This window comes from Lissotriton vulgaris, chromosome 1_1 (genome assembly GCF_964263255.1).
Source record: "Lissotriton vulgaris chromosome 1_1, aLisVul1.2, whole genome shotgun sequence".
Lineage (NCBI taxonomy): Eukaryota > Metazoa > Chordata > Amphibia > Caudata > Salamandridae > Lissotriton > Lissotriton vulgaris.
In genome coordinates this window covers 1143693713-1143765801 of record NC_141685.1, presented here as the reverse complement: position 1 = coordinate 1143765801, position 72089 = coordinate 1143693713, and the positions used below count along the sequence as shown (strand labels likewise).

The 72089-nt window shown below is 47.4% G+C and overlaps 1 protein-coding gene across 1 annotated transcript; it reads left to right on the top strand.

Annotated features, from left to right (window-relative positions):
• Positions 1-14899: 14899 nt before the first annotated feature.
• Positions 14900-52896, top strand: LOC147748805 (zinc finger CCCH domain-containing protein 10-like). The gene is made up of 2 exons (XM_086963897.1): positions 14900-15034; positions 50851-52896. Exon 2 carries the CDS (start codon positions 50905-50907, stop codon positions 51877-51879), a length of 975 nt encoding a protein of 324 aa, XP_086820023.1. The 5' UTR covers positions 14900-15034; positions 50851-50904; the 3' UTR covers positions 51880-52896.
• The last annotated feature ends 19193 nt before the right edge of the window (positions 52897-72089 follow it).

Sequence of the window (72089 nt, the reverse complement as noted above, 5' to 3'; positions counted from 1 at the left end):
AGTGCCCCCCGCCGCGCTATTTCTCCCTCCAACCTTACTCCCGTTACTTCCCCCCTGGGCATCTGCACCCTCCAACGTTAGCCTCCCGCAGTCGGGATTCAATCCGCCTCCCTAAGCGTCACCCCTATCCGCATTCCTCCTGCACCTCCTTCTGTGCTGTGTGACCTTCCGCACATCACTCACTCATGCAAGTTAGCCATACTCAAACCCGCTGACTAGCATTTGCCCAAGCCCTGACCTGCATCCCAAGTGCGCCAGCTCCCCACTTTACACTGCCTGCCCTACCCCGCCTGAAGGCTCCCACCACCTGCGCCAGCAAACCCTGGACCTCCCCGCCTTTCTTACCGCAATTAACCCCTCCCCAGACCGCGCCCCCCCAATGTGTCCGTAGCCCCCTTAGGAATCGCCACTAACCGACCAGCCTAAGGATGAAGAGACCCAGACTGCGTGACTTATGCCCATGTCCCCACCTGCCAGTCCTCCTCCGAAGACATCAAACAATTTGCCCAGGACCACCGGATCCTAATCCACACTGAAAACCGCACCTTGTTCCCAGTGGCTCAATGTCGACAGTATTGCCCCCCAGGCCCGTCACCTCCCCCTGGGATCCCAATCTTACCCCACTATTGCCTTCTTTAATAACGCATGTGCTCCCGATCCCCCTTTCGCAATCAGCACCCTCCCACAGTGAGCCTCCAGCCATACGAAAAACAGTCTCCTTTCACAATTCTTACCCCTGCACCCAACCTTACTGCCCCCCTTTCCCGTGCCGTGCGACTTACCACATTACCCCTGTATTTTTTAATAACACCCCTCCCCAGCCAGCGCCAGAACCCCCGAGGCTGGGTGGCACGACTCCCCTCCTGGACACTGCACGGGAGCGATGCCCAAAGGACGCCCAAGAGGCCACAAATCCCTGCATCCCTTCTTTTGAACCTTCCCCGGCCAAAACTGCTGAGATGCGGCCCTCCCATCGGCCCCCACGTCTTCCGTGCCCGAACTCCTGCCCGCAGGACAGCGTCCCTCACTGCGGCTTCAACGTTCATCGCAACAACCTTGCCTAAAATATAAATTGTCACACATAGCTATCCGAGCAGCTATGTCCATATCTTGAACTGTATTCCACACGTGTTTATTTTACATATGTTTGTAACCTTCAGTACTCCGAGTATTGTAGGCTGCTAATGAAAGCATGCGCTCTCCCCCCATAGACCCTGTCCGCCCCTCGAACCCGGCATGCCACCAACCCGCAACTCTTCTCCCAACCCTGTGCCAAACCCAAAATCAACACCTCAAAAGCATCATATTTGCCCCCCAGCGTCCTGTGCAGGCGAAGTCACTATGAGCCTTCCGTCTCACACTGTACCCAGACCACCAACCAAGGACTCCAGCAGTTCCCTGAGTCCTCTCCCTATGCGGGCCGGATCCTACTCCCCCATATTCCTGACCCCAGGATACAACTCCTCCTTATAGATGCCACACCCACCAGTGCCAGGCACCGCAACCCAAAGCCTCCCCTGAAAGCTGTAAATCGACTCTGGCCCGTTGCCAAAATTCGCCCCTTGAACCCCACAGGCCAGCGCCCCCCCTCATATGCAGCCCCCTTCGCGCGCGCTTCCACTTCCCCTTTTAGCAGCCGCTATTATTTAAAGCCATAAACCCTGCGTTTGCTTCAAACCCTTTTCTCTGCTGACATAGCAATATAGGCAGGCATTTTCCTGTACGTCCTTAAGCTACTAAATCAATAGCTATTAATTCAATAGCTTAAGCAAACGATGGCATAGCATTCACCCATTGTCCCAAAATCCTGCCACTCCTGCCGGCTCAGTAAGCGCTGCTGCTCGGCCCGTCTATGTCGTTCCTGGGCTAAATCTCAAGCGCCGCCCAGAGTCTGTGGGATTTATCTCGGGTTTTCGTCTGTGTCCCTTTTTAGGTCTTGCTGAGTCAGCCTGCATGCGCTGTCGGAGAGACATTTAGTAGCGGCTTATAGAAGTGATTTAGAGCAGCGACAAGCTTACTCTCAAGAGCACAAGCATACGCACATCCGACTTTCTCTTTCACAGCCACGCTGCGTTACTATTACTGCCACGCGGCCAATGCTTGTTAACAAAGGCTGCCGTCTATTTCACAATCTTCCCCCACCTTAAGATGTACCCCAGAGTATGTAACTTATATTTACAGAATGCGGTGATTCGATCCTTTCATCAATTTGAGGCGCTTCCACGGTGCTCATTGATTGCAGCTGCCTGCCTTCTCATGTGAGAAGGCCTGCAGTGTTTCAGCACATCCGCCGCCGAGAAATGCCGTGTGTGGACACACGATTGTCATTGATTAGTTATACCTGGGTGTGCCAAGGAAAACTGCATCTGTCCTACAGTCCTCTGTGCTTCAGGCTCAGAACTGACTCGACCAACCGCGCTTTTTTGGTTTATTTTCCTTCCCGCTTTGGTACGGCATGCAATCCAGCATTGCGGCAGTACCTTCAACTTTACTTCACCTTATTCAAAAATAAAGGCTTATTTCTTGGTCGTTCGATTTTGTTGTTCTACTTGACTGTTAAGAGCTTTTGTGCTTGTCACATCTGCACTGGAAGTCTGTCACTTTCTCAAAAGGTTAGCCGGTGCTTATCACGCAGGGTCGGACTGTCACTTCCATTTCAGTCAGCGGTGACCTGTTCTCACCGCCATTTGCGCAGCCAAGTTGTCCTTGCATTCCGAGATAATGCGGGTGTTTTAGTGCGTTGCTGTTACTTTTGTCTGTTACATTCTCTGTGGTGCTTGCTTTCCGTCAACAGATTGGGGTATTAACGGAAACAAACCAAGGTGTTACCGTCAAGTCCTGGTGGACTTCTAGAGGCCCTTATGCAGCCTATTGCTATATCCGAATTCGCGTCTCATATCCCATCAGCAGAACAGATCGATCTCACCCGGCAGGACCATGAGAATCCACCTGGTATCCTTGTTATCGGAGAGCTGTGCTCCGTTTGACTGTAGCTCCTAACAGAAACGGAGAGCACCTTTAGATGTAACCCAAAGGTAGATCTTGGCATGTGGAGAACCTTACTAAATTAAGTCCCTTGTTTTTATGGTTGAGGGTTTGGAAGAATCTTGAAGCAGAGTTTACAAGATTAATAATTCTCAACTATTTGGCTTTGGAAAATGTGTCCTCAATTTCAGGGCTAGCCTTCATTAAACAAGCATTCACTATACAAGGGGACCCTGAATTGTTTGACAAAGCAGAGTGCATCGGAAATAACTCCAAGGATCTCCAGAAGTCTGTTTGACTCTCTTCTGCTCCTACGCTGAATCTAACTGTCATTGCCAACATTCAACACAGAATCCTACCTACCGGATTACATTTTAACACCATTCATTTTCTGTTGGAATTCCTGACAAAGGAATCTTGGTTTTCATCACTTCACAGGTGTCACTGGGATATTGTGTCGAAACAAAGCACTGCTCATTTCATGCTGTTCTGTTCTTTGTCTACTTCTCATAGGAAAGTTTTAAGTCCCATTAATCCTCAAAGCAAACATCAGACAATATAAAGAAGCTCTTGCTCAACGACAGCCGTTAGACTGCCCAGGGGTATGCAATGGGGTGCTCCGTTATACAAAATGCTCAATGGGCATGCAAAAGGGATAGGGAGTATCTGAATGCAAACGTTTTTCGATGCTGCAAGCAGGTTCTTTTACTGTTTTTATCTAAATGAAAGAGAGAGCTTTATGTCCCACTTTTAACAAGCATTGGCATGGCCAATAGGTCTCGCTTTTGGGACCTTATAAGTGCTTAGCCATGCAACAGTTGGTGCTGTTGCACTAAAGATAGTGTGCTGCATACCTAAATACTTATTAGGTCCCGAAAGCGAGACCTATTGGCTTTGCCAATGCTTGTTTCATTTCCTTTTCCATTTCCAGTAAGATGGATCTATTTTCTATGCTGTGTGTTCTGGTCAGGGAAGACAGATGTCCCTCTATTTCTCGGGTTGAATATATATAATCTCAGTCTTTGAAATGTACGAGCCCGACCACCAATCACTTACAGGGCGGAGGACTGACAACATTCCCCCCTCATCTCTCCCGGCCTGTCCACATCAAAGGGCATTGCTTAAATGTATGGCTGGGCTGAACCAAGTGACCTAATCCGCAGCTCAGTAACTTCCCTGCCTACCCTCCCCTTACCCCCCACCCTTTCCAGTCCGGGTTCTGCTCCTGAGGATTGGCCTCCACTAAGGCCCCCGGTTCAGTCACATACACCTCCCTATGGAAAGGTGGCGAACCAAGGGGCACACTAGCTCCAAACTGACCTGTCAAACCCTAGCAGTTTATAGAAGATCTCACTGACTTCATTAGCGACCAATACCCACAAAGTGAAAATCAGACCTTCGTGTGTGACTTCAATCTCCACTGGGGCGTACCGCAAGACTCCTCTGCGAACTCACTGGCCACCTTCCTCTCTGCAAACGATCTTATCAAACACTGCACTGAATCAACCCACTCTAAGGGCGCAATCCTGGACCTTGTTATTTCTAAATCAGGCATGCTTTCTACCACTACCCCAATTCAGGTAGATTGGTCTGACCACCACCTCATCCCATTCTCTCTTCAACTTTCACACTCCATAACTCTTGGCCAACCCAAGAGGGCCTTCTCCTAGTTCCGTGATGCCAAAAATATTGATGTCGGTCCCCTCTGTGAATCAGCTTTGCTATCACTTCCAAGGCTAGACCCGAACATTGCTGTTGACGATCTCACCTCCCAATGCCTCACAGTTCTTGCAGCTGAAATTAATAACGTTGCTCCACTCAAAAGCAAAAGGATAAGGCCCACTCCCTCAGCACCTTGGTTCAACAAATCCCTTTATGAGGAAAGGAAGCAGCTAAGATTCCTGGAGAAGCAATGGAGGCAAGTGCCCTCCACTGACAATTTAGCCATGCTAGCACAGCAAGATCCAAGTATCACAAGCACATCTTCCTTGAGAAAGCGGCACACTTCAAAACCCTCCTTGACTCCGCCAAAAATAGACCCAAAAACTATTCGATCTCATCAAGATTCCGAGCTGCTCTCCCTCAACCTCCAAGGTGGAGGATTCTACAAAGAGAGCAGCGGATTTCGCTATCTTCTTCGATGAAAAAGTGAAATCACTTGTGGATCAGGTCGCTCATCCTACACCTCCAGAGGAGCGCAAATCCTTAGCCATTTGGCAGAGCTTTGACCCCATATCTGAAGATGCCCTTCTCAAGTGCATACGCGAAACAAAGCCCTCCAACCATTCTCTCGACCCTATCCCCAGTGCCATTGCCTTTGACTTCTATACCCATTCGCTTTCCTATTGGACCACTCTGATCAACCTCTCCCTCTGGCAAGGCTCCCTTCCTGTCTCCTTCAAAACTGGGCAGGTCACCCCTCTGCTTAAAAATCCCACTGCTGATGCGAATGACCTCAACAACTTCCGCCCCATTACTAACCTTACCTTTCTCACGAAGATCACAGAAAGATGTGTAGCAAAACAACTCTCTCGTCATATCAAGGACAATGATCTTCTTGACAATTGTCAGTCCGGCTTCATCCAAAACTGCAGCACTGAAACAGCCCTACTGCAAGTGGTTGATGATGCACTGAAGATACTCGACTCAGGGGGATCCTGTCTGCTTATTCTCCTTGACCTTTATGCAGCCTTTGACACTGTCAATCACAACACCCTCCTCAATATTCTTCAACAGAGAATGGGCATGGAGGGCACTGTGCTTAAATGGTTTGCATCCTTCCTCTCTCACAGATCTCAAATGATCAAAATAGCGAACAGTCTTTCTTCTCCTGTGGCGGTGGGTCAAGGTGTTCCCCAAGGCTCTATACTTGCACCCACATTGTTCAATCTCTACTTAGAATCACCTGGAAACCTCCTAAGCAAATCCGGGATTCACTATCATCTCTATGCAGACGACACTCAACTCTACCTCAAGGTTGCCTCCACTCATGATCTCTCCATCCTAAGCTCTACTCTTGACTCCATTCAAAACTGGATGTCAACACATCAATTGATTCTGAATACCCCCAAAACTAAATTCCTCCTCTTCTCCTCCTCACTCTCTCCTCCCCCGGTTCAATCATGGATGGATCAGATGAATCTATTAACCAATAAACCCATCATTGTCGACAGCGCAAAATCCCTTGGTGTCATTCTTGACAAAAAACTCATTCTAACTCCCCACATCAATTCTATTGCAAAATCTGCTCGTTACCAACTGCGCCTTCTTTGGGGAATCCGTCGCTTCTTCCCGGAGCAGGACCTTATAACCCTGGTGCAATCGCTGGTCCTCTCCAGACTAGACTACGGCAACTCTCTTCTTACTGGCCTCCCCAAATCTCACCTGTCCCCACTTAAGTCTATTTTCCATTCAGCAGCTCGCTTCATTTATAGGCCAAAAGAAGCAATCACATCACACTGATGTTATCCACCCTCCTCTGGCTTCCCTTCGAGGCTAGAGCTATCTACAAGACCGCTTGTATCACCCACAAAGCCTTGCACTCCTCCTCTCCTCGCTACCTGGCGAATAAACTGAAACTCTCTAGAGGCTCTAGACCTTCACGCAATGCAGAGAATCTACTGCTTGAACCTCCCACTTTCAAGAAGGAAAGAACAATGGCCCAATCCTTTTCAGGCAACGCAGTGAGAATCTGGAACTCCCTTCCACCTCAGCTCCGGACCACCGCCTCCTCCCAGGCCTTCAAAAGGGACCTCAAAGTTCTCCTCCTCCAGAGACACTGTAGCGTTCTAGTTTATGCACGTCACGTCGACGTGACGTGCGGCGGCCATGTTGGCGCCGGGTGCGCGCGCATTCACTAGCGCGCCGAACATTGCAGAGAGCAGAGCGCCGGCCGGCGCTCCTCGGAATAATTAATCTTGTAATAAAATAAACAAGAGTTCAACTACACCCACCTGCTGCATGTCGTTATTTTTTTTTATTTTTTTTTTAAAACCTTTATTAAGCTCTTCGTACAGTACAAATACGGGCCCACAACCATCCGGCCGGCCACGACACTTCTGAAGCTTGATAGCAAAGTATACGTCCACTCGGTGGCACGGCAGCACAGAAAAGCATACGACCCACGTTACAACAAATCTACGTGCACCGAGTGGCAGGAGACATTAAGGTTAATTTTAAATAATTTTGTATGTAAGGAGATACAGAAGCAGTACGGATCAGTGTACAGTACAGACGATCATATGATAAATGGGTAACAGCCAACAGGAGAGTCCATTAACAATAAACACATCTAAAATGGCGGCACGATACTGTAACATCAGGATATAAATACGCAGCGAGATGTGCCTCCCAACCACTACCCTTCTAACACCAGTCCCCACCACTGACCCTGGAAAAGACATAAGAAAAAGGACGGAGAAAGAAAAAGAAGGCCCATAGAAATAAAAACTTACTGAAGAAGACCCCCCACCCTACACGCATGCCGAGGCTATGGCCTACCCCCCCCCCTAGCTACGTGTCTGTCGCCCCAGAAGAACCCGAAATGTAGAAGTAAGAAAAGAGAAGGAAAAAGGACCATAAGATCACGATTGAACCCAGGGAGAAAGAAAGAGTGCACTACCCTACTACTCCCAGGAAAAAGAAAAGCGGGGAGGAGCCTACCCAACAATCGAACTCCCGGACTCCCACGCCGCCCATATATCCTGCGCCAAGCACAATACAGTATAAAGGGACCCCCGTGAACCCGGTGGACCCGAATCAATACCACCCAACACCTCAGCACTTCACAAATCCTCGACCCAACAGAAATAGGAAACAGGAGAGGAGATCACAGCAACATGTAGCAAAAACACAGGATATCAAAACACTACTCAACCATTATTGCAAAACGTGAGTCAGTCCAAGTCTCCGCCAGCCAGTCCAATCAAAGCGACACCGGTCATGTCGTCACCCCTGTCCGGACCGGCAGATGTGATGCAGGTCCGTCCATTGCTGCGAGTCTCCTCCAGCCAGGACAAAGAGGCAAGATGGCCGCTCTCGAGGAAGGGGGACAATGAAAACGTTTCGCTCCGCGGGGCCCCAAACACAGCAGTAACATGCCACAGAAGTTCCACCAGTAGGTGCAGCCAGGGTAACATCGGGCAAGTGACGTGGAAAGTCAGGTCTCGACAGGTAGTTCAGAGGCAAGGGCACAGCATTCAAAACGAAGGGTGTCTCCGCAACAGTATCCGTGTCGACAGGGTGACGCGATACAATGTAGCCAAGAGGACTCCGCACCACCATCTCTCCGCTCTGCAACAGTGTTTCACCTCCAAAAGAATGCATGGGCGGCGGGGGATCCTCCAGCCGGGGACGTCCCGTTGCAGACAGTGCCTCATCGAGTCTCCGGGTCAGCGCCCGGCCAGTACTCTGCATCTCCGCTTTTAAAGCCACGAGGGCGGCCAACACATCCCCACAGGTCGGGTCTCTCAGTGCCGAGCTACGATCCGCATGTTCCCTCTGCTCCCTCGATGCGGCAATCAGCTCCGGGGCACAAGGGCGCGCAGGCACTGCGGAACCAGGGGCAGTCCGCGTCTCAGCCTGATGAGCAGGCGCCATTGTCATCTCCGATGCGGGCGAATAATGGCGAGTGAAAAAGCCATGTATTCCGGAGACACTAGAATGCAGTCCCCAAAAAACTCCGTGCGCCACTCGGAAAATGCACAGGGCGAGAGCGCCCCACGGTTACATGAAAGCCAGCAGTTCACCGCAAAGGACACCTCAAAATGGAGTCCGCTCGCTTCTCGACAGGGTGGCGGAGGAGAGTTATTATCAGAGGGCTCCAGCGTCGTCCATGCCACCGTCAGCACGAGGGGGGTCCGACCCGGGTGGAAGGGTACGATAACAGTCGCACAGCCAGCGTGTTCACCCCCGCGATCACCCACAGTACTTCAGCCCAGCGTACCGTCCACAGCCTTCGGCATCCGGTGGCGACCATCTACGTGGGGACCAAGGAAAGCGTCGGAGGTCGAGGTAAACACCGAGTCTGCTACCAATCCAGCCGACCAAGGTGTCAGGAGAACGCCGGTCGCTTCAGTGCCGGAAATCCACGGCGATAGGGCGGCGCAGGACAGGAGAATTGTTCAGGATTGTCAAAGAAAGCCGGACGGTCCACGGAGCCGGGAGCTCAAACGTCCGTCCCGGCCGCCATCTTGGCTCCTCCCCCTGCATGTCGTTATTGAGCAACTTTACAGTGGCGACAAGGTTGGGAGGCACAACCAGACGACCACGAAGAGTATAAAAGGAAGGTCGGACTCCACGTGGCAGCCACAAGGAACAGAAGGACCCAGACACGGCCACCTGGCCCAACCAGACACAGGAAAGGGCTACCTGGCGCAGCCCAGCCGATCAGACGACGCATCAAGACACGGCAGGACATACCCGAGGTACAGTGAACCCGAGGAGCGTGGCAGTGCCACAGTCAATCACAGTAGCGGCGAATAGGCCAGAGAGGCAGCGTAAGCACCCCACAGTCAAGGACACACGCACTACGTTCCTGTAGATCCACGCCAAGGGGGTGTAGCGCTGGCTACCAAAGAGGAGGAGGTGGGGACCAGCACCAAGAGTCCCCATGGAGACACGCACACAGGGATCAAGGACAGCACCCCAGGCAGCCCCACAGGCAAAGGCACCGACATAACAGTCACCAGGGAAGTGAAGATGAGTACACCGGCGGGGTATGCGATAGCTTCTGTGCAATTCCTGCCGAAACCTGGAGAACCACTGATGAAGTGGGAGGACTGGAAAGAATACATAGACAATTTCATAGGGGTCCTGGAGGATGAAAATGAAGAAAAGTTCACCCCTCAAAGAAAGAAACGTATCCTGTTGCTGAATCTAGGTCCAGAAGGACTCAGAATCTACAAGAGTCTGGTACCGAAAAAAAGAGAAGACACCGACGACGATGTGTATGCACACGCAGTGGAAGACCTAGATGAACGTTATCGCCCCACCATCTGCGTTTCAGTGGACAGATATAACTTCCAGCAAAGGAAACAAAAGGCGGGAGAAACCATTGAAGAATACGTAGCGGCCCTGAGAAAACTGGCGGCCACGTGCAAATACGCACAGTGGGAGGACGAGTTCATCAAAGATCAGATTGTCATGCACACCACGAGCGCAAACGTACAAGACAAGCTGTGGGCGAGCGGCGACACTACACTCAAAGATGTGTTGGTCATTGTAAAGAGGGCGGAACTCGCACGGAGGTGCGCAAATGCAACCAAGAAGGAAGTGGCCACCCCAACCATGGTGAACAGAATACAAGAAGAGGAACACCGCAAAGACCAGAGAAACAAGCCACCAGGGACCAAAGGAACCAACAGATGGCAAGGGAAGCAGGCGAACAATGAGAGCAAGAAAACGTGCTACAGGTGCGGAAGTTGGTCCCATGAAGCACACGATAGAAGATGTCCGGCATTCCGGGCCAAATGCCTGCACTGCGGCATCGTAGGCCACTACGAGAAGGTGTGTCGGAAGAAACAGCAAAAGGGAATGGTGAAATATGTCGACCAAAGTGAAGAAGACCTCGAGGAAGTCACAGAAGAAGAAGTGGTCACGGTCTTATGCATATACGACCAAGTACTGAGCGTGGATGGGAAGAGATCAACCAAACCCGTCCTGGACATGTCCATGGGCGGCATCACCATCACAGTAGTGGCAGACACCGGATCTCCATTTACCATCGTACAACGGGCAGTATGGGAAGTAGAGTTCCAACCCAAGTTGGGCCCAGAATTGGAGAAATTAGACATTCGGCCGGTCACCTACAACGGTGATCGCATTCCCATGTTAGGATTCCGACACCTGTTGTTTGAGTTTAGAGGCCGATCAGCGTGGTGCAAACTATACGTGGCGGAAAAAGGACCCTCCGTCCTAGGATGGCTAGACCAGGGCGACCTGGGAATAAAACTAGACCCAGGGGGGAAAGAACAAATTCTACTCACAGAACAGGAGGAATGGCCGGACATGAACAAATGGAAGGAGAACTACCCGAAGGTGTTCGGAGGCACAGTGGGGAGAATGGAGAAATTCCAACACAAGATCGTGCTCAAGGAAGGAGCCACCCCAGTAGCCCACAAAGTGAGAAATGTACCGATTGCAGTGAGAGAAGCAGTCCAGACGGAACTCCAAGAACTGGAGAAGAAGGGCATAATAGAACCAATCACGTGCGCCGAATGGCTGGCGCCCTTAGTAGTCGTAATGAAGCCCAACGGGAAGGTCAGGCTCTGTGTGGACCTGAGACAACTGAATAAAAACATTGTGGTGGAGAAATTTCCCCTTCCCAGAATCGAGGAGATGTTGGCCAAGACCAGAGGAGTGAGGTGGTACTCCACCATTGACTTGACATCGGCCTACCACCAAATAGCACTGCATCCGGACAGCAAAAGCCTAACATCCTTCATCACCCCGTTTGGGTGCTACCGGTTCTGTCGCATGCCGTTCGGGCTAGCCTCGGCGGCTGCAGTCTTTCAGAAAATGATGCACCAACTATTCAGAGACTGCGAGGGTGTCCAATACTTCCAGGATGACATCCTGGTGATGGGGCGTGATAGGATAGATCATGATCGGAAGTTGGGAAAGGTGCTGAAAACTCTGGAAGTCAAAGGCCTCACAGCAGAATGGTCAAAGTGCCAGTTGGGCCTGCAATCAGTGACGTACCTAGGCCATGAAATCGGACAACAAGGGGTCACACCAAAGGCGGAAAACGTAAAGGCCATCGCCGAAGCACCACCCCCCAAGAACAAGGAAGAAGTCAGGTCGTTCTTGGGAATGGCGGAGTACTATAGTAAATTCGTGGTACACTTTGCCTCGAAGACCTACAACATGAGGTTGCTGACCAGGGAGAGCACGACATTTCAGTGGACACCGGAAGCTCAAGCAGAGTTCGAAACCATCAAAAAGGATGTCACGGGAGCCATACCGCTCAAAGGCTACGACCCACAGGGCACCACCGTGCTCACGACCGACGCCAGCGACAAAGGTCTGGGCGATGTGCTCATGCAAGACCGAGGAAGAGGGGACATGGAGACGATCAGCTTTGCATCCAGAGCATTGACGGATACTGAAAGCAAATACAGCGTGATCGAGAAGGAGATGCTAGCGGTGGTGTGGGCCATGACAAGGTTCCGGCAATTCCTGTGGGGCACCCGATTTCTGCTCAAGACAGACCACAAGCCGTTGGTAAAAGTGTTGACATCGAGCGGGCACGCCAGTGCCACCCCCAGGATATCCAAAATGTCCCTGAAGTTACTTGAGTTCAGGTACGATGTGGAATACATCCCGGGAAACTGAGTAGCGGACTACTTGAGCAGAGCAGCGGCCATGGATCCAGGAGAAGAAGACCCTGCGGACAAAGGGGAGATGGTGGCCCTCATAGAGGACCAGGAGAAGATAATCAGCCAACAAGAATGGGCCGAAGCATATGAGGAGGATACCGACATCAAAGAAGTGAAAACGCACATCCTGCAAGGATGGCCAGACAAGAGAAATGTTAAAACGAGCCTTAGGCCCTATTATGAAGTTAAGGAGGAACTGTCAGTAGGAGACAAGGGGGTATTTATCTATAGAGGAGACAAGGTGATCCCCCCAAGGAACCTCACCAACAAGCTATTGGACTTGCTACATGAAGGCCATTTGGGCATAGGAAAACTCAAGGCCAGATCGAAACAAAATTACTGGTGGCCAGGAATGGACATAAGAGCGGAGAGGCATGTCAGGGAGTGTCCCCAATGCCAAGGAGCTGACAAAACATTGAAACCACTACGTCCAGCTCTTGGCAAGTTCGATGCTCCCTCCAATCCGTGGGAAGAGCTGTCCATAGACATTTTAGGACCTGTGCTAGACGACCAGGGCACGCAGAAGTACGTGTGCGTCCTCATAGACCGATACTCCAAATGGCCAGAGCTGAAAGTGAGCGAGTCCATGGACACTGAGAATATCCTGAAGTTCCTGTCCGAAACCTTCACAAGAGAAGGAATCCCCAAATCCATTTTAAGCGACAATGGACCACAGTTCACGTCGGAGAGATGGAACCAATTCATGTTGAGAAACGGCATCACCATCAAACACACGGCAATTTACCATCCAGCGGGAAATGGCCTTGTAGAACGATTTAACAGGGTAGTGATGGGAGCCATACAAGCCGCCATATCCAGCAACAAAGACTGGGAAAAAGCGCTAGAGAACATGGCGTGAGCCTACAGAATAACCCCCACAGGCACGGGGTACAGCCCGTTTCAAATATTGAGAGGACGTGAACCCTTCACGCATGACAATAGGATCTGGAAGGAGAAGGTGGTTACCAGTGAGTGGTCCCCTGCAGTGGTAAGGGCCAACCTGGAAAGAGCGCAAACAATCTACACCAACCACTTCAACAAACGGAGGAATGTGAAAGAGACTGGCCTGGAAAAGGGAGAGTGGGTGAGAGTAAAGCTAGCCACCCTACAAAAGAAAGGAGACAGTAAGTATAGCAGGCCCCTGCAAGTCAAGGAAGTGTTTGATCGAGCGGCCCTGCTGAGCGACGGCAACGTGTGGTCACAGGACCGCATGGCTCGGTGCAACAAGGTATTGAGATGGGGACGAATTGGAACGGAAGGTGAAGACATGGAGGAGTGGAACGTGGAAAGTAGGCAAAGTGGAAGTGAGCAAGGTGATGGAGCAAGTGCAGCGAAGGCGCGAGAAGGTGAAGAAGGGAGCGAGACTCAAGGAGATGAGATGGACATGTCAGGAGAAAATGAGAACAGTGATGGAGCGGTGAGTGAAGAAATGGAAGGCACTGGAACGCAGTATCAAGGGACTCAAGAGAACACTGGTAGGGTTACCAGGAGCGGAAGGCAAGTGGTAAGGCCCTCCAGATTTCGAGACTTTGAACTAGACAACGAGGTGTAAGTGACTGCTTTAGTCTTTGGTAAAAGGGGGAGATATGTAGCGTTCTAGTTTATGCACGTCACGTCGACGTGACGTGCGGCGGCCATGTTGGCAACGGGTGCGCGCGCATTCACTAGCGCGCCGAACATTGCAGAGAGCAGAGCGCCGGCCGGCGCTCCTCGGAATAATTAATCTTGTAATAAAATAAACTAGAGTTCAACTACACCCACCTGCTGCATGTCGTTATTGAGCAACTTTACAGACACCTCCAAAAGTAATTCACGTCCTCTTGTTATTTGGAGGAAGACTTCCCACTACTGAAAATTTCTACTTTCCATGACCATGGAATTGCCTTCCCAGTGTGTTCTTGTGGTTGGAGTGTTTGCCTTTTTGCAGTATTTTCCATGTACTTGTGTTTGGTGCCCTTTTGTAACATGCACACACCACTTTGCCCTTGTAACACACGGTTTGCTACCTCTCACATGTGTTTACCTTTGATACGCACAAGTGCCACCTTTGCCTACGTAACGCTTGCTCTTGTGCCTGAGTGTCTAGCACTTATTGCAGTATTATACCTCAAATTTTTTCTCTTGTAACCGCACACTTGTCACTTTTTCCTCTTGTGCACTTTTTACTACCTCATGTATTTTTGGTTGCTCACAATTTTTACTACCTCATGTATTTTGTTTGCTCACAAATGTCACTATTACCTTATGTAACATAACGTCTGCTTTTGTAATCTGTTCTTGTGTAATGTTTTTCATCATGTTTCATCTCTGTTCCTATTGTGAAGCGCTCTGACGCCTTTGGGTAAAGTCCGCGCTGAATAAAAATGCATAAATAAATTAAATAGCAGTCTACTATCGTCTCAGGGGCTTGAATAACTACCGGTCACAGCCAAAGGACAAATCGGAGTTTTGTGCAGCGGTGCAGGATTGGCTGAGGTGTTAACAATTGTCCAATCGCTGGTCACATTGCATTGTACGAATCCTTCCATTCTCCTGCGACGACATGAAACGTTCAACTAGGTGATTGGCTGCCATGTGACCCGGAAGTATTGAATATATGGCAATGTGCGTGTCGTCAATCTAAGATCGATAACCGACGACGGTCTTTGAGCCGGATTTATCGATATCTCTGTGTAAGTAACAGGCGGGTCACGTTACCATTCTACTTTTAGAACCGATATATGGCATCTACCGGAAAAAAATCCTTTCTGCTGCTAGATGATTTAGCCTGTATTTCAAAGTTCAGTCGATTATTTTTGAGGGAATAGAAGTTTGTTCGGGCCTCGCGTCGAAAGTCTGTGCTCCTCCTTAACGAGAGAATGAAGAGAAGGACCTTTGATCCTGATCTGCATGCCCTTATGTTCAATTAATCTACTTTCGCCTGAATCGTATCTGTTTTGAAATTCTCTCTGCGTCAGATGTCTGGTATTAATAATTTCGTTCAGTGTACAGAGTTTAAGTGTTCGATTTACGCCTTACGAATTGAGTATGAGCGGAGGTCGCAGTACAGAGAAGCGAATTCCCTCGCAGCAAAATAAGGCGGAAACTTCACTGCGCCGTCCTCGTCCTTTGCATCCCCCATTCCAGTTTCGATTGAGTTTCTTGCCTTGAACTGTGTCCCTGGAGGCAGCACAAGGTTTGGGGACGTCAAAAAAGTAAATTTACTATTCTAACTCTTCCAGTCCTAGAATATTTAGGGAAAAAAAGTTAAGCATTCCCAAACTATTTCAAGAAGCACTTGAAAAAGTACTGGTTTTGCATTACGAGTAGTGCTGCCCTTAGAGTGCACATCATGGCACAAACCTCGGCTTGCCAAATGATGAAAGGCAGCCTTTCCAAACACATTCCAGACCGCGAGTCTCCTCCTTTATTTGATTGGTAAAAAATCAAGTTCATATTTCTGGAATACGTAGTCGGGTGGACGCTTGTCGCAAATGACTGGTTTCCATAAGGAAAGAGTTACTTTCTAAAAGTGCATTCCTGTTTGATTTTGCACTGCCTTGCATACCCCACCTTCCGGAAAATTGTTTTAAAGTGGATGTAACGGAACACGAACTGTGGGAAACCCCTCGGTTTTCAATGCAAAAACAGATCATCTAAATACGGGCACAGAAGCGCGACCAAGCTTTGAAAGGCATCCTTGCAAAAGCGGGCATAAGATAACTCGGTATGATTTCCCACTCAGCTTGTAATTTCTACAATATTACACTCATGCGGTTATTACGTGGGCACCTGTGCGTCGATATTTGTATTGGAGAGTTTACCTCTTCTTTGTGCTGCATCTCAACTCTAAATTCTACTTTGTGTTGCTTAAAACTGCAATTATAGCACAAATGTGGCCGATGGCCTGAATGGCACGTGACACAGTAAATAAACTGTAGTAACCTTTTTAGCGGGCCTTGTAACGCTGCCAATTAGAATTTTGCATTAAACAGATCTTAATAAACTTTACATCTGCTACTGCAAAAATTTGGTGGAGTTAACATCTTTGCCAAGACAAGAAAATTTACTAAATTTAGACCCCAGCAATTTGGGCAGATCATTGATAAATTCGATATTGAGGTCAATACCAAAAGGGGCAGTTTTAAACATCAAATTTACGTTAACTTTGCTAAATTGCTCGTAGATTTTGCAGCAATAACCAATGTAGTTGGTGGGGTTTGTGTCATATGCATCCATTGTAAATGTACGTCTATTGCAGAGGTGTGCTGACGTTGCCCACAAGTACATTTTAACCGATTGGTTCATTTGGGTGCACTATGTATTCACTTATATTTACATTTCACACAATGTATTCAATCATTGAGACATGAGTAGATCAAAACAGAGTACAGTTTCAAAAGGGGGGAATCCAAACCAGCCGTAGTATTTGCAAGATACTTTATAAATTGTATTCATTCATAAGCATTTTCTTTTTAAGGTATAGAAAGACTGTCAACTTTATACAGTGGTGTGCAATGTGAAAATTGTGACTGTTAGTGCTCAGTGAGATTACGTGCAAGTGCAATATACAGTATTTACAATGACAATTTCTGGTGACAGGGATGGGAATGGGAAAGAGGGAGCGTGACCAATATTACAAAGTCACTAAGAGTGTTCTGTAAACCGCAATAGTCAGATTTATTAACAGAATCCTTAGAAAAATGGTCCACTGTTGTGTTTTGTCGACGTTTCAACCCGGGTCTTCATCAGGACTGGGTGTGGGGGGTAGGGATAGGTGTGGCAGCCTCCAGATAGACCCATCCGGGCTTTCCTGTCTAAGTGCAGAGTTTGCTGAGGGACGATTATTAAATAAATGATTCCTTAAATGGAGAGTTCTCCAAGTAGACCCAGACCGCTTTCCTTTGGAGTGTGTTATGTGTCGTAGGGTGATTATTTCTTTAGTTCAGAGTTCTTAAAGTAATGTAAAATCGCTCCTCGGGATTTCTTCCAAATATTTGTAGCATCCAGCGTTTCGCTGTAGATGCAGTGGGCTGTGCCTTAGTCTCAGCCTAGAACAATGTGGTCCCGTAGGATCCTAGTAACTTGGCGGCCCGGCGGGATAAGTGAAGAAATGCATAGTGCACCCGAATGAACCAATTGTTTAAAATGTACTTTACTGACCAGGTTCTTAGGGATACTGGGTCACCCCATAGATATTTAACTCGACGTTGCCCACAAGTCCTGTTCGTGAACATGTTGGTGGTGTTTCAGGGCATGACTGGAGCCACCTACATTTTTTGTCTTTTGTGCCATCTTTCTCTTCTGAATTTTTGTCATATTAAACAATCGCTTTTGTGGTGATTCATCCGCTCTTGATGAAGCAAGTTCAACACTGCTGTTTTAGACCAGTTTACTGTATGAAAGTTAAAAAATATAACTCTTTTTGGGTGGGGGGTTGGACAGTGTCAGTTTTTCTAGTCCTAGAAGGTTCCAGGTAAAGCGCTTTCTACTGGGTGCATAAAAATGAAAGTCTCACTCTGCGCCTGCACTGTAATTTAAGTGTGCATGCTTTCTCAATATTTAATGTTAGAACAGCTGCTGGTGACCTTAAAAAGCCAAGTAATATTTGTATTACAGAAGCCTTAATACCTAGCATCAGTTTCTGCCTTGTAACACTGTTGCTACAGACCTGTAGCTATTTTTCTATTAAAATCTATTGAAAAGTTGTAGGCTAGTGTTATCAGTGCTTTCCTTAATTGCAGCCCAGTCCCTTTGTCATTGTCTATCCTGTTTCCCTCTTGCGAAGTAACTCCACAGTGTGTGCCAGATAGGAAGGTGCACAGTTGTTTTCCCTCACCGACTAGCGATGGCAGCACGCTGCTGCCTTGTTTTTTTTAGTTTTTTTTGTATCATTATGACAGCGGATAATTGGCTTGTGTACTTTCTCTTGAACCGTTTTAGGGGGCTAATTTACTGTCTTCAGTCCTAGATAATTTTTAGGTCTCGCCAAGGCAGCGATTGCGCTGTCTCTCCGAGACATGCTGTATTCAGGATATGTGCATAAAGCTCCGCCTACTTTCCGCTCATCTTTTTAATTGGCTCCTTCCCTGTCCTTTGTAAATGGTGGCTTTTTATTGGTCATTAGGCTTAGTAGTCCCTCCTCAGTACCGCCCTGTCTCTTTTTGTAACCTCCCATGAGGACACCCCCTATAGCAGTGGTCTTCAAACTGGGGGGCGGGCCCCCCTAGGGGGGCCCCAACTGATCCCAGGGGGGGCGCCAGGCTCTGCTCAAAAGAAGCATTTAGCTGATAACAGTGCTTTGTTTTAAGCTGACAAAGAGCGTCACAAAGCCGCTCTGTAATGGCCCATCGCTAACATGTTTTGTCCTTTATATTCTAGCTGGGAGAAGGTGTCCAAAGGGAAGGGACTCCAAATATTCTTCAAACCCCTCACCCCCACTTATAATAGTCCCAAGGCAGATGTTGTACATGTATGATACGGTACAAGTAAGGCCTGCTTGGCCAGAATAGTATATTTGGCAATCATGGATTGGATTGTATTTTTAAAACGTTAAGAGAACGTAACTGCAATGTTTAAATACGTATAGACATATTTAAACATTGCCAATTTAATAAAATAATGTTGAAAAATTATAAGGGGGTCCCTGATAATTTTTTTCACCCACTGGGGGGGCGTGGCATTAAAAAGTTTGAAGACCACTGCCCTATAGCATATGTTATGACCTAGGTTTTAATTACAGCCTCAAGGCACTATTTTCCTAAAGGCCTTCAGACAGGACACTCACTTGATCCTAAAGAAGGTTGGCAGTGGTTACTTTACTCACTAGCATATCTCAAATTTATATTAGACCTTTTATAAATTTCCCTTCATCAGCTCTACATAGAGTACAACCTAATCGTAATTAATATGATTGTTTTGTCACATTTCAAAGCTATTAATTGTATATATGGACATAGCTATTTGAATGTACTCGTTGTACTGTCTTGCATGCAATATGTTGTGGGAGTACCATATGTGACCAAATGTTTGATGCTCACTAGGTATCTGTTGTGTACCCCACAAGTCTTACCTTTGCTTGTGAAGTACCCACCTGACCCCGTGCGGAGAGATTTACCCGGCAGGGATTAGATGGAACCAGGGAAGGGAGCCAAAAAAGGAACGGAAAGAATCTTGTGGGAGTAGATCTTGGGTAGGATCTTGGGCACCAACTGGGGAGACAAGAGGGACCCAATTAGAAAGAGACCCACACCTCCCACTTCCCAAGTAGACCTCCAAACACATACAGAACAGAGACACCTATCCGTCACTCACCAGGGCTCATGAAGTCCTTTGAACCAAGGAAAGCATAGGTGCTCCAGTGAAGGAAGGAAAAATAAGGCAAGCGCTCCTGCGCGATAAAAGGAAATAACCACAAGCACTCCTGCACAGACACAGCCTAATACCCAATAGCGCTCCAGCGCTGAACTGTCATGCAAGATGTAGCGCTCCTGCGCGGGCACAAAATAATAATGACTAGCGCTCCTGCGTGGACACAAAATAATGATAAATAGCGCTCCTGCGCGGACACAAACAAAGAACCTAAAGCGCCCCAGCGCTACTGTCATGAAACATAAAGCGCTCCTGCGCGGAAAGAGGCGAAACAGTGCTCCAGCGTTGACCTAGTTATGCAGCAGCAAGCGCTCCTGCGCTTAGTACAAAGGAAACCAGAAGGCGCCCCAGCATTTCGATTTCAGGAAACTGGTCGCACTCCTGCGTAGGGAGATTAGGAGTTTTCCGGCAAGACCGGAACGAAGAATGGGCGCGGAACAAAAGGCCTACCTGAAGTGCAAGCGCCTTCAGGAACTGGTCGCGAACCAGGATTCAGGCAAGAATCCGAAGCGCAGAGCGGGCGGGAAACGCAGTGTTTATGCGTATCCCCCGGAAGCGTTTCAGTGGAGGAAGGCGGTTCAAAGAAAGACTAGACCCGGGACTCTACTTCCGCCCGGAAGTGAGGATCCCGGTCTTCTGTATGTGTTCAGCGGCCACCTAGGAACGGCAAGACGCCGCAACATGACAGTATCTCTAGGCGCAGCTAGCGGTACTGCACCTACACATCTATATTAGACCTTCTGAACATTTCCCTTCATCAGCTCCACATAGAGTATATGCTAATCCGAAATTAAAATAATACATGTTTTTTCTTTCGCATTTCGAAGCTACTAATTGTATATATTTAATGTACTGTGGTTCTATCTTGCATGCAATGCATTATGGGTAGGGTGCTCACTGGGGACCTCTAGACCCAGCTCGTGGTACTGAACCCACACATCTCACATTTATATTAGACCTTCTATAAATTTCCCTTCATCAGCACCACATAGCTCCTAATCGGAATTTATATAATAATTTTGTCACATTTCAAAGCTACTAATTGTTCAAATGAACCTAGCTATTTGAATGTACTCGTGGTACTGCCTTGCTTGCAATGCATTAAGGGAGTGCCATATGTGACCAAAAGTTTGAGGCTCACCACGGACCTCTAGGCGCAGCTCGCGATACTGCACCTACGCATCTATATTAGACCTTCTATAAATTTCTCTTCATCAGCTCCACATAGAGTATAACCTAATCCGGAATTAATATAATAATTATTTTGTTTCATTTCAAAGCTACTAATTGAATATACTGTGGTACTCTCTTGCATGAAATGCATTATGGGTGGGGTGGATTTATTTATTTATTTTTTCATTTCTAACCCTTGTTAGGCCTCGTCTCTGGTTCAGAGACTTCAATCATCACCTTCCACGAAGCCCTACTTTTTCGTTAGTAGCAAACTTGACAATAAATGCATAGGCTATTCCATTGACCGTTTACCTGTGAAGGAAAAAGGTCACGTCAGTCAAATACATATAGTAAATAAGTACATTTACTCCACCTGTCTTCATCCACCTTCTCCTCTCCCCTGTCACATACCGGTTCCTGGGCGTGTGGAAAAAACAGGTTAGTGGCCCCTCTGGAGCCCCCCCCAGGTATGGGAAGGGGGACCTCTTGGGTCCTCAGCTGTCGTCTTTGTTGCCTGAGCCTTCCAGGCCCCCCTGTGTGAGGTTACAAGGGGACCCCTTTGGGTCCTCTGGTTTCGTCATCGCAGCCTTCATCTGATCCCTCAAGTGCTGTGTAGTCACGCAAGAGGCTGTGGATCATCTTATGGCACGTCCGGGTCGATGTCTCCTTCCCTACTACCAAGCGGTTTCTGGAAAACAGAAGAACATCTTTAAATCAACACAGAAGCCTCCAGCAACTTCTGGAGGTCACTCAGTGCGTGTGTTCCTGGGAACAAACCATACTTTAGAGTTCGTAGTCATGCAGGGCATCGATATCCAGGCCCTAGGCTCTGTGCCGAGGGCCTTAGCAGGTCCTGTACATATGCACACTCCCAGAAGAGATGGTATGTTGTCTTGTCCGCAATGCACCCTCTTGGGCAGGACTTGTATTGGTTGAGTCCTCTTGAATGCATGAAGGCTCTCACAGGAAGCCCTCTTTGGATGGCCATCCAGGCGAAGTCTTTGTGCTGGTTGGTCAGGCTCTTGGATGCAATGTTTCCCCACATGTGGTCCGCTGTTGCAGAGGGGAGGGCGCCAATCGGTATCGCTGATGTCCTTTGCTCGTATCTGGCATTGGACAAGCTTCGGGGATATGTGGCGGGGGCAGCAGGCTTCAGCCTGGACTCCCTAATGAACTTCTCCACTTCCTTGTAGAACCATAGGGTCTCACAGTTGTATGGGACGGCGCTCACCCACTCTGCTCATTCGAGGCGCCTCCATGTTGGCAACAGGAAGAATTGTGCCATCAGAAAGCAGACTTGGCTCTCGCCTTTGCTCCTCAGGGTGCTCCTCGTGCAGTGGCACACAAAGATTTCCCTCAGGATGTCTTGCACTCTCTTGTTGTGGGCCTAAACATCACTACCCTCTTCACCCTGTCCATCTTTGAGCTCCAGATTAAGTAGAAGATCATTCTTATGGTGGCCCTGGCCGTGCGGGGCTGCAAAGGCCACACTTTGGTGACGTACTGGAGTACTGGCACAGTCTTGTTCCCCAGAACCCCAAGACTTCCCTTCGATCATCAGCTCCCGGAGGCTCCAGAGTTCCGCCTTGTCATCGCCAGTCTCATTTCTCATGTCTTCTCCGCGGTACGTTCTCTGTCGAACCAGACTTCAAGGACCTTCAGGAAGTCCTGCTTGACGGGGAATAGCTGTGGGTCTTGGGAGGGGGTCCAGTGTCAGAAGAGTAAGGTTTCCGACTTGGCGCTGATGATCTGCGCTCCTGACGCATTTCCAAACTTGGTACTAGTCCTCTCCAGTTCTCTCACAGATGGTCCATCTGCGCAGAAGACTAAGACGTCGTCCATTTAGAGGGAACACTTCACTTCGCCCTTTTCTTTGCTTCCTGGGAGTATCACTCCTCTGACGTTCCTGTTCTGTCTGATGCGTTCGGGGTGGAGTTCAATCATTCAGATGAACAGAGGAGGGGAGAGCAGACAGCCTTGCCTGACAGGACGGGGAAGGGGACCGTTTTCCAGCCATTAACCCACGCAGTGCTAGAGATATCTCTATACATTGTGTCACCGCGTCACAGAAGAAATCTCTCAGCCCCAGTGCTCTGAGTGTCTGGTCCATCAACTCATGGGTAATGGGGTTAAACGCCTTTTCCTGATCCAGGCTGACCCGGTATCCCACAAGTCTGGTCTGGGTGGACTATCTTCACTATTACCTTCTTTAGGCGGCTGGCCCTTCTTTTGTCACATTTCAAAGTTACTGATTGTATATATGGACATAGCTATTTGAATGTACTTGTGGTACTGTCTTGCATGCAGTGCATTATGGGTAGGGTGCGTTTGCCATATCTGCAAAGTTTATGATGCTCACTAGGGACCTCTAGGAGCAGCTTGCGGTGCTGTACCTAGACAAGCAGTGCTGGTTCCTTGCTCACTAGGGACCTCTAGGAACAGCTTGCGGCACTGCACCTAGACATGCAGTGCTGGTTCCAGGCTCACTATGCAATCACTTGCAATGCACTAGGTCTGTAAGTATGAGCTATTGGCGTTGCATTCTTATTTGCGGCGCCAATACCTCAAACTATCAGTAATGCTAGACCTATTGCATTGCAAATGTTTGTTTTTAAATGTTGTAAGTTAGTGTCCTATCATGAGGACACAGCTGAAAAGGTTAAAAAACTAGAATTTTATAGTAGTCTTCTGTTTGAGTGCAGATCCAGGCATCAATTAGGCATGGGTGTCTTTAGTGGCACAATTGATTTCCTTCACCAACAAACTATGTCAAATTTCCACTGTGTCTATCTGTCAGGTGTCCACACAACATTAATGCTATATGGATTTGGGCGCTGTTGATTTCATAAGGGACAATTGGTATCTGTCCCTCTGGTTGAACTAACCTTCTTTAGGTGTCCTTCAAGCAGAGGCACAGTGAAGTGACTTTGTTCATTCCTCTGTTATTTAACCCTTCGTGATCTTTCATTGATGTTACACTCTCAGAAGCAATCACCTTGAAAGGGACACTATAATTCAAAATTATAACCTACCAAATAAAGGTGCAAATGGGATATAGGTAAGTAGTCATTTTTGTATTTACTAATCCCAATAGGTTCTTAATTAACTTCCACAAACATGAGATATCATAAGATAGGTAACAAAATTATTTTAGTAGCAAACCTCATTTTATGCTTGAAACATCCTGGCAGCAAAAAAGCAAAGCCCATACAGGAACGCGATAGTGCTGGTAGGAGAAGTGTGGCTCACTGGTTAGAGGAGGCAGACCTGGAAGCAGAGGTCAGCCCGGTACCAGGGTTCAATTCCCGGCTCGGCGAGGTCTTGAGTCCTAAAATGTCCATGGACTCGACAATTCTCGCTCCGGTGCCTACTCGATTCACGGGTTCACACTCTGCAACTCTGGGCAATAGCTTGCTTAATCTCCACAACGGCCCCTCGCGGCAGGATGCCTGGCTTTCACCTTGCGGATACCCTGCCGGGGTTATCTCACAGGGGAATACCAGGACGGGTTCCCTAAGCAAGCGCTTAGAAACCGCTCGGTGATTTGCGCTATATAAATTCCTGTACATTTACATTTAAACTGGAGTGCATTTAGGGTATGTGACTCCATAGGATACTTGATAGGGCATTTGTACACAAGAATTACTGTGCGTGGGGGGTGGGATAAAGACAAAGCGGGAGCAGTCTACTGTCTGTAAGTCAATAGAAGCCCACTGGGTGCAAGAACATTAGTGAATTGAGCAAGCTAGGAAAAACGACAGCTCGGATAGGATCTGGGAGTTGCTAGGAAAACGCAGAGTATGGTGTTAGAAACACATGTGATTCTGGCGACTTTAGTGGGCATGTGAGGGTCCATCACAGAGACAATAGATTGGAATATACCATTTCGAAGACCAGCAAGCAGCAGTCTACTGTGGTGGGAAGGATCCATCAGTAGGCCATGTACACCATGTTTCAATTGCGAACGGGCAAAATGAAATTGGCTTGCTTTGCTGGCTTGGGCCATCTAGTGCAAATCTTTTTTTTTTTTTTTACTAGTTTGCACATATAGAGAGGTAGCACTCTTTTTTTTTGGGGGGGGGGGATTTTTAGTGCGCAACTAATACCCTAAGGTGTCTAGGCGCAGCAAATACTCAGAATAACAACACCAATCAGAGCACGTTCTCATTGATTGAAAAGCCAAGTCTTCAGTAATTTGTGGAAATTAATAAGGGTGGGAGCAGTTTTATTGTGCAAAGGAAGTGAGTTCCAAAGCACGGGAGTTGTTACCAAGAATCGTCTGTCACCCCATGTAGCCGTTCTTGTCCGGGGGACGGTCAAAAGATAGCTAGCTGCTGACCTTAATTCTTTTTGGGGATGTACACCTGAAAAGCCTCTTTTAAAAACTTCGGTCCTGTCTGGTGAATGGCCTTATAGGCTATGCAAAGAGCTTTAAATTTGATCCTGCTATCGACCCTTAACCAATGGAGATGGCGAATGGCTGCAGAAGTGGAATGTCGCCTAGGGATGTTAAGCAGGATCCGTGCTGCCATGTTTTGGACGGACTGAAGTTTGTTTAAGATATATTTGTGTGTACCAAGAAAGAGAGCATTTCCATAATCTAATTTTGAAAATACTAGGGTGGTAACTAGCGTTTTTCCTGCAGATACTGGTAGATACGGCAAGAGTTTTTTTTATTTTCTTCAGTACAAAGAAAGCAGCCGAAACCACCTTGTTAACATGGCATCCAAAAGATAACCTGTTATCAAAAATCACTCCCAGATTTCTGACCTTAGTGACTGGTACCGGGGGGGGGGCCATCTGACTGGGCCACCATGTGTGGGACAATTCTGGGGAAATTGTGCCAAAGGTCATAACCTCAGTCTTCTCCGCATTAAGTTTCAGGCAATTACTGTGCATCCATGATTGTACATCCAGTAATCCCTCCTGGAACTTAGCTGCCACCACAGGGCCATTCTTGTGCACCGCCAACACAAGCTGGGTATCATCGGCATAGGTGGTTACACGCATCCCATGGGATTTAATGACCCTCGCTAAGTCCGAAACATAAATGTTGAAAAGTGTAGGACTTAGCGAGGATCCTTGAGGGACTCCACAAGGCAATTCTGTGGTGGGCGAATAGTAATTGCCCAGCTTTACTGCCTGTCTACGGTTGGCTAAAAAGGAGGCTATAAGGTCTTTGGCCAGATGATTGATTCCAAGAGTCGCGACACGGTCGACCAAGATGGTGTGGTCGACCGTGTCAAAGGCCGCCGACAGGTCCAATAATATAAGAACTGCAGCTCCTCCTGAGTCCATAATCTCTCTAATTTCGTCCGAGGCTTTTATTAGTGCTGTCTCAGTTCCGTGTTCCCTCCGGAACCCGAACTGAGTGTCATCTAAGAGTTTATGATGTTCAATAAACTCTGAGAGCTGTTTATTCATGGTTGCCTCTATGATTTTGGACGTGAAGGGAAGGCAGGCAATAGGCCTGTAATTGGACGAAATAGTGGGGTCTAAGGAAGGCTTTTTAATTAAAGGTTTAACAATGGCCTTCTTCCAGCTTGCTGGGTAGACACCTGATTTGAATATGGAGTTGCATATTTCGGTTAGCGGCTGTGTAATAACATTCTGTAATTTATTCATTATAGTGGGGGGGCAAGGATCGAGTGGGGAACCTGATTTAATCTTACAAAACAGTGCACTGATCTGATCTTCAGTAGCTGGTTGAAACTGATCAAAGGAGGGATGATTGAGTACTGGACAAATATTGGGTATAGCATCAGTTTTTCCTGCTTGTTCATTAGAAAAAGTAGAATAGATGTCCATCACCTTGGTTTTAAAAAAGGTAGCTAATGAATCACATAATTCCTGCGAGTTCTCAATCACAGGTCCACTTGGATTGGAAAGAGAATTTACCACTTGAAAGAGCATCCTAGCTGAGTTATGTGCTTGCTCAATTTGGCCAGTGTAAAAGAGATTCTTTTGCGTGTTAATAGCTTTTTTATAAATTGCTAGAGCACTCTTATAATCTTGCTTAGCAGAGGGACTGTAATGTTTCCTCCAACGCCTTTCAAGATTTCTACAGTACTGACGCTGGAGGCGCAGTTCCTCTGTGTACCATTGAGCAGATGGAGTAGCTCTATTGGGGCGATAGCATTTTTCAGGTGCAACTTGGTTGGCTGCATTTAAAATCCATTCCTGAAAAGTCGTGGACATGGTCTCAGTATCACCTATGTTTTCTGGAATAGATGATATCAAGAGATTAGTGAAATGCGGCATGTCTGCCTTGTTCCACATCCGTGCCCCCACCAACGAGCAGACTTTAGCCTTAGAAGGTTTAAGGGGTAACAGTTTAATCCTAAAAATTATGGCTTGATGGTCAGACCATATCAAAGGAAGTACTACTGGTGTCTCAATTTTGGGGTCGTTGGTAAATAATCCATCCAATGTGTGCCCAGCATTGTGCGTGGGGCCCCTCACTAGCTGCTGCAATCCTGTTGCCTGCATGTCAGCGATAAGTTGGGCTGTATCATAATTTTCCATGTTTTCAAGTGGAAAATTGAAGTCCCCAAGAATGGTATAGTTTGGTGAACCTATTACTGATTCCGTGATATCAGTAAGAGTGGCTAAAAATTTAGTGCGTGTTCCTGGAGGTCTATACACAAGTGTCCCTTTAAAAGCTTGTTTCTGGGTAAGATTAATAGTGAATGTAATAGCTTCGCAGTTGTTGCTGTGGATGGGATCACATTTTATTCGATAGATGTCCCTATAAATGATGGCTGAACCTCCACCTCGACCTGAAGTCCTGTCTTGTCTAGCTACACAATAGCCTTCTGGGGTAGCCAGTACAAAATCAGGGCCAGATGCTTCGTTTACCCATGACTCGGTAATAAGAAGTATATCCAGTTCTTGGTTAATAATAGTCTCCCTTATTACCAGACTATGTTGGGGGAGTGAGCGTACATTGATTAATGCTGCTTTTACATATTGGTTAGTTAATGGAGAAGCACTGGGGGTTTCCTGGGAGTAGGATGTAGTGTTTGTCGCGTGCTGTGGGGGTGGCAAGGAAAAAGCGCAACCTACACAAGATGTAGGTGAAGTAGGCAGGTGTTTACATAACAATAATAAATTGCAGGACCTACCCACACCTGTGTTCCACTGTTTCAGTTGTGCGGAGGTGTAGCATAGGATAGATGGAGAATTATGAATAGCAGCAGGACCAGGGGGAGTGGCCCTGGGCCCGGATCTGGCTCGGACGGGCACAGACGGGCTTGTCTTAGGCGCGTCTTCGACGCGCGCCCGCTGCCCATCCTGGGTGAGCGAGGCCTATATAGCTCTCTCCCGGAAGTGGAGAAGAGCTAGAACGCGTCCCGAGCCAGCCCTAAGATGGCGGCTGGTACTCGTGGACGTGTTCGAGTGCCCTGTTCCCCCCGCTCTAATGAGTCGGGTAGGTGCCGAACTTATTTTCTAATCGCAGGGTGAAGGTGCAAAGGATGTTCCAAAGCGCAGAATGAATAAAACAATGACAATTTAAAAAATTTTTAAATTTCTATTAACGCTCCAATGGCAGCCTAAAATATCTAGATCAAAACAAATAGCAGCGCTAATTGATCTGAGGTCGTTCGTGCTCTGTCAAATGTGCAAATAAGTATCTCAGAGCGGCGGGCTCGCTCGCTCTATATAGCTCTCTCCCGGAAGTGGAGAAGAGCTAGAACGCGTCCCGAGCCAGCCCTAAGATGGCGGCTGGTACTCGTGGACGTGTTCGAGTGCCCTGTTCCCCCCGCTCTGAGTCGGGTGGATGCCGAATTTATTTTCTAATCCATCCGGCTGGATGGATGGATGGATGGATGGATGGATGGACCAGGAGACAGGCAGACTGGCTGGATGGAAGGATGGACCAGGAGACCCACTGGATGGATGGACCAGGAGACAGGCAGACCAGCTGGATGGACGGACCAGGAGACAAGCAGACCGGCTGGATGGACAGACCAGGAGACAAGGCAGACCGGCTGGATGGACAGACCAGGAGACCAGGCAGACCGGCTGGATGGACAGACCAGGAGACAAGGCAGACCGGCTGGATGGACAGACAAGGAGACAGGCAGACCACCTGGATGGATGAGACACAGACCAACAGGATGGATAGCTGGTTGGATGGACCAGGAGACAGGCAGACATACTGAGATGGGAAGGCAGGTTGAGTGAAGGATTGAGGGAGGGGGGTGTCAAGTTGGCTAGAGCGGATGGATAGTTGGTGGGTGGCTGATTTGCCTAGAGAGGAAGACGTTCTTACAGAGGCCTGAAAGCTACAAAGAGACGGGTCACTTAAAAGTCTTTAACGGATGCATGCATTTTTTGGCTGCATCCGTCATAGTTGCGCCGGAACAAGGTGCACCGACCGGAATTGTCTGGCTTTATGAGATTTGGTAACTTTAGTTTTTTTATTCTAAGAAAATTCAAGTTTTACAGCCTCCTTCGTAAGACCTTCAAATGGATCCCCCTCGAACACCGAAAGACAGTCACTCACGCCCTGGTCACCAGCAGACTCGACTACGGCAACGCACTCTACGCCGGAATAAACAAAAATCTCATCCGCAAGCTGCAGAACATCCAGAACGCCGCCACAAGACTGGTCCTCAACCTGCCAAAACACTGCCACATCTCCCAGCACCTGCGCACACTCCACTGGCTCCCCATCGAGGCGAGAATCACCTTTAAGATGCTCACCCACGCACACAAGGCCCTCCACGGCACCGGACCAGCATACCTGAACAGCCGGCTCAAATTCCACACACCCCAAAGGACCCTACGATCAGCCCAGCTTTCCTACGCCAAGGTCCCCTGCACCAGAAAGACCAGATCGGGAGGCCTCTCCTTCCTAGCGGCCAAAGCATGGAACACCCTTCCGCTCCACCTCAGACAGACACCGCTCCCCATCTTCGCAAGCAACCTCAAAGCCTGGCTCTTCGACAGACCCCCTCCTTGATGGAATGGAACCTGCACCCCCCCCCCCACCCCTAGCGCCTTGAGACCCTTACGGGTGAGTAGTTGCGCTTTAACAAACTCCTGATTGATTGATCTCTGTCATGAAATCTCAAATTTGGGGACTACATCTTCAAAACAAGCCTGTTCATGTTAACACTTGCAGTTAGAATCCTTTCTTTCTTTCCATTCATGCTTTCTTTCCTTCTTTTCTTTCCTTCCTTTCCATCCTTTCTTGCCTTTTTCTTTCTTCCATTCCTTCCTTTCCTCCCTTTCATTCCTTTCTTTCCCTTCCTCCCTTCCTCCCTTCTTCCATTCTTCCCTTCTTCCTTTCTTTCGTTCTTTCTTCCCTCACAACCACAGCATCACTCAGCGCCACCACAGCACCACTCGGCGCCACCCCAGCATCACTCAGCACCACTTAGCACCACCACAGCATCACTCAGCAAGACCACCACAGCATCACTCGGCCCCACCCCAGCATCACTCGGCCCCACCCCAGCATCACTCGGCCCCACCCCAGCATCACTCGGCCCCACCCCAGCATCACTCGGCCCCACCCCAGCATCACTCGGCCCCACCCCAGCATCACTCGGCCCCACCCCAGCATCACTCGGCCCCACCCCAGCATCACTCGGCCCCACCCCAGCATCACTCGGCCCCACCCCAGCATCACTCGGCCCCACCCCAGCATCACTCGGCCGCACCCCTCCACGCCACAGACAGCACCACTCGACGCCACAGACAGCACCACTCAACGCCACAGCATCACTCTGTGCAACCAATCAACAACTGGTTCTAACATGTTCTCTCAATGTTTTCAAACTTTATTACAAATGTCACAAACAAATGTTAATATTTCACTTCTGTTCTTGGATTTTCATCACAATAAAATACACTAAACATAATCTTCCAAAAAGTTATTTGCAAAGTTTAAACTATTGCCATTATAAATTACAATAACTTTTATTTAAGTATTATTTAAAAAAAAAAACCCATTGTTATTTTTAATATTAATACATCTAAGTCATGTAAATACAACACCTATTGCATTAAAAATTCTATAGGTGTCACGTTTGCAAACGTTTCCACTACTGGCATTGTAAATGACAGTTATTAATTTCGCTATTTTCAAAACAAAAACATAAATAAAAAATTTGTCATTTACAATACTAATACCTCTAACTTTCCTAATGCGAGACCTATTGCATTGCAAATGCTTGTTGCCTTTGCATTTTTGTGCAGCGCTTGTGGCAGAAGAAATACTCCAGCCAAATAAATTAACAATAACGGTCCAACCATAAATTCACTGTCATGTTATTGGTGGAATTAGGGGGACAAGGAAAGAGAGATGCAGTACTTCACATCAGCACAGTTAAGAGGTGTTTATCGTTTGAAAATAAGCATGTGGGAACTCTGTAAAACTGCACCAGCGTAATAAGGCGATTGATCAGGGCTTTAATAAACATGTCTGTCAGTACGCACACGGCGGGAGGTTCCCTGATCGTGGTGGAGGGGGGTTCCCCTGACGAGTAATAGCCAGAGACACCCCAGTAACTGCGCAGACCGTGGGCACAGGGTTCAATGCATGTGAACCTGCAGCGCCCACAACATGCTGGAGCGCCGGATGCGTCAAAGCGCCTCTTCAGGCTTCCGAGGTTGGGAACGGATACGGTTTGGACGCTGAAGAGCAGACGTCTACTGGCTGCAGAGCTCTCCCGCGGCAAGCCTGTACCCCGAAAAACAAACTTCAGTGCCTAGGGGACCCCCATCGCCTACTGCTCTGTGGGGCAATTCCTGTGTGGGGGTGAGTGGGTATTCTTATAGGGAGCACAGCGTTGGCAAAGGCTGCTCATAAATTGATACATTTCTGTTAATCTTTGTGTGCAGTGTAAACTGCACTCTGCTAGTCTCCCCGTACTCCAGGCTTCATAACTCCAAAGAAAAGTAGTCTGTGCGTGTCCCCCAATTGGCGCCTTGACGCCTTTTGGGCAACTAAAAGTATGTTTTCACTCGTTAAATCTCAGCAGGGTGTAACGGCCTGGACACTGCAGTGATCGCTCCTGTGTGTTTAAAGTACCGCGGATGCTAATAGGATATCTGTTTTCCGCAGGTACTCACTGTTTACGCACCATTGCTTAACTAGGGTGCTGTCCATTGATGTGGCCTACATCTGGCTACATTTAGAGAGTGACTGCAACTCTGGAAGATAGGTGGTCGTACCTCCCTCCCTCATTCTTGAATGTTTTTAGAGGATCAGTAGTAAACCGTCTCCAGCAGAAGCATTTGTGATCATGATAAGCAGGGTCTTGCCCAGATCGGGTGTGAATAGTATCTAGAACGCCATGGTAACGACTATCAAGTAACTTTTGTAGAAATGTAGGGCGCTTTTAAGTTGGCAGTGTTCCTTCTGCATATATATGGCTTTACAGTCGTCTGTTTACAGCAGACAGTCTACAGCGCCTCATCGGCCAAACCCCGAAAAAGTGCATTGCTCCACGCGTGTAACACTAACTTTAGTTCACTGGTTGAGGTTTTGCAGAGTTAGCTGGTTTTCATGTCCATGCCAAGGTTGATCCTATCACCATACAAAGGAAAGGACAAACCTTGCCATCCTGGGCAGGCAACAGAACGACACTGGCTCTGTAAACTATTGCCAAATCACACCCCCAATTAGTAGCACATGACCAGAGTGTAACAATCAGAGCTGGCCTTTGCTCTACATTTTAAAACACTGAATGTGAGGTGTTCATGAGGCATGCTGCTCTCAACAATGTGATCCGGTAAATACGGGTCATGCATGCGCTCCGGAAGCCGTGATTACACCATAGAAGTGATTCACATGGATGTCGGAGGGAGATGCAAGTCTGGACCCCAGGGCTACTGACTCGTTAAGGCAAAATCAAAATAATGCCACTCTCATCATACCTGCCACCTTGAACAACAATCTCATTCTGTGAAGAGGGGGTGGGCCTTGAAGGGGTGGGACCTTGTGTGGAGAAGTACCTATGAGGCACTTTTAAACCCTGTCCCGCCCCAAGCCCCTTTCCCCCTTGAAAAAAACTTGCTGAGGCTGGTGCCGATGTCCTGGGGTGTTTTCACACCCCTTAATGGACGTTGACAGTTCAAAGCCTCTGAGCTGGAAAAGCAATACAATGGTTTTCAGCTTGTTTTTCCTGCCTCCAGGAGACTGTGTGATGGGAACCGATATAGTGTATCACAACGCTGGGACACTAGATAGTGTCCCAAACCATGGCACTGTAGCTGCTGCATACGCAGAAAACTTTACTCAAAATGTTGAATCCTATTTAGTCCTTATTTTCACTTCTTCAATCCAACTTTGATCATTTTTTATCCACATGCAAGGAAATGCCAATTTCCAATGTTTCTCATATTCATGATGGGCCATCCGAACCTCTTCAATCAAGAATACGTACTGAAGCATATTTCATCAGAAGCAGTTTATTAAAAACCCAATGCATTTCGGGCCTCCATGGGCCCTTCGTCAGGGGTAACTGGAAAAGCAATTAAACAAAAATTACTATTCAATATACCACAACGTGTGTAAAATAAACATAATTGACATCTTTTTTCATTAAAAAAATTGTCTGGCAGTGACAAACCGCGTGCTGTTCCTACTAGAAGCCTCATGGTGTATCCCACGTAATTAGATTACTGTTATGATCACAAGTTTCATTGGTTATGGTATGCGCTTACCACGTCTCTTTCCTCACCCCTCCATTCCAGCCCTAGGTACCCGTTATCATTACCCTACGTCCCTCGTTATGAAACCCTCTTTCCACAGCCCCCTTCAAGTTCCAATTCAAACAGGCTTCTTACCATATCGTTATTTTGTCCTTTCATGCACCAGATGACATTTAAAACTGCTCAATCTTTTCTAAACTTCGTAGCCGCGTACTTAAGCTTTCCCGTTTCATGCTACCTTTAACTGTAGTTACGATACGCGTGAAACTGCCTATTTACTTTACCCCCACTGTGTTAATCATCCTTTATATCCCCTCACGTACCTGCTCAAAAACCGCCAGCCATCTCCAATGTTCCCTCTAATTTTTTTCCTCTGTGTGCGGCAGTGTAAGGTCTCTGTGCGCTGCAACCAAGACTATGTGCGCCATGGACTCGACAATTCTCGCTCCGGTGCCTACTCGATTCACTGGTTCACACTCTGCAACTCTGGGCAATAGCTTGCTTAATCTCCACAACGGCCCCTCGCGGCAGGATGCCTGGCTTTCACCTTGCGGATACCCTGCCGGGGTTATCTCACAGGGGAATACCAGGACGGGTTCCCTAAGCAAGCGCTTAGAAACCGCTCGGTGATTTGCGCTATATAAATTCCTGTACATTTACATTTAAACTGGAGTGCATTTAGGGTATGTGACTCCATAGGATACTTGATAGGGCATTTGTACACAAGAATTACTGTGCGTGGGGGGTGGGATAAAGACAAAGCGGGAGCAGTCTACTGTCTGTAAGTCAATAGAAGCCCACTGGGTGCAAGAACATTAGTGAATTGAGCAAGCTAGGAAAAACGACAGCTCGGATAGGATCTGGGAGTTGCTAGGAAAATGCAGAGTATGGTGTTAGAAACACATGTGATTCTGGCGACTTTAGTGGGCATGTGAGGGTCCATCACAGAGACAATAGATTGGAATATACCATTTCGAAGACCAGCAAGCAGCAGTCTACTGTGGTGGGAAGGATCCATCAGTAGGCCATGTACACCATGTTTCAATTGCGAACGGGCAAAATGAAATTGGCTTGCTTTGCTGGCTTGGGCCATCTAGTGCAAATCTTTTTTTTTTTTTTTTTTACTAGTTTGCACATATAGAGAGGTAGCACTCTTTTTTTTTTGGGGGGGGGGGGGATTTTTAGTGCGCAACTAATACCCTAAGGTGTCTAGACGCAGCAAATACTCAGAATAACAACACCAATCAGAGCACGTTCTCATTGATTGAAAAGCCAAGTCTTCAGTAATTTGCGGAAATTAATAAGGGTGGGAGCAGTTTTATTGTGCAAAGGAAGTGAGTTCCAAAGCACGGGAGTTGTTACCAAGAATCGTCTGTCACCCCATGTAGCCGTTCTTGTCCGGGGGACGGTCAAAAGATAGCTAGCTGCTGACCTTAATTCTTTTTGGGGATGTACACCTGAAAAGCCTCTTTTAAAAACTTCGGTCCTGTCTGGTGAATGGCCTTATAGGCTATGCAAAGAGCTTTAAATTTGATCCTGCTATCGACCCTTAACCAATGGAGATGGCGAATGGCTGCAGAAGTGGAATGTCGCCTAGGGATGTTAAGCAGGATCCGTGCTGCCATGTTTTGGACGGACTGAAGTTTGTTTAAGATATATTTGTGTGTACCAAGAAAGAGAGCATTTCCATAATCTAATTTTGAAAATACTAGGGTGGTAACTAGCGTTTTTCCTGCAGATACTGGTAGATACGGCAAGAGTTTTTTTTATTTTCTTCAGTACAAAGAAAGCAGCCGAAACCACCTTGTTAACATGGCATCCAAAAGATAACCTGTTATCAAAAATCACTCCCAGATTTCTGACCTTAGTGACTGGTACCGGGGGGGGGGCCCATCTGACTGGGCCACCATGTGTGGGACAATTCTGGGGAAATTGTGCCAAAGGTCATAACCTCAGTCTTCTCCACATTAAGTTTCAGGCAATTACTGTGCATCCATGATTGTACATCCAGTAATCCCTCCTGGAACTTAGCTGCCACCACAGGGCCATTCTTGTGCACCGCCAACACAAGCTGGGTAGCATCGGCATAGGTGGTTACAGGCATCCCATGGGATTTAATGACCCTTGCTAAGTCCGAAACATAAATGTTGAAAAGTGTAGGACTTAGCGAGGATCCTTGAGGGACTCCACAAGGCAATTCTGTGGTGGGCGAATAGTAATTGCCCAGCTTTACTGCCTGTCTACGGTTGGCTAAAAAGGAGGCTATAAGGTCTTTGGCCAGATGATTGATTCCAAGAGTCGCGACACGGTCGACCAAGATGGTGTGGTCGACCGTGTCAAAGGCCGCCGACAGGTCCAATAATATAAGAACTGCAGCTCCTCCTGAGTCCATAATCTCTCTAATTTCGTCCGAGGCTTTTATTAGTGCTGTCTCAGTTCCGTGTTCCCTCCGGAACCCGAACTGAGTGTCATCTAAGAGTTTATGATGTTCAATAAACTCTGAGAGCTGTTTATTCATGGTTGCCTCTATGATTTTGGACGTGAAGGGAAGGCAGGCAATAGGCCTGTAATTGGACGAAATAGTGGGGTCTAAGGAAGGCTTTTTAATTAAAGGTTTAACAATGGCCTTCTTCCAGCTTGCTGGGTAGACACCTGATTTGAATATGGAGTTGCATATTTCGGTTAGCGGCTGTGTAATAACATTCTGTAATTTATTCATTATAGTGGGGGGGCAAGGATCGAGTGGGGAACCTGATTTAATCTTACAAATCAGTGCACTGATCTGATCTTCAGTAGCTGGTTGAAACTGATCAAAGGAGGGATGATTGAGTACTGGACAAATATTGGGTATAGCATCAGTTTTTCCTGCTTGTTCATTAGAAAAAGTAGAATAGATGTCCATCACCTTGGTTTTAAAAAAGGTAGCTAATGAATCACATAATTCCTGCGAGTTCTCAATCACAGGTCCACTTGGATTGGAAAGAGAATTTACCACTTGAAAGAGCATCCTAGCTGAGTTATGTGCTTGCTCAATTTGGCCAGTGTAAAAGAGATTCTTTTGCGTGTTAATAGCTTTTTTATAAATTGCTAGAGCACTCTTATAATCTTGCTTAGCAGAGGGACTGTAATGTTTCCTCCAACGCCTTTCAAGATTTCTACAGTACTGACGCTGGAGGCGCAGTTCCTCTGTGTACCATTGAGCAGATGGAGTAGCTCTATTGGGGCGATAGCATTTTTCAGGTGCAACTTGGTTGGCTGCATTTAAAATCCATTCCTGAAAAGTCGTGGACATGGTCTCAGTATCACCTATGTTTTCTGGAATAGATGATATCAAGAGATTAGTGAAATGCGGCATGTCTGCCTTGTTCCACATCCGTGCCCCCACCAACGGGCAGACTTTAGCCTTAGAAGGTTTAAGGGGTAACAGTTTAATCCTAAAAATTATGGCTTGATGGTCAGACCATATCAAAGGAAGTACTACTGGTGTCTCAATTTTGGGGTCGTTGGTAAATAATCCATCCAATGTGTGCCCAGCATTGTGCGTGGGGCCCCTCACTAGCTGCTGCAATCCTGTTGCCTGCATGTCAGCGATAAGTTGGGCTGTATCATAATTTTCCATGTTTTCAAGTGGAAAATTGAAGTCCCCAAGAATGGTATAGTTTGGTGAACCTATTACTGATTCCGTGATATCAGTAAGAGTGGCTAAAAATTTAGTGCGTGTTCCTGGAGGTCTATACACAAGTGTCCCTTTAAAAGCTTGTTTCTGGGTAAGATTAATAGTGAATGTAATAGCTTCGCAGTTGTTGCTGTGGATGGGATCACATTTTATTCGATAGATGTCCCTATAAATGATGGCTGAACCTCCACCTCGACCTGAAGTCCTGTCTTGTCTAGCTACACAATAGCCTTCTGGGGTAGCCAGTACAAAATCAGGGCCAGATGCTTTGTTTCCCCATGACTCGGTAATAAGAAGTATATCCAGTTCTTGGTTAATAATAGTCTCCCTTATTACCAGACTATGTTGGGGGAGTGAGCGTACATTGATTAATGCTGCTTTTACATATTGGTTAGTTAATGGAGAAGCACTGGGGGTTTCCTGGGAGTAGGATGTAGTGTTTGTCGCGTGCTGTGGGGGTGGCAAGGAAAAAGCGCAACCTACACAAGATGTAGGTGAAGTAGGCAGGTGTTTACATAACAATAATAAATTGCAGGACCTACCCACACCTGTGTTCCACTGTTTCAGTTGTGCGGAGGTGTAGCATAGGATAGATGGAGAATTATGAATAGCAGCAGGACCAGGGGGAGTGGCCCTGGGCCCGGATCTGGCTCGGACGGGCACAGACGGGCTTGTCTTAGGCGCGTCTTCGACGCGCGCCCGCTGCCCATCCTGGGTGAGCGAGGCCTATATAGCTCTCTCCCGGAAGTGGAGAAGAGCTAGAACGCGTCCCGAGCCAGCCCTAAGATGGCGGCTGGTACTCGTGGACGTGTTCGAGTGCCCTGTTCCCCCCGCTCTAATGAGTCGGGTAGGTGCCGAACTTATTTTCTAATCGCAGGGTGAAGGTGCAAAGGATGTTCCAAAGCGCAGAATGAATAAAACAATGACAATTTTAAAATTTTTAAAATTTCTATTAACGCTCCAATGGCAGCCTAAAATATCTAGATCAAAACAAATAGCAGCGCTAATTGATCTGAGGTCGTTCGTGCTCTGTCAAATGTGCAAATAAGTATCTCAGAGCGGCGGGCTCGCTCGCTCTATATAGCTCTCTCCCGGAAGTGGAGAAGAGCTAGAACGCGTCCCGAGCCAGCCCTAAGATGGCGGCTGGTACTCGTGGACGTGTTCGAGTGCCCTGTTCCCCCCGCTCTGAGTCGGGTGGATGCCGAATTTATTTTCTAATCCATCCGGCTGGATGGATGGATGGATGGATGGACCAGGAGACAGGCAGACTGGCTGGATGGAAGGATGGACCAGGAGACACACTGGATGGATGGACCAGGAGACAGGCAGACCGGCTGGATGGACAGACCAGGAGACAAGGCAGACCGGCTGGATGGACAGACCAGGAGACAAGGCAGACCGGCTGGATGGACAGACAAGGAGACAGGCAGACCACCTGGATGGATGAGACACAGACCAACAGGATGGATAGCTGGTTGGATGGACCAGGAGACAGGCAGACATACTGAGATGGGAAGGCAGGTTGAGTGAAGGATTGAGGGAGGGGGGTGTCAAGTTGGCTAGAGCGGATGGATAGTTGGTGGGTGGCTGATTTGCCTAGAGAGGAAGACGTTCTTACAGAGGCCTGAAAGCTACAAAGAGACGGGTCACTTAAAAGTCTTTAACGGATGCATGCATTTTTTGGCTGCATCTGTCATAGTTGCGCCGGAACAAGGTGCACCGACCGGAATTGTCTGGCTTTATGAGATTTGGTAACTTTAGTTTTTTTATTCTAAGAAAATTCAAGTTTTACAGCCTCCTTCGTAAGACCTTCAAATGGATCCCCCTCGAACACCGAAAGACAGTCACTCACGCCCTGGTCACCAGCAGACTCGACTACGGCAACGCACTCTACGCCGGAATAAACAAAAATCTCATCTGCAAGCTGCAGAACATCCAGAACGCCGCCACAAGACTGGTCCTCAACCTGCCAAAACACTGCCACATCTCCCAGCACCTGCGCACACTCCACTGGCTCCCCATCGAGGCGAGAATCACCTTTAAGATGCTCACCCACGCACACAAGGCCCTCCACGGCACCGGACCAGCATACCTGAACAGCCGGCTCAAATTCCACACACCCCAAAGGACCCTACGATCAGCCCAGCTTTCCTACGCCAAGGTCCCCTGCACCAGAAAGACCAGATCGGGAGGCCTCTCCTTCCTAGCGGCCAAAGCATGGAACACCCTTCCGCTCCACCTCAGACAGACACTGCTCCCCATCTTCGCAAGCAACCTCAAAGCCTGGCTCTTCGACAGACCCCCTCCTTGATGGAATGGAACCTGCACCCCCCCCCACCCCTAGCGCCTTGAGACCCTTACGGGTGAGTAGTTGCGCTTTAACAAACTCCTGATTGATTGATCTCTGTCATGAAATCTCAAATTTGGGGACTACATCTTCAAAACAAGCCTGTTCATGTTAACACTTGCAATTAGAATCCTTTCTTTCTTTCCATTCATGCTTTCTTTCCTTCTTTTCTTTCCTTCCTTTCCATCCTTTCTTGCCTTTTTCTTTCTTCCATTCCTTCCTTCCTTTCCTCCCTTTCATTCCTTTCTTTCCCTTCCTCCCTTCCTCCCTTCTTCCCTTCTTCCCTTCTTCCTTTCTTTCGTTCTTTCTTCCCTCACAACCACAGCATCACTCAGCGCCACCACAGCACCACTCGGCGCCACCCCAGCATCACTCAGCACCACTTAGCACCACCACAGCATCACTCAGCAAGACCACCCCAGCATCACTCGGCCCCACCCCAGCATCACTCGGCCCCACCCCAGCATCACTCGGCCCCACCCCAGCATCACTCGGCCGCACCCCTCCACGCCACAGCCAGCACCACTCAACGCCACAGACAGCACCACTCAACGCCACAGACAGCACCACTCAACGCCACAGCATCACTCTGTGCAACCAATCAACAACTGGTTCTAACATGTTCTCTCAATGTTTTCAAACTTTATTACAAATGTCACAAACAAATGTTAATATTTCACTTCTGTTCTTGGATTTTCATCACAATAAAATACACTAAACATAATCTTCCAAAAAGTTATTTGCAAAGTTTAAACTATTGCCATTATAAATTACAATAACTTTTAATTAAGTATTATTTAAAAAAAACAACCCATTGTTATTTTTAATAATAATACATCTAAGTCATGTAAATACAACACCTATTGCATTAAAAATTCTATAGGTGTCACGTTTGCAAACGTTTCCACTACTGGCATTGTAAATGACAGTTATTAATTTCGCTATTTTCAAAACAAAAACATAAATAAAAAATTTGTCATTTACAATACTAATACCTCTAACTTTCCTAATGCGAGACCTATTGCATTGCAAATGCTTGTTGCCTTTGCATTTTTGTGCAGCGCTTGTGGCAGAAGAAATACTCCAGCCAAATAAATTAACAATAACGGTCCAACCATAAATTCACTGTCATGTTATTGGTGGAATTAGGGGGACAAGGAAAGAGAGATGCAGTACTTCACATCAGCACAGTTAAGAGGTGTTTATCGTTTGAAAATAAGCATGTGGGAACTCTGTAAAACTGCACCAGCGTAATAAGGCGATTGATCAGGGCTTTAATAAACATGTCTGTCAGTACGCACACGGCGGGAGGTTCCCTGATCGTGGTGGAGGGGGGTTCCCCTGACGAGTAATAGCCAGAGACACCCCAGTAACTGCGCAGACCGTGGGCACAGGGTTCAATGCATGTGAACCTGCAGCGCCCACAACATGCTGGAGCGCCGGATGCGTCAAAGCGCCTCTTCAGGCTTCCGAGGTTGGGAACGGATACGGTTTGGACGCTGAAGAGCAGACGTCTACTGGCTGCAGAGCTCTCCCGCGGCAAGCCTGTACCCCGAAAAACAAACTTCAGTGCCTAGGGGACCCCCATCGCCTACTGCTCTGTAGGGCAATTCCTGTGTGGGGGTGAGTGGGTATTCTTATAGGGAGCACAGCGTTGGCAAAGGCTGCTCATAAATTGATACATTTCTGTTAATCTTTGTGTGCAGTGTAAACTGCACTCTGCTAGTCTCCCCGTACTCCAGGCTTCATAACTCCAAAGAAAAGTAGTCTGTGCGTGTCCCCCAATTGGCGCCTTGACGCCTTTTGGGCAACTAAAAGTATGTTTTCACTCGTTAAATCTCAGCAGGGTGTAACGGCCTGGACACTGCAGTGATCGCTCCTGTGTGTTTAAAGTACCGCGGATGCTAATAGGATATCTGTTTTCCGCAGGTACTCACTGTTTACGCACCATTGCTTAACTAGGGTGCTGTCCATTGATGTGGCCTACATCTGGCTACATTTAGAGAGTGACTGCAACTCTGGAAGATAGGTGGTCGTACCTCCCTCCCTCATTCTTGAATGTTTTTAGAGGATCAGTAGTAAACCGTCTCCAGCAGAAGCATTTGTGATCATGATAAGCAGGGTCTTGCCCAGATCGGGTGTGAATAGTATCTAGAACGCCATGGTAACGACTATCAAGTAACTTTTGTAGAAATGTAGGGCGCTTTTAAGTTGGCAGTGTTCCTTCTGCATATATATGGCTTTACAGTCGTCTGTTTACAGCAGACAGTCTACAGCGCCTCATCGGCCAAACCCCGAAAAAGTGCATTGCTCCACGCGTGTAACACTAACTTTAGTTCACTGGTTGAGGTTTTGCAGAGTTAGCTGGTTTTCATGTCCATGCCAAGGTTGATCCTATCACCATACAAAGGAAAGGACAAACCTTGCCATCCTGGGCAGGCAACAGAACGACACTGGCTCTGTAAACTATTGCCAAATCACACCCCCAATTAGTAGCACATGACCAGAGTGTAACAATCAGAGCTGGCCTTTGCTCTACATTTTAAAACACTGAATGTGAGGTGTTCATGAGGCATGCTGCTCTCAACAATGTGATCCGGTAAATACGGGTCATGCATGCGCTCCGGAAGCCGTGATTACACCATAGAAGTGATTCACATGGATGTCGGAGGGAGATGCAAGTCTGGACCCCAGGGCTACTGACTCGTTAAGGCAAAATCAAAATAATGCCACTCTCATCATACCTGCCACCTTGAACAACAATCTCATTCTGTGAAGAGGGGGTGGGCCTTGAAGGGGTGGGACCTTGTGTGGAGAAGTACCTATGAGGCACTTTTAAACCCTGTCCCGCCCCAAGCCCCTTTCCCCCTTGAAAAAAACTTGCTGAGGCTTGTGCCGATGTCCTGGGGTGTTTTCACACCCCTTAATGGACGTTGACAGTTCAAAGCCTCTGAGCTGGAAAAGCAATACAATGGTTTTCAGCTTGTTTTTCCTGCCTCCAGGAGACTGTGTGATGGGAACCGATATAGTGTATCACAACGCTGGGACACTAGATAGTGTCCCAAACCATGGCACTGTAGCTGCTGCATACGCAGAAAACTTTACTCAAAATGTTGAATCCTATTTAGTCCTTATTTTCACTTCTTCAATCCAACTTTGATCATTTTTTATCCACATGCAAGGAAATGCCAATTTCCAATGTTTCTCATATTCATGATGGGCCATCCGAACCTCTTCAATCAAGAATACGTACTGAAGCATATTTCATCAGAAGCAGTTTATTAAAAACCCAATGCATTTCGGGCCTCCATGGGCCCTTCGTCAGGGGTAACTGGAAAAGCAATTAAACAAAAATTACTATTCAATATACCACAACGTGTGTAAAATAAACATAATTGACATCTTTTTTCATTAAAAAAATTGTCTGGCAGTGACAAACCGCGTGCTGTTCCTACTAGAAGCCTCATGGTGTATCCCACGTAATTAGATTACTGTTATGATCACAAGTTTCATTGGTTATGGTATGCGCTTACCACGTCTCTTTCCTCACCCCTCCATTCCAGCCCTAGGTACCCGTTATCATTACCCTACGTCCCTCGTTATGAAACCCTCTTTCCACAGCCCCCTTCAAGTTCCAATTCAAACAGGCTTCTTACCATATCGTTATTTTGTCCTTTCATGCACCAGATGACATTTCACGCACCAGATGACATTTAAAACTGCTCAATCTTTTCTAAACTTCGTAGCCGCGTACTTAAGCTTTCCCGTTTCATGCTACCTTTAACTGTAGTTACGATACGTGTGAAACTGCCTATTTACTTTACCCCCACTGTGTTAATCATCCTTTATATCCCCTCACGTACCTGCTCAAAAACCGCCAGCAATCTCCAATGTTCCCTCTAATTTTTTTCCTCTGTGTGCGGCAGTGTAAGGTCTCTGTGCGCTGCAACCAAGACTATGTGCGCCAGGAACCAGACCTCGCGTGGAGGTGCAGCGCCAAATATCACTCCAAACTTTTGCTTAAAAAAGTGAAAAGACAGTGCATTTCCACACATGCAGCACCACATGAATGGTCTTAAAGCAGGTTGTCAATGTAGATACACATGCCAAGGCATGAATTGGTTACACAGGCAAGTACACTTCAGGTTCAGAAAAGCACAGGACTCCAATGGTGGTACCGTAATACGATTTTACTAAAGATCCTCAACTCAAGCACTGTTCTTAGGGTGGGGAAATGTTAGGAGCCTATACAAGATCGCACATATACATAATTTAAATAACATATTTATATTTGATGTGCAAGCTACGGAGTAATGTGTGGATATCCCGTCAGAGATAGTTTGTGAAATATGTGACATCCAGGAAAACATGTAGTGTGGAAGAGTGCCATTCACACAAGTCAAGTGCCATCACTGTTAATAGGAGCATGGCTGCGGGGCAGGTTGTGAGCCTTTTTGAAAGTATTTATGCTATTTGCTGCAGTAGTTATGCATGTACAAGGCGCTGCACATGAATACTCTGGAAAGGCACACAATCAGCCCAGCAGCTGCGTTCTAAAAAGACATGCAAAGTCTCAAACACGACGTGTGCTTTCAAAAGAGAAAGAGACAGATAAAGACATATAGAGATAGAGATAGATAGAGGCAGAGACAGATAGAGGCAGAGACAGATAGAGACAGGGGCAGACAGAGCTAGATAGGGTCAGAGAGAGAGACAGAGAGACAGAGATAGAGGCAGGGACAGATTGAGACAGAGGGAGGGAAAGATTGAGACAGAGACAGACAGAGGCAGAGACAGACAGAGATAGAGACAAAGAGAGATAGAGGTAGAGACAGACAGATACGGACAGACCGAGCCAGATAGAGGCAGAGATGGGCAGAGACAGAGAGATGGAGAGGGAGACAGAGGGAGGGAGACAGAGACAGGGACAGACAGAGACAGATAGAGGCAGGGACAGGAACAGACAGATGGAGGCAGAGTGACAGGGAGAGGTAGACAGGGTGAGGGAGACAGAGGCAGGGAGACAGTAGTAGTGAAACCTAAGCAAAGAGTTAAATCTAGGCAGTGACATAAAATCCTGCCCAGCTAAGCCTGCAGATACATTAAAAACAGGGCAGTAAGACAAGAAGGGTGTATAGCACGTGACCATTGTCGAATTGGCCCACAGGGGAACCAAAAGCAGCCCTGGGAAAAAGCTCAAACCAGCCCTACTCTTTTTGTCTCCTCTTGCAACCTCTCTCTTTCTATCCTTTAAGTCTCCTTCTCTCAGGGCCGTAGCAGAGCTAGCCCACATTTTTATCTGGCACCACTAAAACTGATGGTCACTCAGTAGAATGTTTCTTTCTGCCAAAGTATTGTCATCTTCATGGAGGGTGTGGTATGAAGGCGTATCCAAGCACTTTGTTTGCGGCTACTCAAGGTAGAGCTTTCAAGTTCCTCAGGCCCATACAAGATTAGGTAATCCATTCCAGGTTTATTCATTGCATTCTGGGACTTGCAGTTCTGTTTTCATAATGGTATAAACAGGACTACAGACCCCAGATTAAACAGCAAAAATCTGAACTGGGCGAGCTATTCTTGCAATGCCCTAGGAAACTTGAAACCTCAGCGAAAGAGAAGTGCTGGCACTGAAGACCTTCGATTACACTGCTGGTGCCACTGTTGTGTAGCATCTGCCCCTGCAGTATAGAGTGGAATTGTTGAGTATAGCCTCTTTATCACCTTCGTGTGGCAAACCTATGTGAGCACTGAACTCACTGATGTGATCTAGTGGCTTGTTTTACATGTATGGGACCCGGAGACCAGTATGTTAATTTTGGCTTTCCCAGGTGCACAAACTGTGTGATCCTGGATTAATCATTTTACTCTTATGCACTTCAAATAATGTCTCTCCCTAATTGGGGAGCATTTAAAATTAGGATTAGCAGACCAATGTAGTGTTATATTGAAAGTGGACCTTGAAGTTTGCATATACTCATGCACACACACAGATATTTCCCCCTACAAACCCTTTGTGCAAATGCCAGACATGCGAGCATGCACTTGAACTCTCACACACATTTTTTAAATAGCTTTTGATCTAACGGGTATTTCTAAACCATCTATTTGTAAAGCGCACGTTCACCCCTGGCCGTGGATATCTTGGCGCTGAACAACAGATATTTATTGTTACCCAACTTAATGGTACTCACTCTATCGACCTCAGAAGGATGAAAGTGAGTGGAACCGCCGGGGTTTGAACTTGTGACCTTCAGGTCAAACACGGCCCTACAGGCACACATTAGTCAGACCCGGCTCTGTTGGAGCCAACATTTCTGTTTAAATCTGCTAATGATGTAACAGATGGTAGACTATGCATCAAAATCGCGATAATAATATAGTATGTGGAATTTTTCATGTTAGCAGAATCACATAATTCCCGTGCCAATCATCATAGGCCGTGGTTGACAGTGCAGGGGTGAAGGGTACGGTCGCGCAGCAGATTAGCAAAGTTTGAGTATATATACGTAACACACCACAATGAGACTTGTTAAGTAATGATGGAAAAGAGGGGAGAGGCAGGGCTGTTTTGGGCAGGGAAGTAATGTTAATGCAATATCTCCAGTTTAATATTCCAAAACTCGCAGGAACAGTACAAAATGGCAAAATGTAAGTACAGTTAATAGGATAGCAAGTACACACTTGGAACAGTAGTGGATGCAAAGGAGGAGAAAGTAATATATTATCCAAAGCAGAAAAGAACATTTTACATTTAAGTGTATGTAGCTTCTCCTAAGAGTGACAAAGACCGATTTGTCACCCTTTACTTCCTTAGTCACGGGATGGCATCAGGAAGCATCGACGGCTATCATCTTTTTATCACTCCACTCCGGCTTGTCTTTTCTTTACTTAAAGCTGCGGGGCTGATTGTGACCCTTTGAAGTAGTATTCAAGTTTATTCCAGTGCACAGGGGCGCCGAAATTAACATGAATACTAACACAAAGGGGTCACAATCGGCCCCCGTAGCTGTGCACAATTAAGATAAGAAAAAACAGAGTCTCCAACACAGCGTGTGCTAAAGCACACGTCGTGTTGGAGACACTGTTTTTCTTTTCATTAGTGCAAGCTGCGGGGCTGATTATGACCCTTTGAGGTAGTTTTCATGTTCATTGTAGCGCACACGGGCGCCGCAATTAACATGAATATGGTCTTGCAGGATTAGATGTCGTTGTGTGCGCGCTAAATTCAGCACCCTGCGCGCTTCAGGTAATTTATGTGCGCGCGCGCCCACCCGCGCGGCTTATTGGGAACTGTGGCCATCTCTACTCATCCCAAAAAGAGTTTCTTACGGCATACTACACACACCGGATCTTTAACCTGAAAACATGCCCCTCCTCCCAAATCTAACCCTCCCATTTACGCAACGTGTCTCACAGCACGCAGTTTGTCACTGCCAGACAATTGTTTTTATGAGAAAAGATGTCAATTATGATTATTTTACACAAGTTGTGGTATATTGAATAGTAATTTTTGGTTAATTTTTTTCCAGTTACCCCTGACGAAGGGCCCATGGAGGCCCGAAATGCATTGGGTTTTTAATAAACTGCTTCTGATGAAATTTGCTTCAGTACGTATTCTTGATTGAAGAGGTTCGGATGGCCCATCATGAATATGAGAAACATTGGAAATTGGCATTTCCTTGCATGTGGATAAATAATGATCAAAGTTGGATTGAAGAAGTGAAAATAAGGACTAAATAGGATTTAACATTTTGGGTAAAGTTTTCTGCGTATGCAGCAGCTACAGTGCCATGGTTTGGGACACTATCTAGTGTCCCAGCGTTGCGATGCATTGTTCCACGTGCCACAGGGGTTGGGCATGTTTACCATTGAGCACGCTTGACAAAGTGATGACCAACAGAGGAATTTGATGTAATTATGATGTGCAACCCACCCATACATTATGTAACCAATATAGTGTGTCACATGGTGCCACCCACGTGTGAGTTGGCGGGTATGCACTGACCTGGTGAAAGGGAAGCTTACATTTCTGCAGTCTGGTGTTTCATCCTCATTGAGTGGGACAGTAACTACACCCACCTCAGACAAATTATAGGAACCTTTGGCTTTGGCACTGTTTTGCAGCCAGGCTGTACATCAACACAGATGCTTTGCAGTGTGGCTAAGAATAATTACAAGTGCATTAGCGTTGGATGCATCAACATTCTTTTTTTTATTAATATTTTTAGGCACAGCGCTATCCAGCATAGCTACAAAATAATTGCCAAAGTTACCAATGCCTTACTGTACAGCATGAACACAAAGTGCCCTGCAAAAATATCTTTACTGCCTTCAGACAACCATTGCCAGGCATGAGACATTTTGTAATATTGTCACTGGCATCTTATCAAACAGGCCCAAACTATTGATAATTCTAAAAGCTCTCGTAGACAGGGGTGACGAAGATACCTCTCTGCCCAGCACGATCCATCGCAGGGAATGACACTTCTCGACTGTCTGGGGAGCCAAGACTCTAACGAAATAAGGGGCATTGGTGGGCGTCTAGATGATTAAACACTTACTCAAATGTGCGTCTGTATAATATATAAGAGCCCTCATTAGCGCAGTTTTTTTTTAGATATTAACGAGGGAGAGAGGACAGACTGACTAACAGGAGGATGGTCGAATTTGGGGGGTAGGCAGTGAGAGCAGCCTGCACTCCCCGTGACCCTGTGCGCTCCATGCCTGCTTCAAAGTGAAAGAGGATCTCTTGTCTTTTATGAGGCCATGTGTTTAAACACATGGCCCCATAAAGATCAGAAACCTTTTACGCCAGAAGGAAAGCAGGAGAGCCTGTCCAAGTGGGCTGTCCAAAAAAGCCAAAGGGAGGCAACATACAAAGCTCTTTTCCAATGGCTGGCCACCGTTTGGCATAAACTGTGACGCCGGCCAATGGAAAAGAGGGGCGGGCTTAAAGCCCTTTTCTATAAGTCCTCATTAACATTAAATCTCGCCGAGCGAGCTGCACATGTGTGCTGCAAAGCTAGCCGAGACCTAAAAATCAGGAGAAATTGAAGTTAATAGGAGACGAGGGGATCAAGGGAGAGGAGTGCAATGGAGGATGGCCTGCAGAGTCCTCAGGGGGCACAAACGTGTGAGGCGGGCTGCAGGCTAATGGCACAAGAGGGGGCTTTGTGCATTTCAAAGGCAGGCGATCGAGGAATTTAACACTTCTGCTGCCTGCCGGCCTGTCGCTCACCCTCCTTTTACTGGCTCAGCTGCAGAACAGAGCCAGTAAAGAGGGTGAACAGCAAAGTTTTTGGAAAAAAAAACCTTTTCAGCCACTTTTGTGAAAATTGCAGTATTTTTACAAAAGGGCTGGTTTTGAGATTTGTTTGTGCAAATCGTAAAAACCTAACTGTCTAGTTAGGACCTAGTTTCCATAGGAAAAGTATTTTTTGTTTCGCTAATAACGTTGGTGCTGCTTAACAAATCTACATGAAGTTTTCAAAACTAGCTTGCCAGTGGATTCAGCTGCTGTCTGTAAAGTTTCGGGGTGAGCCGTCAAGCTGGGGCCGAGGAAAGGGGGGGGGGTCTGAATGTTTTCCCCTAACAATTTCCCATAGGGATTTTAGACACGACTACAGCTCGTAACCACTGAACTGAATTGCATCAAATTTGTCAGAAAGCTTGATCTTGGTCCAAAAAGAGTTTTCCTTGTAATTTGGTGTGAATCTGTACAGTAGTTTGGGCATTATTAAGGTGAAAATATTTATGTATTTGTAGAAACGCGGATCCACGTGCCAAAGGCACTGCCGTAATTGAATAGCCGCAAAACTGAGAGGAAATTTTCAGCCGCCAATCTGTTCATCTGGACTCTTTCCCAGCGTGGAAAATACAATTTTAAAGCCATAGAAGAGGTCCATTTAGAGGTACCCTGACCACAATGGACTGATGGTAGGGTTATTGAGGGACCCCTTTTGGGCAAGAAATTGTCCGGAAATTATTTTTGGGTGCATGAGGATCCACAGATTCTCCTGAATTTGGGTGGATCTACTGATCCAGATGCCAATTAAAAAGAAAGCACCTTTACCCATAGACCTCCTCTCACAGCCAGTCACACACCTACTTACGCAACCACTCACACACCCTCGTTACATGGGTGTTATAGTTATGAAATGGCATTAAAACAAATAGAAATTCACTGGAAAAAACAATGCTTAGAGGGATGTTATAGTTAGCAAATAGAATTTTAAAAAACCTTAGAAATTCGCTGAAAAAAAAGCAAAAGTTACAGGGACGTTCTAGTTGGGTTCGGATTTTACACACACAAAACCATAGAAATTCAGTAGTTACAGTTATCTCAAGTAACTATAACTTGTGCCCCTTAGTTTACTATAACTGGCTCCCTTGCCATGCACTGCTAATTACCCCAAATATTACATCAGTCATGTTATCTTCTGTGACCGCATTGATAATATCATTGGAATTTTTGCTGCGACATTATTGATAAGAAACCGTGCATGACGCGAATTATAGTTACCTTAAGGCACGATTTATAGTTGCTTGAGATAATTAACTGTAACTTCTGAATTTTTATGGTTTTGTGTAAAATGTAACCTTTGCTTTTTCAGTGTGTGTGTGTGTGTATATATATATATATATATATATATATATATATATATATATATATATATATGTGTTTCTCACCCTTAAATCTTTATTTTCTGCGAAATGACATGCAACATTAGTTAATTGTGTATATATAAACCTTTTCCCTTGGTACAACTTGCCCTTTCTTTCTTTCCGGGTTTACCCCCCCCTGAGGGGCAAGTCTTGATGCAGTTTTTAGGCTTCTAATGAAACTAGGACACTAATTGATTTTGTAATTCGTATAAGAATTCTTGGGAATGTAGTGCTTAATTAGACAGAAAAGCATTGTTAATATCAGCAGTATAATAGAGTTGTATGTCACTGCTTTTGCAAAATTAATTATTTGTTATAAAGCACTGTGTTCAGGCGAGGCTGGTCTGTGAGTTCTTGTTAGGTTATGATTAAAACTGCTCCTCTTTCCATGTTTGGAGAAGTCTCTTTAGTCTGTTATCTTCCCTACTGTTTGCCATTTTCACTAGCTGAACAGAAGAATCTCCAATAAGTTGGGCCTGCCAGGTTTAATGTGCATTGCTGTCTTATGAATTGTCTAAATAGTATGGTTTTCTGAAACCCTGTCAAAGAGTTATTTTGACAGTTCTGGAGTTGCTCTTAATTGTTGGAAATGGTTTTCTTTCTTGCAGCTGTTCGCAGAGCGCTTCGTTTGCCCATACTGCGCTGAGCGTTGGGGGGTAAAAATGCCAGACAGGGATAGTGCAAGCGGCAGCGATGAGGCCGGAGACAGCACCAAGGATGTCTGCCGAGATTTCCTGCGCAACGTCTGCTATCGAGGGTCTCGCTGCCGATTCCGCCACCCCGACGCCAGCGTGCCAGACCCAGGTGTGACCAAGAACGAGTTTATTTTCTGTCACGACTTTCAGAATAAGGAGTGCGTGCACCTCAACTGCAAGTTCATTCACGGCACCAGGCAAGATGAGGATCACTATAAAAAGACAGGCGAACTCCCGCCTCACCTGCACCAGAAAGTAGCTGCTAATTTGGGGCTGCAACCAACTGACCTCCCCAACAGCAAAGAGGAGGTCCCAATCTGCAGGGATTATCTAAAGGGTGGGTGCCTGCGAGGCACAAAGTGCAAGTTTCGTCATATCCAGAGAGAAAACGAGTACAATATGGATTATAGTTATCAATTTGACATGAAAAATCTGAATATGGAGAGCATGGCCTTGATACAGAGCACATTCCCCACAGTGAACCGCTCTGACACCTATGTTAGCCCATACATGACCAACACTTTCCAGGATCTGGGTTCTATGCTTAAAAGGCGGCGGGTAGAAGGCACACAGATGCCAGTGCATGATTACGGCTTGGCCCCTGTTAGTACTCCAGAGCATCGCCAGTTAGAGGAAGAGGCCATCTTTTTACGCAGGCATGTAGAGGAGCTAAAGAAACGGGTATCTGTTCTCCAGGCCTCAAACGAGGTGCTGCTGGTACAGAACGCTCAGTTTCGCCAGGACCAGGCCAAAATTCTGACTTTAAGTTTGGCAGCGGCTACAGGTGATATGCCAGCAATGGTCACCAACTATAACCATGGTCTTGCACAGACTCATACCACCTTAAGCAGCCACGCCCTACAGCAACACCTTGTACCTAAACGTGAGTTGGTAACCTCTTCTACCCCACAAACTGCAGGCCAAGTCGGCACAGCAAACTAAAGGGCCACTTTCTGCCTAACACCGCTCCTCCTCTCCCAGTGTCTTTTGTTAATGGCACCCGGCATTGCAGATGCACAACCTGTGAAGACGTGTACACCCATAATATTTGTATCACAGTCAGGCACACAAATTACTTTTGGGGCAAGTCAACAGCCTTAAAGCTGATGCCATTTTTTCTTTCCCACTTTACAGGGTTGCTGGGAGTAGTGTTTAGCTGTTTTAAAAATAGCTAGTTCCTAGTTTCTAAAAGGAGCGGGAGATAAAATATTTTTGGAAGAGGTTTGGTCTAAAATCGTGGTTTTAGCAGAGTAAAAAACTTTGTGTTAAAATAATGTTTTGCTCTGAGCAGCCTGTTTTGAATTGCATCAACTGTCAATAGTGATCCAGGGTAAGCTTTTTTGTCACTTATGATGGAGAAGGTGATAATATGCTGGATAATGCACACATGTCTGAGTTACTGCGTTCATTGCATTCCCAGCCTAACCACTCTATTTAGGCCTCTGGTACAACTTTGCATATCAAACCCACTAATGGTGACTTGGCCTTACAACAAACCGAAGCGCAATAGGAAAGAAACAAACTCCGTTCCTGACAATATAATGGACCTTCAAGAGAAAAGTAAATGTCTACCAACTTGCGACTTTGAGTATGTAGCAAGCAGCCTTATCCCTATGTAAAACAATTTGGCCTCATGGTGCTGCTTGGTTTGTTCATAGGTTTTGCTTCATGCAGTTAGTCCTAAAACATTCTTGTCCAGTTTGCCAAGAAATGAAACCAATGACAATGCTTTCAAAGTTCTGGTTCTTTTTTCAAAGATTGATCTTAATGCAAGTTGGTGTTGACATCAGTAGCAGATCAATTTTTCTGCTCTTTAGTTTTACAAGGGTTACAAATAATGTTTTCAGATTATGTAACCAATTTGTTTCACTTTAGATTTGTCAGCTTTTTTGGAATATGTACCTCCTGGATGTTTCTGAATGAAGAGTTTTTATTAAAAAAAATCTTTTCTATATCAAAGCAGGAATTAATGTTTGTGTTAATCTTTTGAATGACTGTGTGCGTAAAGTGGGTATTTGGACACAAATGAAATACTTGGGCCTCTTGTCTTCTTAACAATATCCCAGCATGTCATAGAATTTGAATGAAAAACTTTTACTGTGGCAGAAGCTCCCTCAACCTAAAATCCAACTGCCCATTCAAAAAAATCTACACATTTTTAAGAAGGAATAAATAAATGAATATAAGCTTTATAAAGCTCGAACTTAGCGCAGGGCGTCAAGGCGCTGCCGGAAGAGGTCAACCGGGATGAGAAAAGAGATGCAAATATCTAACCAACTTACGGAGTAGAGAGAGTAAAAAGCCAGGTCTTCAAGGCTTTGCGAAAAAGAGAGTGAGAGTCCAGACCGAGATTGAAAAAGGGAGGGAGTTCCAGTATTTGGCCGCAGAGACAGAGAAGGCTCTCCCTCCCCACCTGGCTTTCCTGAAGCTAGGGACTATCAGCAGGTTCTTACTAGCCGATCTTAGCTGCTTGATGGGGACATATCTCTGAAATAGTTTCCTGATGCCATCAGACACTGTGTTGTAGAAAGCCTTATGAACCAGGCAGAGGTCTTTGAATACAATTCTCCGATCAAGCGGCAGCCAGTGCAGATTCCTGATAGTGGCCGAAACTGGGTGATATTTGGGAAGCCCCATCACCAGCCTGGCAGCAGCATTCTGCACAAGCTACAGGCTGTGCACTAGCCCCTTGTTGGTACCCAGATAAAGGGCATTACAATGGTCTAGTTTAGCCGACACAAGGGCTATAGTAGCCTGTTTTAGGGCAGAGAAGGAAAGATATTGAAGAAGGAAAATGGCTTTACGGGTATATGCCTTCTTAGGGTGCTGCGTTTTAGTACTTACCCATGGCTCAAAAAATCCACTGTCCCAGGTGCATTGTCGAGCAAGATTTATTCGGGATGAGCTATTTTTAGGGACTACTTGCCCTTTCTGGGAGTGTAAAATACTCTTAACTGCAGTCACATAATAAAAAGTAAATGCTGAAAGACAACTGGCTTTTGATCTTCGTCTCCTAAAGCAGAGCAAATGTGACCGATTTAAAGACCTCTTTATTGCTCACAAAGTGAAGGAGCAATAAAAATACCTTTAAATCTTGATATCTTGTCACATTTGCTGGCTTTAAGAGACAGAGGTCAAAATTCAGTTTGTCTTCCTATATTTAGTTTTCTTTCTGTGACTAAAGTTAGAGGATTTTGTAAAGTGAACTATGTGACAACTGAACTATGCAAAGCATGTTAGAAAAAAGCCTGACATCTTACAGCCTTTCATTTAACACGACACTGAAATAGCTAAGGGAATTGTTCTAACATTTCAATTATATTTCACTAGTTATGAAGAGCCATTTTTGTAATTCTGTCGTGAAAAAAGTTTTATAGAATCAAAACAAATTAGAACACTAGTTGGTGGTGTACAAATTGTAAGTAGTTTTGTTGAAACCCAATTTCGAAACATTATTTATGCGCTATTATCAGTAAAACTACATGTTGGTGGGAAAGTTTTGTGACCATTTCAATGGAAAATGTGCTATCTGTAAATGACAGTGCACTACCACATCATGCTATGGTAATATATTTAAGAAAAGTGAGTTTTTAAACATGAACTGGGAATTATTACTGCTCCTGCCCAGATGACAATGCTATTAGTGAACTAAGAGGCGAGCCATGTGTACCCTCTATATGGGCTTGATTCTTGTTGTACATGGAGCAAACATTTAGTCTAGTAAATAAAGAGTTTTTGTACAGCAGAAATGGTGAACTTGCATGTTTGAAGGTTCTCTCTTCTGTGATAATAAGGAAAAAGGCTGCTTCGTAAGAAAAATAATTTGCCTAGGATCACACAATTTGAGACCAGTTAACGGGTCAAGTACATTACAGTTAGGAAGAGTAGATTATTAAAGTTAGTAGACCTGCAGGTCTGTTAACATTTTTATGATTTTTTGAGCCGTGCTTACAGTTTAGACACACCATACGGCCCCACTTCACCACGTTGGAAAAGCTGCAAGAATACAGCCCGTTAGCAGTTAAACTAACAATGGGCATCCTTTCCTATCTGAGGCTACATATATCTATTTTATAAATCTCTAGTACTACACATGCCGGACTCTTTCCCATGGCTACATGAGTTGGGAGGAGGACTTGGGCCAATTAGATGACACTTGAGTGGGCACTAGCCCTCATTGGACCAAAAGAGGCGGCAGTGAGGACATTTTTCAGCCTCATACAGTTGAGATACTTACACTGCATATACCTTAGCCCTCCGCACTTAGTGCTCATACAGAGGGCCTCTGACCCCCGCTGCAGTGATGCAGAGGGACTTCTTGCATTCAGTATGGTGCTGTGTAGTTCTCAATCTGGGAGTCGTTATGCGGTACCCCATTTACCTAACTCCCAAAAGATCCCATCTCAAATTGGATGCGTAGGGATACATGACTGCAGAAAGGACATTGCTGAGATTGAGTCTAGAGATTTGCACAAGGTACACAGCACTCCTGTGACGGCAGGTGTCCACCTTGAGCTTGGAGGGCAGAGATGGACCTCTGCTATGTGCGGTAGAGATTGCTGTCCAAGGCCCAGAAGATGTGGAATAAAACTTTGCCAGAGTTTGGGGGTCATGGGAGAGATGCTGGAAGAGGAATACTGTTTACTGAAGGCTGAGACTCATTCTAGAGTAATGGGTCTACACACACCCTGCAACAAATATGGGATGGGTGTAGCTTTAGGATGACAGTGTGTTGAACTAATAAGTGCTTATTGTGATCTCTATCACTTGTGATTGTGTACCATTGAATGAAAACCTAATAAAAAAGATTACTTATAAAGCCCTATTTACAAGCCCCCACAGTTTAAATGCCCTGTCTTACGCAGAATTGGGTCATCTCGCCCTCCCAGCTGGCTCCATTTTGATCTTCATATCCAGTTTAGAAGCAAAATTGTATTCCATATTGAACTTTAGCTGTTTACACATGTTGTGTGATGATTTATTTCAACAAGACAGGTCTCTATTCCAGAAATTGGCCTGCAGTGCATGTGATGATTTCCGTGGACTGAGTCCCTCTGTCTGCTTGCTTAGGTTCCAAGGTAATTGTGTCTACATTTCTCTCATGACCTTCTGGACACTGATTGAGGTTATCAATGTTGGCTCAGATTTTCAGCCTGGGGAATTAATGAATGGGCGTATTTCGGACAGCCCCTGGCCGACGCACGCAACGGGTTAAAATTTGTATCTACTTTTATGCCATTATTTTGGGAATAAAGCTTTAAATTAGCAATTAATTTTATCAAGCATGCATCCTTGAGTATTTTCATTGCTTTCCCTACGTGAATGGTAGTAGAGGAGGGAATACATATCATTTTTTAGGAATGGTACTCTAAAGCATCTACCAGTGACCAGGAAAGCAATGAAAAGCAGCACCTGCTGATTCCCACTGTCCGACCCCAATGCTGCTACTTCTCAGAGCCCTAAAGTAAAATTTGTCCTCCAAAACGTCAGATTTGCCGTGAAAGACACACTGTTTATTCGCTATTATTCAAACTAACTCATAGTGGGCCTTACTGAGACACAGGTTCGCAGTAGCTCTTTCAATGACCACTTTCACCAGGGCCATAAATAGCTTGAAGAATAGAGAATTGGAAATAGTGCTCTACCATATGTTGCTTTTCGCCTTCAAGGATATTCTGGTCTTAAATGTATTCCTGTTTTGTGTTTTAGACACTAGCTGTTTTATCAATCTAAAGAGCTCTTTTGTCGTAGTGGCGAACAACTACCTGCACGACCTTAACCCTATCATGCTGAAGGAACTTCCTGTTCACGGTTCAGACTTGACAGAATCCTGGACCATCTAGATCATGGGTACCCACAAACTTTCTCTCTGGGGCCAAATTTACATCGTGGTTTGGGTCCGAGGGCCGCACCGGTGAGGGCGGGGTCTGAGGGGGAGGGGGCAGGGCTAGAGCAACAACAAAAAAACTGTGGCCATGAGGTTGAACACAGGTCCCTGCAGCGGACGCCTTCGTCCACTGAGCCACCAGACCCGGCATACACACATCTCTCTTTCTCTCTATCTGTTTCTCTCTCTCTCTCTCTCTCTCTTCCTCCCTCCATCCCTCTATCTCTGTCACACTCCCTCTATATCTATCTCTCTCTCTCTCTGTCTCCCTCCCTCCATCCCTCTCTCTCCCCGTCTCCCTGTCTCACCCACTCTGACTCTCTCTCCCTCACTCTGACTGTCTCTCTCCCTCTCTCTCTGTCTCCCTCTCTCTCCTTCCCTCTCTCTCTGGGGCCAAATTTACATCGTGGTTTGGGTCCGAGGGCCGCACCGGTGAGGGCGGGGTCTGAGGGGGAGGGGGCGGGGCTAGAGCAACAACAAAACAACTGTGGCCATGAGGTTGAACACAGGTCCCTGCAGCGGACGCCTTCGTCCACTGAGCCACCAGACCCGGTATACACACCTCTCTTTCTCTCTATCTGTTTCTCTCTCTCTCTCTCTCTCTCTCTCTCTCTTCCTCCCTCCATCCCTCTATCTCTGTCACACTCCCTCTATATATCTCTCTCTCGCACTCTGTCTCCCTCCCTCCATCCCTCTCTCTCCCCGTCTCCCTGTCTCACCCACTCTGACTCTGTCTCCCTCACTCTGACTGTCTCTCTCCCTCTCTCTCTGTCTCCCTCTCTCTCCTTCCCTCTCTCCTCCCCTCTCCCTAACTACCCTTCCTCCTCTCCCTCCCTCAATCCCCTTCCCACTCTCCCTCTCTCCCCTTCCCTCTCTCCCTCCCTCTCTCCCCTTCCCTCTCTCCCTCCCTCACTCCCCTTCCCTCACTCCCTCCGTCACTCCCCTTCCCACTCTCCCTCTCTCCCCTACCCTACCTCCCTCAATCACCTTCCCTCTCTCTTTCCCTCGCTCCCCTTCCCTCACTTCTGCCTCCCTCCCTCTGCCTCCCTCACTCCCCTTTCCTTACTCCCTCACTCACTCCCCTTCCCTCACTTCCTCACTCCCCTTCCCCCACTCCCTCACTTCTGCTTCCCTCCCACGCCTCCCTCACTTCTGCTTCCCTCCCCCACCTCCCTCCCTCTGTCGACCTCCGCCCGCTGTCTGTCTCCCTTTCTCTGTCTCCATTTCTCGGTCTCCCTCTCCCTCTGTCTCTGTCTCCCTCCCTCCACCTCCCTTGACGTAAAGAGTTTCACTAACTTCAGAATGCTCTTGCCCCATGAACTCCTATTCAATAGGACTAATTCTCAGCAGTGGCTAATCTTGATTCATTTCACTTTCTGTAAGTAGCATCTCTTATGTGCCCTCACTCCATACAGAGTGCCACCAACCTTGTGAACCCTGAGGTGTTCCGAGACCCTTGCCACACTATGATGCATTATATTCTAATGCTAAAATCATTGAATGTCTCTCCAAAAGCAGCATAGACAAATGCTCTTCTTGGGCACTCCCAAGCAGGATGAAGAAGCGCATGACCCCCACCACCATATCGGAAACTGCCCTTGACTCGATACTGAAGGAATTAGCTGCATTACATTTAGAGCAGTGCAGCTCTGTGGTAAAATGACACCTTTTGTAGACTGCTAACAGACTGTGTCTGCCAGGGCTGAGACAGCTTCCCGCTTCCAGCCGCACCCGAGCACTTCACACGTCTTTAGAAAGACCATTTGCATGTTAGTGGAGCTTTGTGAATTTCACCTCTTCTTAGGCCCCTGCAGCTCCGCTCTGCCTATCACTGGAATTAATCACCCGGCGCCCACAGAGCGGAGCTGCAGGGGCCTAAGAAGAGGTGAAATTCACAAAGCTTTACTAACATGCAAATGGTCTTTCTATAGACGTGTGAAGTGCTCGGGTGCGGCTGTGTGTGTGTGAGAGACTCTGCTGCTGTGCCTATCGCTGGATTGAATCACCCGGCCCCCACAGAGCAGCAGAGTCTCTCTGAGTGTCGCTGCTGCACCCGTTAGTGTTTGCAGAATTTTTTAAATAAAAATGTGTTCTTAAAACACGGGTACGATGTCTGCGAGGCCCGCGGGCCGCCAGGGCAGGCTTGCCGGGCCGCCACCGGCCCGCGGGCCGTACTATGAGTACCCCTGACTAGATTCAAAACGCGCAATGGACCTTTTAGGGAACAACCTGGCTTTGTGCTTAAAACAGTCTGCGAGTGAGAGTGCTGGTCACACCCATGTTCTGTAAATTCACCCATTATCTTAAAATCGCAAACTGTTTGGTGCACCTCCAAAGATTGTTTGACAATTTTTTGTCTCCAGCTCGGCCCGCCTATTTTACAAACCAGAAGCACACAACTAGAACATCCACACCCCCACTACTGGATTTGTCAGAAATGTAAGCAGTGAACGGGTCGAGATGATGTACAACATAGCGAAAATGTGCCTGCCTGTCCCTGGTTGCCCTGAAACCTTGCCACTGAATCTCTAACCCAGCCTTCGATAAGCACTTGATAGCCTGGCACCATCCAAATTAAGAAACTAACACTACTGAACAACCAAGTTTTGACATCAAAGGAGGATTAGCAGATCTGAGCCGTGTTGGCTGCACGTGGAGTGGCATTAGTGTACGTCACAGACGACACCAGTGGAACCTAAACAGGAAAGGATATAGTCTGGCCATTACAAGGGTTAAAAAAGCTTAGTGCACCAAATGTATCTTCGAAGCACCCAAACTGGAAATCTTCAACATCTATTACAAATTGTCTCATAGAGGTTGCATGAAGAGCAACCTATGTGCAACACCACAACATTATAAATACATCGTTATTTTCAGTCCCAAAATTGATCAAATGTGCCATGCCATCTCTAACTCATACCAGTCTCTCAGCCATCTTATTCCACAACTACTACTTTGGATTATGTTTACTTCATTTTCACTTCTAGGACCCGACAAGGTTCAACAAGATAAAACCCTGCAGAGCACTGACGGAACGGAGCCTAGACTCATGCTTCAAATAGCTACTGTTCCACATCATGTATGTTAAAATGAAAGTAATAAAACACCTCCCTCTGATCACGAGCCACCCCCACCCAACTGAAACATGCCATCAATTCTTCCGCCCCCCCCCCCCCCCCCCTCACACACACTTGAAAAAAATAATCTGCAGATTCGGAGATATTGGTGAAAGTGAAATGCCAGTTCATGCCCTTCGACAGCAAGTTCATCGAAAGTGTGAGGAAACTGGTGCATTATGTGATGTCTTTGTGTCATATCACCGTGTAATATACTCACAATACTGTCTTGGTCTGGTCGGGCTTGTTTGTTAAACCATAGCGGTAATTGTTTGCGCTTTATAAACTAGAATCAAAGCATTTAAAAGTACCTAAACAGGGGGGCGTGGCCAAGATGGCGTCGGAGTAAGACGTGCTTTCGAGTCGCTCCGGCGCCCGACCTGCTAAGCATTGTATAGCATCGCCTACGGGGTGCCAATCGACTCTGAGATACTCGGAGAGGCCACCGGCATAGAGTGGAGGGGTCCGGAGCCCCCGACGAGGCCATAGGAGACCGGAGAGCGCCATTGCGGGAGGGTCATCGCCCGGCCTACTAAGCATCAGTCTTCCGTGAGGGAGAGGCCGGCCTATGAGTGCAGAGGAGCCGGCGCCGGCTGGGCGTGGCATCGCGGAGCAGCGGATCACTCCTGCCCCCTTATCGCCGCCAGTGTTGCTCCGCACTATCGAAGCACTGAGGCGGTATTGGGCGCTCTGTTGCAGCGGACCCAAGGACCTCAACAGACGATCGGCCACGTGGAGGGTGTACCTCGGACTATCAGCGGAGCTGTGCGGGCCCGGGAGCGCCCATTACTGGACGGCGCAGAGACGGCTACTTGCGTCCACTGATGAAGCGGGGTGTCCTCATCGCCCCCGCGAGCAGCCTAACACTCTGAGGTGGTGCCCGTGGCGTGCAACAGCTACGAACCGAAGGCACTGGGCCTGTGCTGTGGGCCCCGGCTCGGCATGTGAGCGGAACTAGAGGCCTATTCTACCCTGCGAGCTGACTGTTTGGCCCGCGCTGTCCCCTCACCGGCGGCCACAGCATAATTTGGAGGACCGGCGGGGGCACGTGGCTGGAGCAGGGGGTCTGCCTTCGTGGCCCCGATTGACATAGACGGAGGACCCGGGACTGAGTGCCGGACGACACTGTCCCTGCATTGACTCTTGGACTTTGGCGGGAAGCTTCTGGGCCGCCATCTTGATCAGGCGGCCGCCTCCCGTGGCGCAGTTACGCGGAAGCGGGGAGGCCTGCATTCCTAGTGAATCCTTACGCTACGCCTGAGCACTCCTCATCCCCGGTGAAGGTGCGATAGCCTTGGTCCCACGGCACGGCCGGCCCTTCGAGATGTCCACTGTACCACGCAAAGGAAGGACGGTTAAGGACGGGGCCTCCAAATCGTCGCAGCAGCCATCTTCCCAGGGGCTAGTGGTTCGTCTAGGCAGTCGGACGAGGAGGCGCCCGCCACCAAGGCCTTCATGACGGAGCTGTTCGCCTCTATCAAGGAGGATATTTCCGCGCTTCGCGCCCAGCTGGCGTCGGATCTCCGGGAGGTGCGGAGGGATGTCGATGGCATTGGTGAACGAGTGGCAACCCTGGAAGATCACGACTTGAGTGTGGCGAATGATGTGCACCAACTACAACAGGATATTATGCGCCTTACGGAACAGAATTTGGACCTGCAGGCCCACGCGGAGGACTTGGAGAATCGTTCCAGGAGAAACCATATTCGTATTAGGGCAGTCCCTTGGGACGGTGAGGCTGGAGACTTGCGAGAGTATGTCCAGGCCCTGTTCTTGCAGATCTTGGACGAGGAGGACGTGCAGGAAATTAAAATGGACAGGGTGCACAGAGTTGGCCTGCCTAGGCGAGGGGGTGGCCCCCCCCCGGACATCCTCGTATGTGTGCATGACTTTCAAACAAAGGAGCGTATCCTATGGAAAGCTAGAGCTATCACCTCCTTACAATTCAGAGACCACCGTCCGCAACTCTACCAGGACTTAGCGGCATCTACGCTTCAAAAGAGGCGAGAATTCCGCTCAGTGACTGCTTTCTTGCGGGAGCGTAACATCTCGTACTCCTGGGGGCACCCCTTCCGTATAATATTCCGGTGGCAGAACAGGCTGGCGCAAATCCGCTCCCTGCAGGCCGCGAAGGATCTTCTGGGGTTGGAGGACGTTCCTTCCTCTCAGGCGGCGCATCCCTCCCCATCGAGGCGACGGCATCGATCTTCCTCATGGCATCGAATTGGTTCTTCCCCGGACCGGGGGCGTCCGGACCGCACTGCTAGCTTGCAAGAGAGGGGAGCTGCGGTGGCATCGGGGGCTTCGGCCACGCTAGCAGATACTCAGCAGAGCTCTGGAGCAGCATGATCCCCGGCTTCCTTGATGGTTGGGCGCCGGAGGGTCTCTGGCCCTAAGGTCTCGGGGTACTATGGTACTTTTGGAGAAGACACCCCGGGCCGTGGCCCTGGGGGCCCCCGAACTGGTGCCCCCACCCCGATTCCAGTCTGATGTGGACCTTGTGACCCGTGGCCCATTGGAACTGCTGAGTGCTTGGTTCAGGTTTAGTGCCTTGAGCTCTGTCTTCTTGTTTTTTGGTTTGCTGGAGGGGGGTGGGAAGGAGGGGGTTCTGGGGGTTGGCACTGCAGGGGGACTGTTGGGGTTGGGGTTGGGGTTGGTGGGGAGGGGGGGTGTGGTGGCGACCGAAGTTGGTGTGTATGTGATGTTGTTGGCACTAGTGGTGCTCTTCTTTGCACTTCTTATCTTGCACTACAATGTGACCATTCCATTTCTTGTAATTTGTAGGGGAGAGGCCTCTCTGGGAAGCTGGGGAGGGGTGAATGCAGTTCCCCAGGAACGGAGGGTACTTGGGGCTTCGCCCTTGCTATCTTTGTGCAATTACTTTCAGTATACAGAATTTAACACGTCGCCCTGCCAGGGAGGTTCGGAGGTGGGGTATGCTGGAGTCACTGTAATGGGAGGGATGGCCCAGACTATGGGGGGATTGTTGGGAGGGGGGCCTGATCCAGGGGGGTGTGGACTGGTGAATGGCGGGGGTCGGGGGCCGGACTCGGGGTGCCTTAGCAAATGCATAGAACGGGGTCTCATGTCGTCATCATGCCAGTTAGTATAGGTACCTGGAACGTGAAGGGTCTCAATTCCCCGCAGAAACGACAGAAGCTCTGGAAGTATCTCTCATACCACCATCTAGATGTAGTTGGCCTCCAGGAGACCCACTTGGCCAGGAGAGATGAACTGAGACTCCGTCATAGGAATTTTCCCCTTATCTACAGGGCGTCTGCGCCCACGAAGCATAGAGGGGTGGCCCTCCTCTTTCGGGCCTCTCTCCACTTTGAACCCCTGGGAGTGAGCGGTGATAAGGAGGGTCGTTGGCTAATGGTGAAGGGGTCATTATATGTCCGCCAGTGTACCTTTGTTGTGGTTTATGCTCCGAATGCGGGCCAAAATGGTTTTTTGCAATGCTTGATGGATAAGATGGGGGACTTTGTGGATGGGCACTTGATACTGCTGGGGGACTTCAACATGGTGTGGGACAGGGATTTAGATAGCTCGGGGGCACGAGGGGCAGATACTGGTATCTTCTCGGAGGAAACGCAACGTCAGGTAGGCGAATTGGGACTGGTGGATAGCTGGCGTTTCGTACACGCTCAGGCCAAGGATTATACTTTCTTTTCTCACGTCCATCGCTCGTACTCCCGCATAGATCACATTTTTGTTAGCCAGGCCCTCAGGGGAGATATTCGAATGGCTGATATCTTCCCGCTCTCATTGTCGGACCATAGTTTAGTGGTGCTTGGGTTGCATTGGTCTGTAGGGGGGGACGGCTGGCGGAAGTGGTACTTCCCGGCTGCGTTGTACGGGATGAGGTGTCCTGTAAGGCACTGCGAAAGGCCATAGGAGACTTTTTTGCTCTTAACCCATCTTCTGACACGTCAGTGTATACCACATGGGATGCGTGCAAGGCCTCAATACGGGGTACGTGCCTCGCCCTTAACGCGAATCTTAATAAGCTTCGGCGGAAGGAGAGGGAGGCTCTGGAGTCGGAACTTGCGGTCCTGGAGCAGGCGCACAAGTCGAACCCCTCTAGGGTGACCCTCCGCCCGCTTACGGCGGTACGAGGGAAATTTAAAGCCCACTACAACAACCGGGCTGAATTTACCCTCCTGCGTCTCAGACGTGTCTCCTACTCCCAGGGGAATAAGGTTGGGCGCCACCTTGCCCGGCAGCTTCGAGATAAGCGCGAGAGGGATTACATCGGGGGCATACGGGACCATACAGGTTCTATTCGGCATAAGGATGTAGACAAGGCGGCCATTTTTGGTCGCTTCTACGCGGATCTCTACTCGAGCGACGCCCTAGATCCAAAGGCCCAATCTGCGTTTTTGGGTGGTCTTCCTATCCCACAGGTCTCCAGGGAATGGAACGAGTTGCTGTCTTCCCCCATCTCTAGAGAGGAGGTACTGGACGCCATTAAGGCTCTAAAACTACACAAGGCCCCGGGTCCTGACGGTTACACGGCCCTGTTTTACAAAACATTCGCATCAGACATCTGCGACTACCTGGTTTCCCTTTTCAACGTGATGGCTTCTGAGGGTAGAACCTCGGACACCATGGCTGAGGCCCTGATCACTATTATCCCCAAACCAGGGAAGGATCTTACCAACTGCGCATCTTCTCGCCCGATAGCGCTCCTTAACCTGGACGCTAAGTTGTACTCGTCTATTGCTAGCAGGCTGCAGGACTTGATGCCGGCTCTGATCCACCCAGACCAGTCCGGGTTTATAAAAGGTCGACAGACTCACGACAACTTGCGGCGTGTAATCCATTTGATAGAGAAGGCTGAGCGGTTTCACATACCGGCGGTGTTAGTAGGGCTTGATGCGGAAAAAGCCTTTGATCGCGTTGATTGGGGTTTTTTACATCGCACGTTGGTAGCCTTCGGGTTCTCACCCCGATTCATAAGAATGCTTGAGGCCAATTACAACAGTCCCACCTCTCGGGTGCTGGTTAACGGTCACAGGTCCGGGAGTTTCCACCACTCCCGCGGAACACGTCAGGGCTGTCCGCTCTCGCCACTTCTCTTTGCGCTTAGCATAGAACCGTTGGCATTGGCGATTCGGGAGAACGAGCGGATCTTGGGCCTCCCCTTTACGGGTGAGCAACATAAGATTTCACTCTTCGCTGATGACGTACTACTGTCAATTCGGGATCCGGCGTTGTCGTTACCCCTTATCCATGCAGTGCTCTCTGAGTTTGAAACGGTGGCGGGGTTCAAAGTTAACTTTGATAAATCGTACATTTTGAACTTAAACCTACCGCCTGGTGAGGTGCACCGGATCCGGTCGCTTACCCCACTCTCGTGGTCAATCTCCTCCCTGTTATATCTGGGCGTACGGCTGACCCCTACCATAGGCGCACTATTTCAGGCCAACTTCCCTCCGATGCTGGCGTCGATACGTGCGGAATTGGAGCGGTGGAAACCGAAATATATCTCGTGGTTGGGTAGGATTCATGCGCTTAAAATGGTCCTCCTGCCTAAATTCCTATACCTCTTCCAAGCCCTACCCATTCTGATAGGAGTGGATTACTTCCGTCGGCTTAAGACCTTGATGCTGAAATAAGTCTGGCAAGGTGGTCGGGCGCGACTCTCGTATGCGGTTCTCCGACGCCCACGAATGGAGGAGGGGGGTGGGGTTCCCGGACATGCACTTGTATTATAAGGCTGCCCAATTGAGAGTTCTGGTGGAATGGTCCCAGCAGCTTTCGGAGAAGCACTGGCTCCATATGGATCGGAGCGTTGCGGGGCGATCCATCTGGGATCTAGCTTGGAAACCTAAGGTGGACCGGCCCAGAAACGCGTACATTAGCACCCCCACCAGCACGGTGTTAAAGGTCTGGGACACGGTCAGTGGCGATGATCGGTGGACCACATTCCCGTCCCCGTTCACCCCTATCCACTTCAACCCGGCTTTCTCTCCGGCGTTGACGGAGGGACCCTTTGGTGTCTGGAGGGAGGGTGGCTGTAGGGCCCTCACCCATCTGTTTCACGGTGCGGCACCCCTTACTTTCCATAATTGTATGAAGGATTACGGTGTTCTGCCAACCGAACGCTTTCGTCATCTTCAGCTCCTTCATTGGGCGACATCCCCTGAAGTGGTGGATGCAGCTACTAGACCTTTGACGAAATTTGAAACCTTTATTCTTCGCACATCCACCATGAAGGGGGCGATTTCTTTTTTGTATGGGATGCTATTAGACACCGCGATGTCCCCTCGGCCTCGATATATGGATCACTGGGAGAGTACACTTGGGAGGGACATTTCCGACAGCGAATGGAGGAGCTTATTGCGGGATGTGACGGCACATAATCACTCTACTGATCTCAGAGAGGCTCATATGAAGCTTTTATTCGATTGGTATTTGTATCCGTCCAAGTTGCACCGAATATTCCCGACTACCTCAGATAGGTGTTGGCGAGGCTGCGGGATGTTGGGTGACTTCAGCCACATCTGGTGGGACTGCCCCACCATCCGGCCATTTTGGTCCGAGATCCTCTCCCACATCAAAGATGTGCTGGGATACCCGCTCCCGGACTCAATGGACTTTGTCTTGTTGGGCCTCAGGGATCCGCAGCTTGAACACCAAACTAGAGCTGATAAGCGCATTATGTGGCTATGTCTGGGGGCGGCCAAGCTGACTTTGGCAGCCGCTTGGAAAAGCCCGACTGCTTCTGCCATTTCTTTATGGCATGCACGGCTATGGCCACTACTGAGTATGGAGCGACTTTCAGATATCTTCCTGGGGAACTTTAAAAATTTCATGTGCAATTGGGGCCCCTTGTTGAGGTTTTTGTCACGTGGTTTGCCTTCGGCAGTTTGCCCTTCGGTGCTACGTGCGCTTCACTTCTTTCAAATTTAATCACCTGTGTGTATGATGCTGTTCTGAATGCGTGATGGTCGCCACCACTGAGGAAGGGGGGTGGGGGGGAAGAAGGGGGGGTGGGGTGTTGGTTGGGGTTGTTGTTCTTCCCTTAGTTGCGACCCGTGCGCCTTTACGGGCGAACGGCTAGGCCCCTATTTTCCTCTATGATTTTGATCGAGATTGGAACACCCTTCTTCTGAGAACTTTGCACTAGCCGCTGGGACATGGGTGCGCACTTCGGACAATGTAGACTGGAGTTCCATATCATTAGCACTCCTATTGACTCTGCTCGCTGCCGTCCCTTTTGATATACTTTTGGGTTTCCTTTTATCTCTTTTGCAATAATGTTCTTCAGCACCCCCTGTGTGGGGTTATATGGCAGAATGTCGCCTGTTCCTTTTTTCTCCTTCTCCTTCTTTCTTGTCCTTTTTAGGTCTCGCCTGTCGATGCGCATGCGCATCGAGCAAGCGAGACTATGGGGACTTATCCACTCTTTGTCCAACTTGCAAGGAATCGTGGCGATTCCTTGCAGTGCCCGTGACTTTTAAGCTCAATGCGCATGCGCATTGAGCTTAAAAGCGCGTGCACATGCCCCCAGCCGCCTGCCTTGCCTACTCTCCCAGCTGGTGCCGCTCCACCCCCTGCGGCATCAAAGGCTTTCACGGCCGGCCGGCCATGCTTTCAGTTTCACGACCGGCTGGCCGTGTGAAGTGCATTACAAAGCCCGCTCTCCCTGCTCCGCCCCCTGCTCCGGCCGAGACGCATTTCTCCTCCCTCCTCCCCCCTCGGCTTAGCTCTTGTTTTGTGTGCCGTTCTGAAATGCTGGCTTTTCAGTGGTGTGCTGGTTGCATTTCACCATCTTTTTGGTGCTTGGTTTCCATCCCATGGTGACTGGCCCTATTGCTTGTACTTGTTCCCTCTTTTTACGCTAGTTTCAATGTACTATTGTTTTTCCAACTCGGTTTGTGTTTTCGGAATTTGGTGTTTCTATGCTTTTCAAGCGAAACTCGCTCAGCTGACACAATTTGCTTTTTCAAAACAAGAAGGTAGCGTGTGCAAAAACACTTTTATAATGATATGCTTTTTGAGCCCAGGCGACCTATGTTAGATCAGCACACGTTGCTTTTGTTTGTTCAGCACCATGCCCGCTTCATGGTTCATATTTTGCTTTTCATTTTTCAAGGAGTTGGAGCATGTGCCACAACTCTGATGCTAGATTCAATAGGATTCGTATTTTTCAGAGTAAAGCAGGCACACCATTCCGACGGAATGATGTTTCTAAGATACAACTAACGCACATTTCGAAGTGTGTTTTATTTTTGTTATTACACTCCAGTTTGGTCTCTAATTTATTTTGGCACATTACAGCATGTAAATGAATTACCAGGGACACGGCATACCTGTCTCAAGCAACTAATCATCACGATTAACCATTAAAATTATGCGTTGGACAACATCAGTGCTTGAGGAATGTGTTTTTTGGTAAGTCACTTGCGTGGTCAAGCTGAGCGGTTTTCTTAACTTTTCTCTGTACTCAATCATGATATTCTGACATTTTGAAATGGCCGCCTTTATTTTTTTAGACTTGGACATTTACTCTCACACTGCGTAGAGCTGCATGGTGTGGATTCGTTTGACTATCTTTAACTACGTTACAAGATGCCCTGAACCGTTTCGTCAAAGTAAATAAGAGCGTGATATTGCATTGTAATGGCTGTCGTTCGGACCATGTTGAATATGGGAATCCATTTATACTCTATTATACTATGTTTTTAATTAACGTTGTAGAATTATGTGGTATAATTTTCATGGAATTGGCTTTTTACAACAACTGTTTTCGAAATGGTGTTCTAGGTTTCGGGGCACACAATTTCTGAACCAACTGTTTTTTGCCTTTTTTGATTGGCCTTATGACCATTAAACATGGCTGATGCTGTTTCTCAAGGTCTGAGCCGCCTTCTTAAAATCACAGGTGGGATCTCTCTGGGTCAACCAATCAAGAGTACTACAAATGGCAGTCTAAACCCACCTACTTTTTTCTCGTCATACACACGTCTGTTGGTGTGGAGCTTTCGCATGTAGAATGCACATAGGTAAGTGGTTGGGCACTATGGTTCTAACTGAGACATAATGCTTTTAGTAACAGTTTCAGTAGCATGCCTGACCTAATTATAGGTTCTAGTCTACCTGTGTCGCATCTGGAATTTTACTGGCCTTGACTAACCCGGCAACACTATAGCACTTTATTTTTTCTTTCTATTTGTTTCTGTAATTTTCTTACTAAAGGCACATCCTGCTTAAGTATTTGGCTTTGGTACAATTTTCCAGCAGTGTATAGTTACTGGGCATCTCACTGTTCTGTTAGTCATAGAAACTTGGAGGTTTGCGCAGCATTGAGGCACTTAACAGACTTTGACATCAAGTTGTTAGCAACCTTGGTTTAATTTTTTCTGTCTTTGATTACCCTGTGAGGGTATTTACCATATCTTAGCTGTTGTCTCTATGTAATGTAAAATATGTCCCCTTACATTCAATACTACGTCTGCGTGCAATGTTTACCGCTCACCCTCACTCACCCTCACTCACCCTCACTCACCCTCACTCACCCTCACTCACCCTCACTCACCCTCACTCACCCTCACTCACCCTCACTCACCCTCACTCACCCTCACTCACCCTCAATCACTCACCCTCACTCACCCTCACTCACCCTCAATCACTCACCCTCACTCACCCTCAATCACTCACCCTCAACCCCTCACCCACCCTCACTCACCCTCAACCCCTCACCCTCACTCACCCTCAACCCCTCACCCTCACTCACCCTCAACCCCTCACCCTCACTCACCCTCAACCCCTCACCCTCACTCACCCTCAACCCCTCACCCTCACTCACCCTCAACCCCTCACCCTCACTCACCCTCAACCCCTCACCCTCACTCACCCTCACTCACCCTCAACCCCTCACTCACCCTCAACCCCTCACTCACCCTCACTCATCCTCACTCACCCTCACTCAGCGCAACCACAGCATCTTCACTAAATATATTTAATAAACTTTAAGCTATTGGCAATATAAAATAAAATCCATTTTATTTACGTATTAATTATTAATTGTTTTTTAAAGCCATTGAGTTTTTTAATATCAATACATATAAGTCCCGTTAATACAAAACATGTTGCTTTACAAATGCTAGAGGTGTCACATTTACAAAAATTATAACTATTGGCTTTGTAAAGAAGAAAGCTATTAATTTAGCCATTTAGAAAAAACAACACATAAATAAAAAACAAAAAAATAAATAACACCTATAGCTCAAATTTTACTACTGCGAGACCTATTGCATTTCCAATGCTTGTTTTCTATTCCTCTCTTTTTCTACTTTCAACTTTGCAAAATACAAATAAAAAATGTACAAAAAAAAAGTACCTAAACAACCGAATAAAAAAAGTCAAACACAGAAGATATCACCAATTTATTCAATAAATCTTTTATCAATTTTTAGATACCAAAATGAACAAAATTGACCATAGTGTTTCGGAGATATATAGGTTTTTGAATAAAACGAAAATCGCAGCTTTTCACTCCAAATGTAAATAAGCATTGGCAACTACTGCAATTGGCGCAAACCTTTATAAAGTTGCGTTCAAGTTCATTGGCCCCCTAAGGGTGATCAAATCCAACAGGGAGCAGCTCCTAGGGGTCAGTGGGGATTTGTTGAACAATTATCTTGTCACAAAGCAGTCTCCAGTCCAAGGCTCTGTGATTGCAGGGCTCGAAAAATTGACTCGACCCGCTCGCATTGAGTTAGATTAATTCAGGACAAGCTATTTTTAGGTCCTACTCGCCCTTTGTGGTGAGTAGGAAGACAAACTGACATTGGACCTCTGCCTGAGGAAATGTGACAAGATAGCAAGATTTAAAGGCATCTTTATTGCTCACAAAGTAAATGAGCAATAAAAATGCTTTTTAAATCTTGTTAACTTGTCACATTTGCTCTGCTTTCATAGAGGTCAAGTGCATTTCACTTAAATGAGGAGATTTTGGAGGTTACTAGACCTGCAGGTCTAGTGCATTTTTTATGAATTTTCAAGCCCTGGATTGACCCACCATAAACATAATTGGAGTGTTCCTGGTGTAAGGGTTACAATATGCTGAAGATATTGTAGGATGCTGTTTGTTCGACAGGGGAGGGGGACTTCCTGAGGCTACTCATATGTCCCTCAAAGTTCTCGTGGGTCCAACAAAAATCCAGTTGGCACTGGACTACTGGCCTCCAGTCACAACAAAGCCAGCAGTTCCCTTCAGTGGAGGCTGATGGCCTTCTTGAGTGACTAAACTGCACTTTAACGACTCTCCTGGGTCCAGCAGACTCAAGTGCAATTTTAGAGCATTTGGACTCTGTGCCCTGGGCTGTACATTGGTGGTCAGTGGCGAACGAGCGATTGGCTACAGACTAGCCAAGGCAAGCTTCTTCAGATTTTGTGATCATGTAGCTGTAACAGGTAGTCCACCAACGGACTCTTGGATTTCACCTTTTCGGTGTGGAGGAGGGGGCACCTTTCCTTGTGAAGGGCACCACAGGTTTATTCCTCTCTATGCTAGCCATGGGGCAGAAGGTGGAGTCCAGTCTTGGGTCCAGCCTCTGTTTGCCAGGCCCTTCAGTCCTCACTCCAGTGCAGATGTGATCTGAAGTCTGGGTGCCAGGAGTGCCATATTTATGCTTGGGAAGTGCCCACGGTGAGACAGCGGTTACCAGCCAATGGGCTACCAAGTACCTTCCCGCCTGATCATGACTTCCTGCAATTTGATTTTCAGCCTGCTCTAGAGTTGAAGCTACTTGAGTGCTATACATCCACAGGAAAATCGGTCGGCAACTGTTTTCCCCTTTGTCCCCTATGCCAACCTTTTTACCAGAACAAAATAGCAGCGCCTCTCATGTCTGTCCGCCAGTTGCCATTCAAAGGCAGCTTTCCCTTTGAAGCTATCCTTTTGGACTCACACCATGTGTGGCTTCCTGCCTGGGAGAGTTGACACCTCTTCCAACGGTAGGGCCGCTGTTGTTTCGTTTCCTTGGTATCGTTCACACTTCTCCCCAGGGAGGCAGAAGGATGTCTTGTGGCCAGCATTTAGGAATGGCCACTGGAAAACTAGGGCAACAGAGTGAGAACTTTCTAAAAGTTGCACTTACTCAAAAGTTATGCTAAATTCGCCTGGGCCTCAAGTC

What these genes read in the sequence shown, in the direction of transcription:
- LOC147748805 (XM_086963897.1), top strand. Translation starts at nt 50,905, where the DNA reads ATGCCAGACAGGGATAGTGCAAGCGGCAGCGATGAGGCCGGAGACAGC.